At 42.9% G+C, this 72,089-nt stretch overlaps 1 protein-coding gene across 1 annotated transcript; it reads left to right on the top strand.

Moving 5' to 3' along the window:
* Positions 1-15,925: 15,925 nt before the first annotated feature.
* Positions 15,926-40,612, top strand: AQP3 (aquaporin 3 (Gill blood group)). The gene is made up of 6 exons (XM_070743657.1): positions 15,926-16,111; positions 32,154-32,280; positions 34,470-34,607; positions 35,560-35,678; positions 35,922-36,139; positions 38,050-40,612. Exons 1-6 carry the CDS (start codon positions 16,004-16,006, stop codon positions 38,216-38,218), a joined length of 879 nt encoding a protein of 292 aa, XP_070599758.1. The 5' UTR covers positions 15,926-16,003; the 3' UTR covers positions 38,219-40,612.
* The last annotated feature ends 31,477 nt before the right edge of the window (positions 40,613-72,089 follow it).

Raw genomic sequence — 72,089 nt, forward strand, 5'->3', positions numbered from 1 at the left:
TGATAAAAAACACCCAAAGAATAAGAGAGAAAAACCCCCCAGCCCTCACTTGGTTTTGGAAATGGTTCAAGAGTGTATACACACACACACACACAAGTGGGGGAGGAAACAGGGATGGAAAAAGAGAGGAGAGTGTCTTAGAGTGTCATTTTGGTTGGTGGTGTGCCCCAGGATTTTGTAAATGTAAAAAATGTGCCGCGGCTCAAAAAAGGTTGAAAATCACTGCTCCAGACTATACAGATTGAGTTCATGAAGTCTTTCCTGATACGTTTTATGCTTAAGACCTTCCACCATTCTTGTAGCCCGTCTTTGGACCCGTTCAATTTTGTCAATATCTTTTTGTAGGTGAGGTCTCCAGAACTGAACACAGTATTCCAAATGTGGTCTCACCAGCATTCTATATAGCAGGATCATAATCTCCCTCTTCCTGCTTGTTATACCTCTAGCTATGCAGCCAAGCATCCTACTTGCTTTCTCTACTGCCTGACTGCACTGTTCACCCATTTTGAGACTGTCAGAAATCACTACCCCTAAATCCTTTTCTTCTGAAGTATTTGGTAACACAGAACTGCCAATACAATACTCAGATTGAGGATTCCTTTTCCCCAAGTGCATTATTTTACATTTGGAAACATTAAGCTGCAGTTTCCATTGCTTTGACCATTTATCTAGTAAAGCTAAATCATTTACCATATTACAGACCCCTCCAGAATATCAACCCTATTGCACACTTTAGAATCATCGGCAAATAGGCAAACCTCCCCTACCAAACCTTCCCCTATGTCACTCACAAACATATTAAAAAGAATAGGACCCAGAACAGACCCTTGTGGCACACCGCTTGTAACCTGACTCTGCTCAGAATACTCGCCGTTAACAATAACTCTCTGATGTCTACGCTTCAGCCAGCTGCAAATCCATTGAACTATCCAGGGATTAAGTCCAATCTTCACTAATTTATCTATCAGCTCTTTATGTGGAACCGTATCAAAGGCTTTGCTGAAGTCCAGGTAGGCAATATCCACGGCACCACCTTCATCCAACACCTTTGTGACATAGTCAAAGAAATCAATGAGATTAGTCTGACATGATTTGCCTTCAGTAAAGCCATGCTGATTTGGGTCCAATAAGTTATTGTTTTTTAGGTGCTGATTTATCCTCTTTTTGAGTAGAGTCTCCATCATTTTAACTACCACTGATGTCAAGCTAACTGGCCTGTAGTTACCAGCTTCTTCTCTACTGCCCTTCTTGTGAATAGGCACAACACTGGCCATTCTCCAATCCTCAGGAACTTCTCCTGTTAACAAGGATTGGTTAAACAAATCAGTCAGGGGGGTAGCAATGACAGATCTGAGTTCTTTAAGAACTCTGGGGTGGATGCCATCTGGACCCATTGCCTTATTTATCTTTAATCGTTCAAGTTCTTCTAATACATCGGCTTCTAAGATCACTGGAGCTGAATCCATACAGCTGGAAGCAATGCTATATCCCTCTATAGTATTATTTTGTAAGGTGTCTTTTGAGAAAACTGAACAGAAGTAGCTATTGAAATGGTCAGCGATCTCCTTATTCCCATTAATGCATGTATTATTCCCTGTACTAAACTTCGTGATGCCGCAGTTTTTCTTCTTCTTATCACTAATATATCTGAAGAAGGTTTTATCCCCCTTCTTTACAGATTTGGCAATTTCTTCCTCTTTTGAGGCTTTAGCAGCATATATTATCTGTTTCGCCTCCTTCTGTTTCATTTTATACACCTCCCTATCAGCTATACTTCCAGACTCTTTATACCTCCTATAGGCAGCCTTTTTTTCATTGACTATAGCCCTTACATCATTGCTAAACCATAGTGGTTTCTTCTTCCTTTTACCTTTAGTTATTTGTCTTACATACAGTCCAGTGGCTTTTAAGATGGCCTTTTTTAATACAGTCCACTGGGTGCTCGCTCCTGCCATTTTATTCCTCCCCTTTAATTCATTATTTAAATATTCCCTCATTGCATTAAAATTAGTTTTTCTGAAATCCAATATTTTGGTTGCATTATAGGATTGCTCACAATGAGTTTTTACATCAAACCACAAACATAGATGGTCACTGCAACCTAAATTTTCTCCCACCTTGACCTCTGAAACCCAATTCCCATTCGTAAAAACTAAATCTAGAATATTCTCCCCTCTAGTTGGTGTCTTAACCAGCTGTGCCAGAGCTGCTCCTGTAAGGGCCTCTACTATATTCTTACTTTTGCATGTAAGGGCACTGGGGATATTCCAGTCAACATCAGGCATGTTGAAATCACCCATAACCACAATATCTCCCTTTACTGCCATTTGGGTAATTTCATCCACCATCTTGTTGTCATATTCCTCGGATTGCCCTGGAGGCCTATAGATCACCCCAATTCTAATGACAGAACCTTCTTTATTTTGCATGCAAATCCAGAGAGTCTCCAGATCTTGACATGTATTTTGAATTAGTGTTGTTTTTAGACTTTCCTTAACATAAATGGCTACTCCACCTCCCCTTCTCTCTATTCTATCCTTCCTATATAGTGTATTTCCCTTAAAGTGTACAATTTCCCTTAAGCAGTCATTAAGTACTTAGCTAGCAGCTGTGAAGAAACTTCACACCCCTTCTTCTTCCAATGAAGTGAGACACACACACACACACACACACACACACACATTGCTCTGCTTTGGTTTCAAAGGCGTGAAAAATCAACAAACAAAGTCCAGAAAACAGCAACCCAGGATTCCTGAAGAACTGTGATCAGATACTCTTTCACAACGGCTAAACCCACACGTTGCTATTTATAGCAGCAGCCCTAATTACAGCAGCCCCACCCAACCACAGGTGGCCTCATTTTCTCTTGTAATAATCCTTCAGTTGTTGTCTCCTATGCATCACTCTGCGCATGCGTGGATGTGTCATTAATTCTTGTTCAGAATCCAAGGATGACACAGATGATTGATCTCCTCCTGGGCTGTCTGCCAAACTCCCCTCTTCCCTATCACTCATGCTTCCTTGGTCAGAGGAGGCTTCATCGGCAGATTCCATCGGGAGCAAAACAGGCCTGCGGCATGTGGATTTTTCCCCCTCATCCACCTGCACATTCCTTGGGGCAGGAGCTGGGCCAGAGCTAACCACAACAGACAGCAAACGAGATTGATATTTATTTTTATTTATTTTATTTCATTCAACTTCTATGCCGCCAAATCCCAAAGGACTTAGGGCGACTTACAACGACAATATAAACACAAAATGATAAAAAAGAAGTCAAATTTAAAATCTAAAAAATTATTAGCTAGAGGTATAACAAGCAGGAAGAGGGAGATTATGATCCCCTTATATAGAGCGCTGGTGAGACCACATATAGAATCCTGTGTTCAGTTCTGGAGACCTCACCTACAAAAAGATATTGACAAAATTGAACGGGTCCAAAGACGGGCTACAAGAATGGTGGAAGGTCTTAAGCATAAAACGTATCAGGAAAGACTTCATGAACTCAATCTGTATAGTCTGGAGGACAGAAGGAAAAGGGGGGACATCGTCGAAACATTTAAATATGTTAAAGGGTTAAATAGGGTTCAGGAGGGAAGTGTTTTTAATAGGAAAGTGAACACAAGAACAAGGGGACACAGTCTGAAGTTAGTTGGGGGAAAGATCAAAAGCAACGTGAGAAAATATTATTTTACTGAAAGAGTAGTAGATCCTTGGAACAAACTTCCAGCAGACGTGGTAGATAAATCCACAGGAACTGAATTTAAACATGCCTGGGATAAACATATATCCATTGTAAGATAAAACACAGGAAATAGTATAAGGGCAGACTAGATGGACCATGAGGTCTTTTTCTGCCGTCAGACTTCTATGTTTCTATAAAACCCTAATTAAAAAAACCCATAAATTAACCAATCAAAACAACATGCATACTAAACGTTTGTATGATTTGGCCAGGATAGTTGTTAATTCATGGGCCCCCTAGGCCTGCCTGCCAAGCCAGATCTTCGTGGCCTTGCAAAAGGCCAGCAGGGTGGGAGCAGTACGGATATCAGGGGGAAGGTGGTTCCATAGAGCCCGGACAGCCACAGAGAAGGCCCTCCCCTGCGGTCCCACCAACCTGCATTGCTTAGTCGACGGGACCCGGAGGAGGCCAACTCTGTGCGTTCCTATTGGTCTCTGGGAGGGATGCAGGAAGAGACGGCCCCATAAATATTCTGGCCCTGAGCCATGTAGGGCTTTATAGGTGATAGCCAATACCTTGAATTGTCCCTGGAGACTAATAGGAAGCCAGTACAGTTTGTGGAGCATTGGTGGGGTTTTTTGGGGGGGGTGGTATAATTTTTGTATTGTTTTTCACACCTTACACAGATTCCAATTCACATACTTCAAACATAATACAATATAATATAATATCAAATGCCAAATTCTTAGTCAAACTAATCAACTTTTTCTATTTATTTATTTGTTTATTGATTGATTGATTGATTGATTGGATTTGTTTGCCGCCCCTCCGGAGACTCGGGGCGGATAACAGCAACAATAAAACAGTGTACAATAGTAATTCAATACTAAGAACGATTAAAAACCCATTAATATAAAAAACCAAACATACATACATACATACCATGCATAGAATTGTAAAGGCCTAGGGGGAAAGAGGATCTCAATTCCCCCATGTCTGATGGCAGAGGTGGGTTTTAAGAAGCTTACGGAAGGCAAGGAGGGTGGGGGCGATTCTAATCTTTGGGGGGAGTTAGTTCCAGAGGGCCGGGGTCACCACAGAGAAGGCTCTTCCCATGGGTCCTGCCAAGCGACATTGTTTGGTTGACGTGACCCGGAGACGATCCACTCTGTGGGACCTAACTGCTCGCTGGGATTCATGCAATTTATCCAATTTATTCTGGTACATATAATTCATCCTGTGCTACCTCCTTTCCACATACTATCTCCGGGACCGCCTTCTGCCGCACAAATCCCAGTGACCAATTAGGTCCCACAGAGTTGGCCTTCTCCGGGTCCCGTCGACAAAACAATGCCGTCTGGTGGGACCCAGACGGCATTGTTTTTATTCTCTGGGGGGGAAAAACACATACTACTGCAGTGCTCTCTACATGGGGCTACCTTTGAAGAGTGTTCGGAAATTTCAAACAGGCCAAAATGCAGCAGCGCAAGCAGTATTGGGCCTCCCGAGGCAAACCCGTATCTCAACATAATTCCGCAAACTGCACTGACTGCCGATTAGTTTCCGCACACAATTATCGACTGCAGCAGAGATTCGACTACTGTAACGCTCTCTACATGGGGCTACCTTTGAAGAGTGTTCGGAAACTTCAGATCGTGCAGAATGCAGCTGCAAGAGCAATCATGGGCTTCCCAAATATGCCCATGTTACACCAACACTCCGCAGTCTGCATTGGTTGCCGATCAGTTTCCGGACACAATTCAAAGTGTTGGTTATGACCTATAAAGCCCCACATGGCATCGGACCAGAATATCTCCGAGACCGCCTTCTGCCGCACGAATCCCAGTGACTGGTGAGGTCCCACAGAGTTGGCCTTCTCCGGGTCCCGTTGACCAGACAATGCCGTCTGGCGGGACCAAGGAGAAGAGCCTTCTCGGTGGGAGCCCTGGCCCTCTAGAATCAGCCCCCCCTGGAGATTTGCATTGCCTCCACCCTCCTTGTTTTCCGAAAAAGTTTGAAAACTCATCTTTGCCGCCAGGCCTGGGACCATTAGATCTCTTCCCCCCGACCAACAAATGTATTTAGCATGATCTATTGATTGAGTGAATGATAATTGAATATTTTTAAAGTTTTTAGGATGTTTTTAAGTCTTTTAACTGTTATTAATTGAAGCAAATTGTTTTATTATGTATTCTATGTTTGTTGTGAGCCGCCCTGAGTCCACGGAGAGGGGCAGCATACAAATCCAATAAATAAATAAATAAATACCCTGTTTCTCCGAAACTAAGTCAGCCCCGAAAGTAAGACATAGGAGCAGTTTCGTAGAATTGCCTAATATAAGGCATTGCCCGAAAGTAAGACGTAGGAGACATTTCGTTTCGCAGCATTCCCGAACAGAACATATATAACATATATTTGAAGAAAGTATAATTGTTGAACATAGAAATAATGGTACGGAAGTAGTAAGAAATTCCTGAACAGAACTTATATATCATATTTGAAGGAAGTATAATTGTTGTACATGGAAATAATGGTACGGTAGCAGTAAGACATTCTTGACAGGATTCACAGTTTGTCTGGTTATGCTGGTTTGTGATGACAACTACTGTACAGTATATAATAAATGTTCTTTTTTCTTTTCAGCAATAAATGTGAATTCTTCTTCATTGGGAAAAAAAATAAGACTTTCCCTGAAAATAAGACGTAGCACATCTTTGGGAGCAAAAATTAATATAAGACGCTGTCTTATTTTTGGGGAAACAGGGTAGTATTATGATCACTTTCTCAAAACTGGAGTTTGCTTAAAGCTTAGGGATTCGTGTAAACTCAGGTATTGTGTCTTCTTCACCCAGAAAAAGAAACCAGAAGTTTTATATTCTGCAGCCTCCATGTGGTCAGCAGGAAAAAGGTAAATGAACTCCACTCTGAATTGCTTTCAAGTAAACTGGATCAGGTTCTACATTTAGGCAAGAAAAACAAAATGCACAGGAACAGTATTTGTGGCACTTTGCTCAACAGGAGTGACTGTGAGAGGGATCTTGGAGTCCTAGTGGACAACCATCGAAATAGGAGCCAGCCATGTGCAGCAGCTGCCAAAAAAGCCAACACAGTTCTAGGCTGCATCAACAGAGGGAGAGAATCAAGAACACGCGAAGTGTTGATACCTTGGTGAGGCCACACCTGGAATACTGCAGTGCAGAGAAGAGCGACAAAGATGATGAGGGGACTGGAGGCTAAAACATATGAAGAACGGTGGCAGGAACTGGGCATGGCTGGTTTGATGAAAAGAAGGACCAGGGGAGACATGATAGCTATGTGCCAACATCTCAGGGGTTGCCACAAAGAAGAGGGAGTCAAGCTATTCTCCAAAGCACCTGAGGGTATTTATTTATTATTTATTAGATTTGTATGCCGCCCCTCTCCGCAGATTCGGGGCGGCTGACAGCAATGATAAAAAACAACATGTAACAATCCAATTTAACAAAACAACTAAAACCCTTATTATAAAAACCAAACATACACACAAACATACCATACATAACTTGTAATGGCCTAGGGGAAGGAATATCCTAACTCCCCCGTGCCTTGCGACAAAGGTGGGTCTTGAGTAATTTGCGAAAGACAAGGAGGGTGGGGGCCGTTCTAATCTCTGGGGGGAGTTGATTCCAGAGGACCGGGGCCGCCACAGAGAAGGCTGTTCCCCTCGGGCCCACCAAACGACATTGTTTGGTCGACGGGACCCGGAGAAGCCCAACTCTGTGGGACCTTATCGGCCACTGGGATTCATGCGGTAGAACAAGCAATGGGTGGAAACTAAACAAGAAGACCTCTGAGGTCCCTTCCAACTCTGTTGTTGTTGTTGTTGTTATTATCTTTTTTCTGTGCTTATGCATTATATCATTTCATTCATTTTGGAAATATATAATTTCAAATTTGACCAATCGAAATTATAATATAACATATTTTTCTATTTATTTTTCACTGAAAATATCTTCCGCTGTCAATCCCAGTACTGTAATTCCCTAATATATTTGTTTTCACTGTCAATCCCAGTGTGATAATATGACTTCAGCAACAGAGTGATCAATGCCTGGAACTCACTCCCTGAATCTGTTGTTTCTTTCCCCAACCCCAAGATCTTCAATCTTAAATTATCTACTGTTGACCTCTCCCCTTTTCTAAGAGGTCTGTAAGGGGCGTGCATAAGCGCACTATTGTGCCTACCATCCCTCTCCTTCTGTCCTAGTATCCTTTTTATCACCACTTTATACTTTGTTAGGTTAATATAAACTACAACTCTATACTTGTTTGACAAACATAATAAATAAAATAAACATTTGCTGCCAATCTGTCTTCCATTGAGGACCTGTATACTGCACGAGTCAAAAAGAGGGCGGGGAAAATATGGATTGACCCCTCGCATCCTGGACATAAACTGTTTCAACTCCTACCCTCAAAACGTTGCTACAGAGCACTGCACACCAAGACAACTTGACACAAGAAGAGTTTTTCCCCAAACACCATCACTCTACTAAACAATTCCTTCAATACTGTCAAACTTTTTACTAAGTCTGCACTTCTGTTTCTAATAGTTTTTTTCTCATCCTTCCTATCACCCATCTCCTCCCACTTACGACTGTATGACTGTAACTTTTTGCTTGTATTATTAATATTGACTGTTTCCTGATTGCTTATTTGGCCCCTATGACAATCATTAAGTGTTGTACCTCCTGATTCTTGACAAATGTCTATTTTCTTTTATGTACACTGAAAGCATCTGCACCAAAGACAAATTCCTTGTGTATCCAATCATAGAAACATAGAAACATAGAAGTCTGACGGAAGAAAAAGACCTCACGGTCCATCTAGTCTGCCCTTATACTATTTTCTGTATTTTATCTTAGGATGGATATATGTTTATCCCAGGCATGTTTAAATTCAGTTACTATGGATTTATCTACCACGTCTGCTGGAAGTTTGTTCTAAGGATCTACTACTCTTTCAGTAAAATAATATTTTCTCATGTTGCTTTTGATCTTTTCCCCAACTAACTTCAGATTGTGTCCCCTTGTTCTTGTGTTCACTTTCCTATTAAAAACACTTCCCTCCTGGACCTTATTTCACCCTTTAATATATTTAAATGTTTCGATCATGTCCCCCCTTTTCCTTCTGTCCTCCACACTATACAGATTGAGTTCATGAAGTCTTTCCTGATACGTTTTATGCTTAAGACCTTAATTAAGACCTTAAGACCTTCCACCATTCTTGTAGCCCGTCTTTGGACCCGTTCAATTTTATCCATCTCTTTTTGTAGGTGAGGTCTCCAGAACTGAACACAGTATTATTCCAAATGTGGTCTCACCAGCGCTCTATATAGCGGGATCATAATCTCCCTCTTCCTGCTTGTTATACCTTTAGCTATGCAGCCAAGCATCCTACTTGCTTTCCCTACCGCCTGACTGCACTGTTCACCCATTTTGAGACTGTCAGAAATCAATCACACTTGGCCAATAAAGAATGCTACTCTGTTCTATTCTATTCTATTCTATTCTATTCTATTCTATTCATAGATAGATAGATAGATAGATAGATAGATAGATAGATAGATAGATAGATAAATAAATAAATATGTTTTCCACTGTCATTTCTAGTGCTGCTCCATTCTAGCCATGGTTGAGGTCACCAAAATCTTGTTCCAACCGGCACTAGCTGGTCCTTCCGATGGGGATGTCTTGCCTTTTGCAGGAGGGATTGCACGGAGGCAACTGCAGGAACAGCCCCGATGACTCACGTATGGACGATAGAAGCTCAGCAAAAGTTGCACAACTCCACCACTCCAGGGCCCTTGAGTGGGTGACTCACAACGTGGTGGTTTTCCGCCTTTGTTCCTGGGGTGATTTGTCAGCACAACACCTTTGCGTTGTGTCACACTCTAATTTGAGCTGGAGTTGAACGGGTCCAAGCCCACGAAGGGAAGGCCCACGGACGTTCAGCTGGGGTTGAGTCAGACGTAAGTGGTTGGGTTCCTCCACGGCAGCCTCTTAAAAACTTAGACGTAACATGTAGTTTCCCTCGGCCTTTGATTTAAGTGAATGTTCACTTCCACTCTCAAATGATGCCGTCAGCGTTTTGGCCAATGACTAATGTTGGAGAACAGTTGTGATTTGGGGTGTTTACAGGTAAGGTCAAGCGAATGGCTAGGGCTGGACAATCCAAATTGACTTCCTTTTTTAATGTGCATCATAAAATCTGAACTCAGCCTTCCGTCCTTCCCTGGTGGGTCAAATGAGGACCCAGATTGTTGGGGGCAAGAGGCTGATTCTGTAAACTGGTTAGAGTGGGCTGTAAAAGCACTGTGAAGAGGTATATAAATTGGACAGCTTCAATCGCAACAACACAAGAGCACGCAACAGATTCAAACTTAATATTAACCGCTCCAAACTTGACTGTAAAAAAATATGACTTCTGCAACCGAATTGTCGAAGCGTGGAACTCATTACCGGACTCAGTAGTGTCAATCCCTAACCCCCAACATTTTTCTCTTGGACTCTCCACGATTGACCTCTCCAGGTTCCTTAGAGGTCAGTAAGGGGCGTACATAAGTGCACTAGAGTGTCTTCCGTCCCCTGTCCAATTGTCTCTCCTTACCTCATTTATCTTTTCTTCCTTTCAAATATGTTCACCTATACTTTTATATCTTATCTTCTATTCTTTTCTTTACTTATATTATTACACATCTTTCTCTTCAATGTGTATTATGTATTGGACAAAATAAATAAATAAAATAAAACAAATAAATAAATAAATAAATAAAAATGCTATTGCTACTTGCATTGCTAACCACCAGTACAACGAATTAGCTTAAAAACGCATTATAAAAACAAGGAATAAAATTCAATTATGCGCGGGCAGTTACTAGAGTAGCTTAGCTTCTCTGTGAGTTGGATGGATGAATGCTGCATTCATGTTACACTGTGAGAAATAATAAAATAAATTGCTAAGCGAGACCCGGTTGAAGGGAGTCTTGCTTAGCAATTAAATTAGAAAAAAAAAAACATCTGGCAACTCCAAATCTCAACCAACAAATGCTCTGTCCTACACATTGGCAAAAAGAATCTGAACACCAAATACAAGACCTTACACTCCGTCAAAGACCTTGGAATGCTCATATTAAGTGACCTAAGCGCCAAAGTTCACTGCAACAATATCGTCAAAAAGGCTTCAAGAGTTGTTAACCTCATCCTACGTAGCTTCTGCTCCGGTAATCTCACACTACTAACCAGAGCATACAAAACTTTCGCCAGACCAATCCTTGAATACAGCTCATTTGTCTGGAACCCACCCCGCATTTCGGACATAAACACTCTAGAAAACGTCCAGAGATACTTTACGAGAAGAGCCCTCTACTCGCAACAGAAAACTCCATGCAACTAGGCTTACAATCCTTTAGAAAGCTTAGAACTACGTCGCCTTAAACATGACCTAAGTGTAGCCCCTAAAATCATCTGCTATAATGTCCTTCCTGTCGTTGACTACTTCAGCTTCAACCACAACAACACATGAGCACACAACAGATACAAACACAAAGTAAAGCACTCTAAACTCGACTGCAGGAAATACAACTTTAGTAACCGAATAGTTGATTCATGGAACTCACTACCAGACTCTGTAGTATCATCATCAAACCCCCAAAACTTTACCCTTAGACCAGCGGTCCACAAACTACGGCCCGCAGGCCACATGCGGCCCGCTGAGGCCATTTATCTGGCCCACAGGTCTTTTCCAAGGCCGCACTGGTAAAGCAGTGAGAACGTCCCCCTCAATCTCATCTCACCCAAGGTAAAGTAAGGCTTGCTGAAAGCCGAGCTGGGCATAACACACACGCATACACGCACGCACCCGCCTCCTTCTCTTTGAGTTGCTAGCTCCCGTTTTCTGAATGGGGATTGAATGGGAGTCCGGGGTCAGAGGGTGGAGGCTTGTTGGGTGAGTCCTCCATGGGGAGAGAAGAAAGAAAGTGAAAGAGGGAAAAGAGAGAGAGAGAAGTGGACAGAAAGAAAGAAAGAAAGAAAGAAAAGGGAAAGAGAAGGGAAAAAGAAAGAGAATTAGAGAGGAGGGAGGGAGGGAGGAAAGGGAGGGAGGGGGAGGAAGAGAGGGAGAGAGAAAGGGAGGGAGGAAGAGAGATAGCAAGAGAGAGAGTGAGAAAGAGACAGAGAGAGCAAGAGACAGAAAGAAAGCAAGAGAGAGAGAGAGAGAGAGCAAGAGAGAGAGAGAGAGAGAAAGCAAGAGAGAGAAAGAGAGTGAGTGAGAGAGAGAGAAATAAGGTATGTGCAGTGTGCATAGGAATCTATAGTCTGGCCCTCCAACAGTCCGAGGGACAGTGAACTGGCCCCCTGTGTAAAAAGTTTGGGGACCACTGCCTTAGACTGTCCAATGTTGACCTCTCCCGATTCCTGAGAGGTCAGCAAGGGGCGTGCATAAGTGCACCAGCGTGCCTTCCGTCCCCTGTCCTACTGCTTTTCTCTTACTAGTATCATGCATATAAACATTCTTATATCTTTGTATACCACCAATATGTACTTGACAAAACAAACAAACAAACAAATAATAAATAAATGTGCGACCTTTCTTGCCTCCAAGGCCCCTTCGAACTCTGCTATTCTGACTTTCCAGAAGATTTTCTTCCATGCCCTGAGGTTTAGGCGTGTCTGGGTGTGAGAGTGTAGACAAATGTCCCAAGCCTTACAGGCAGCTGATTCCCTCACCATTTCAATAGATACATGGCTAGAGTTGAAAGGGACCTTGTAGGTCATCTAGTCCAGCCCCCTCTCAAACAGGAGTTCCTACACTTCCCTTTGAAAGTCTTGAGTGTTGAGTCTCAGGTCTCCGCAGGCCAGCTGTTCCACACCCTGTCCCCTAAAAATCAGGAAGGCACTCTGCACACCCTCAAGGGAACGATTTCCACAGAAACGCCCATAACTCATAACAAGCCTAGTTGGGAGAAGATTTTTTTCTTCCCGGCTGAGAGATTTCTTATTCTTTACATCTGATCAGTCAATCTAACAAGCTGCATATTATTATTATTACTTTTGCAGTTAAATTAGTTTATTGTATAAGAAAACAAAACTTTTGCCAATCCTTGAATACAGTTCATCTGTCTGGAACCCATACCACATCTCGGACATTAACACCCTAGAAAATGTCCAAAGATACTTCACCAGAAGAGCCCTTCACTCCTCCACTCGAAACAGAATATCCTACGAAAGCAGACTATCAATCGTAGGTCTAGAAAGCTTAGAACTACGACGCCTAAAACACGATCTAAGTATTGCCCACAAAATCATATGCTGCAACGTCCTGCCTGTCAATGACTACTTCACCTTCAACCACAACAACACAAGAGCACGCGACAGATTCAAACTTAATATTAATCGCTCCAAGCTTGACTGTAAAAAATATGACTTTAGCAATCGAGTTGTCGAAGTGTGGAACTCATGACAGGACTCAATAGTGTCAACCCCTAACCCCCAACATTTCTCCCTTAGACTATCCACGATTGACCTCTCCAGGTTCCTAAGAGGTCAGAAAGGGGCGTGCATAAGTGCACTAGAGTGCCTTCCGACCCCTGTCCAATTGTCTCTCCTTATCTCATATCTCATATATCTTTTCTTCCTTTCATATATCTTCTCCTCTACTTTTATATCTTTTCTTTATATATAATACTTCATGTCTATCCTCTTCAATATGTATTGTGTATTGGACTAAATAAATAATTAAATAAAAATAAATAAAAGAAACAGTAATGTCATTACAAAAGAGTTTGGGCAATTGCTATTTTCCCCCAAACCAGCCCCAATATTTAGGTATCCTTTAAAAAAATATATTTATTAGGTATAAATATTAAAAAAAAACCAAACATACTACTAGAAAAACACACACAGAAAATTAAATATATACAAATCTATATCAAGGAATTTGAATACAAAATATTTAACATAAGTCAACCATCCTGTTGACTATCATTTTCTACAGCCTTTTTGTAGCATCTTATAGTTGTCCTAAGTATGTACATACGTACATACGTACATACATACATACATACATACATACATACATACATACATATGATATATCATTCAGTCTTTTAACTAAATTTCAGTCTTATTTATCTTTATGTTTAAGTTTATAATATCTTTTTTGTGGCAACCCCTGAGATATTGGAAGACTGCTATCCTGTCTCCCCTGGTCCTTCTTTTCATTAAACTAGCCGTGCCCAGTTCCTGTAACCATTCTTTGTATGTTTTAGCCTCCAGTCCCCTTATTTATCTTTATTTTAAAGTTTATAATATCTTTGATTAATTTTTATTTTCAATCTGTTGTTCTTCTACTGGTTATATTTTGTTTTAACGCCAATTTGTATATTAGTTTCAAGTTGTTCGCACTTAGACAAAACAACTTGCTGTTTTGATTCTCCCATTTATAACAGAATAAAAGGGGCATAGGACCTTGGAGGTCTTCTAGTCCAACCCCCTGATCAGGCAGGAAACCCTTATGCCATTTTATCCAACATATTCGTAAAAACTTCCATTGTTGAAGCATTCACAACTTCTGGTGGCAAGTTGTTCCACTGGTTAATTGTTCTAACTGTCAGGAAACTTCTCCTTAATTCTAAGTTGCTTCTCTCCTTGTTCAGTTTCCACCCATTGCTTCTTGTTCTACCCTCAGGTGCTTTGGAGGATGGGTTGACTTCTTCTTTGTGGCAACCTCTGAGATATTGGAAGGCTGCTATCATGTCTCCCTGGTCCTTCTTTTCATTAAACTAGCCATAGCAACCATTCTTCCTATGTTTTAGCCTCCATTTATCCCCTTAATCCTCTTTGTTGCTCTTCTCTGCACTTTTTCTAGAGTCTCAACATCCTTTTTGCATTGTGGTGACCAAAACTGAATGCAAGATTCCAAGTGTGGCCTTACCAAGGCCTTATAAAGTGGTAGTAACTGTGAGAGGGATCTTGGAGTCCTAGTGGACAACCATTTAAATAGGAGCCAGCTGTGTGCAGCAGCTGCCAAAAAAGCCCATAAAGTTCTAGGCTGCATTAACAGGGGAATAGAATAAAGATGTCGCGAAGGATTAATACCACTTTATAAGGCCTTGGTAAGGCCACATTTGGAATACTGCATTCAGTTATAGTCACCACAATGCAAAAAGGATATTGAGACTCTAGAAAAAGTGCAGAGAAGAGCGACAAAGAGGATTAGGGGGACTGGAGGCTAAAACATACAAAGAATGGTTGCAGGAACTGGGCATGGCGAGTTTAATGAAAAGAAGGACCAGGGGAGACAGGATAGCAGTCTTCCAGTATCTCAGGGGTTGCCACAAAGAAGAAGGAGTCAACCTATTCTCCAAAGCACCTGAGGGTAGAACAAGAAGCAATGGATGGAAACTAAACAAGGAGAGAAGCAACTTAGAACTAAGGAGACATTTCCTGACAGTCAGAATGGTTGATCAGTGGAACAGCCTGCCTCAAGAAGTTGTGAATGCTCCAACACTGGAAGTTTTTAAGCAGATGTTGGATAACCCTCTGTCTCAAGTAGTGTAGGGTTTCCTGCCTAAGCAGGGGGTTGGACCAGAAGACCTCCAATAACAACTCTGTTGTTATTATTATTATAACCCTTCACATGATCTTGATTCTGTCCCTCTGTTGATGCCGCCTAGAACTGCCTGGTCAACCTCCAGCGAGAATGAATTCCACGGTTGAACTTTGAGCTGACTCCAACATTATCTCTTGTTCCGATCCTGAGAAATCTTGAGGAGGCAGCTCTCTCTCTGAAGTTGGAGCCAGGGAGGGTGTGTGTGTGTGCGTGCTTAACACTTTGTGTGACCCTGATTCTGTCCCTCTGTTATAAAGCAGGCTGGCTTTATCTGAGACTATACTGGGTTAATCCTGGGTCTGAGCCCTTCAACCAGTGCTGGGAAGGTTGGGAATCAAATTTGGCAATGCTTCAAACAGCCTGCTTGAACTGAGCAGTGACTTCAGCCTGTGTGTGTGTTTGCGTGACGTTGCTGACAAGACGGGGAGGAAAGGAAGGGAGGAAAAACCACACACTTCTGTGCAAGGCTGTGCTGTGGGTGTGTCAGGGCGTGGGTGTGCACCAGGGCAGAGGAGGACCAGGGGCGGATCCAGGCGCTTGCCACCTGCTTATAAGCTGGGGAAGGTTTGGATTCTGACCATAAGCCCCAAGAGCTGTGGCTGAGACCTTTGCAGGCAGACCCCTTCGAGACCCCCTTCTTCTTCCAGACTTGTCTTGTGAGCTCCAGGCGTGATGGGGAGGCAGAAGGAATTGCTCTCGGCCCTCGGACGCAGGCTGCGGATCAGGAATAAGTTGCTCCGCCAGGGCTTGGCTGAGTCCCTGGGCACCCTGATCTTGGTGGTACGTAAATGGATGGGGACTGGTGTGGGGAAGAAAGGAGGAGGAGGAGGAGGAAGGGAAGGAAAAAAAGGAGAGAGAAGGAAGAGGAGGAGGAAGAGAAGAAAAAGGAGGGAGGCAGAGGAGGAGGAGAAAGAGAAGAAGAAAAAAGAGACAAGGGGAGGAGAAAGGGAAGAAAAAGGAGAGGAGGAGGAGAAAGAGAAGAAAAAGGAGAGAGAAGGAGGAGGAGAAAGAGAAGAAGAAAAGAGAGAGAAGGAAGAGGAGAAAGAGAAGAAAAAGGAGAGAGAAGGAGGAGGAGAAAGAAGAAAAAGGAGGGAGGCAGAGGAGGAGGAGAAAGAGAAGAAAAAGGAGAGAAAAGGAGGAGGAGCATGAGGAAGAGAAGAAGAAGTAGAAAAAAAGGAAAAGAGGAGGAGGAGGAGAATGAGGAGAAAAAGGAGAAGAAAACAATACAGAAAAGTAGCAGGAGGAGGAGAAGTGAGAAGGAGAAAAAGGAGAGAGAAGGAGGAGGAGGAGGAAGAGAAGAAGAATAGAAAAAGAAGAGGAAAGGAGGAGGAGGAGAAAAAGGAAAAAAGGAGAAGGAGAAGCGAGAAGGAGAAAAGGGAGAGAGAAAGAGAATGAGGAGGAGGAAGGGAAGAATGAAGAGGAGAGGGGTTGAAAGAGAAGGAGAAGAAAGAGGGCGAGGAAGAAAGGAGAAAGGAGGATTAGTGGAGGAGGAAGAAGTCAAGGAGGAGAAGAGTGAGGAGAAAGAATGAGAGGGAAAGAAGAAGGAGAAAAAAGAGGGAAAAAGAGAAGGCGAGGAAGAAAGGAGGAGGAGAAAGGAGGATTTGTGTTGGAGGATGAAGAGGAAGAGAAAGAATACAAGAAAGAGAGGGAAAAGGAGAAGGAGAAATGAGGGTAGTGGCAGAGGAGGAGGAGAAGGAGGAAGAGGGGAATGAGGAGAAGAGCAAGAGAAGGAGAAAAATGAGAGCGAAAGCAGGAGAAAGGGAGAAAGAGAAGGGGAGATGATGGGGATATTGGTGAAGGAGGAGAGGGAGAAAGAGAAGAAGGAAGAGAGAAGGAGAAAAGGGGAAAGGGAAGAATGAGAGGGGTAGGAGAAAGAGAGACAGAAAAAGGAGGAGGAGGAGGAGGAGGAGGAGGAGGAGGAGGAGGAGGAGGAGGAGGAAGGCTTTACTCTATTTGGCACAATGAAATGCCCTGATGGAGCATGGCAGAAGTACCCTAGAATTAATTCCCTAAAGATCCCCCCCCCCCCTGTTCTGTTCACCCAAGGCAAGAACTTTGGTAAATGTCTGTTTGACTGAATATCTGTCCCAGTGAGGTCCAACTTATTGGGTTAACTTTGGGTGGAATGTGCTGCTCTAACCTAGGAAGTGGCCTTGCTTGGACTCAGGTTGTTGTGTGAACGGAGCCAGAGGCGGAAAAATCACCACTGAGATTTTCTCACTAGTTGCGCCCATGGACGGATTTGCTGACCGTTTGGCGGTTTCACAGGTTGAAGCGTTCTGTCTAGTTATTATATTATTATTATTATTTATTAGATTTGTATGCCGCCCCTCTCCGTAGATTTGGGGCGGAATGTTTGCACATTTTGGTGTGCCCAAACAAAATAGACAAAAGTTTGGATTTCTAGAAAGGGTCTTTTCTGATTTCTTCCAGAATTGCTTTGTGGTTTGCTTCGTATAGGTAATATACAAATAAATATAAATTTAAATATATTGGTGTTTTAGAATTTAAATCATATGTTTTTAATATTGAAGTTTTTAGTGTGTTTTAATAGTAGATTTCTTACCTGCTTTGTACTTGTTTATTGGGAGCCGCCCTGAGTCTCAGAAGAAGGGTGGCATAGAAATCAAATCAAATCAAATCAAATCAAATCAAATCAAATCAAATCATGATAGATAGATAGATAGATAGATAGATAGATAGATAGATAGATAGAAAGATCGATTGATCGATCTATCGATAGACAGACAGACAGACAAACAGACAGACAGATAGATTGGATGGATGAATAATAACCCACCTAAAGTGGGAATTGAGTTGAAGTTACCTTTGGAATTCCGGTGTTGAAATCCGCACATATTGCAGTTGTTAAGCTTGAGAAAGAAAAGGAGGGAGGAAGAGAAAAATGGGAGGAGAGAAGAGAGGGAAAGAGAGAGAGAGAGAGAAAGGGAAGGAGAGAGAAGAAGGGAAGGGAGGAGAGAGAAGGTTGGGAAGGGAGGAGAGAGAGCGAAAGGGAAAGGAAGGAGGAAGGGAGAGATAAAGGAAAGGGGAAAGGAACAGAGAAAGAGAGAGAGAGAGGGAGGGAAGCAAGAAAAGAAAAGAAGAAAAATGAAGGGAAGGAAGAAGAGAAAGAGAAAGGAAAGGAAAAGGAAAGAGAGAAGAATGGAAGCGAGGAAAGAAAGAAGAAGGGAAATGAAGGGAAGGAAGAAGAAAGAAAGTTGGGAAGGGAGAGAGGGTTGGGAAGAGCGAAAGGGAAGGGAAGGAAGAAGAGAGAGAGAAAGGGAAAGAAGGAGAAAGAGAGAGAGGAGAAAAGAAAGGAAGAAAGAAGAGAGAAGGTTGGGAAGGAAGGAGAGATAAGGGTAGGGAAAGGAAGAAAGAGAAACACTGCTAACTTCATGATCTAACTCCCTTCTGTTTAAGTTTTGGTTGAGCACGATCACCTTGGTACCACAACCGCATGTTCTCCAAATATCCGATTTGTCATCACTTGGCACACCTGTGCTACCTTTGGCACCACTTCAGCCCTGTTTCTCTTACTCCAGATTGTAAGGGGGTTGTAACTGACCCATTGCTTTTGGATAAATTAGGCTGCGGTTTCTCCAAGGTTAGGGTTCACGTCGCCTCTGTCCATCCACGGCTAAATAGAATTTGCTGAAGTCATTTGACGGGTCTCGATTCACAGAACCGACTGGGAGTCCTCGATTTATGATCACAACCGAGCTCCGACATTTCCGTCACTAAGTGAGACAAGCTCATTCCGCCCTGTTTTAACAATGTCTGTTAAGTCGAGGATTGCCTGGGGATTTTGAGTCTTAGCTTCTTGGCCAAATTCAGCCAATCTTCTCTAGCAAAGGATCTGGGAATCCTTTTTTATTTTTATTTGTTTATTTATTTACTTTGTCAAGTACGTATTGGGGGCCTACAAAGATACAACAAAGTTTATATACATGATCCTAGTAAGAGAGAAGTCTTACTAGTAATTCTTAGGCGACCCCTGTGAAATGGTCCTTTCCTTCGTTCCTTCGTTCCTTCGTTCCTTCGTTCCTTCGTTCCTTCGTTCCTTCATTCCTTCGTTCCTTCGTTCCTTCGTTCCTTCGTTCCTTCCTTCATTCCTTCCTTCCTTCCTTCTCTCATTTCCACCTCCTTCCCTCCCTCCTTCCTTCCCTCCCTCCTTCCTTCCTTCTCTCATTCCCACCTCCCTCCCTCCTTCCTTCCTTCCTTCCTTCTCTCATTCCCACCTCCCTCCCTCCTTCCTTCCTTCCTTCTCTCATTTCCACCTCCTTTCCTCCCTCCCTCCTTCCCTCCTTCATTCCTTCTCTCATTTCCATCTCCTTCCCTCCTTTATTTATTTATTTATATTTATTTATTTATTTGTTTGTTTTGTCATGTATGTATTGGTGGTATACAAACATATAATAATATTTATGTACATGATACTAGTAAAAGAGAGACAATAGGACAGGGACAGAAGGCACGCTGGTACACTTATGCACGCCCCTTACTGACCTCTTAGGAATCAGGAAAGGTCAATGGTGGATAGTCTAAGAGTAAAGTTTTGGGGGTCAGGTGATGATACTACAGAGTGTGGTAGTGAGTTCCAGGCATCAACTACTTGGTTACTAAAGTCGTATTTCCTGCAGTTGAGTTTGGAGTGATTTACTTTAAGTTTGCATCTGTTGTGTGCTCATATGTTGTTGTGGTTGAAGCAGAAGTAGTTGTTGACAGGAAGGACCTTTGAGTATTTTAATCCCTCCTTACCATATGAGTGGGGTGACGAAGGAAGGGTGATTCTTCTATTTTGAGTAAACTTTTCTGAAATCCCTCGGAGAGAGGCACAAATGATATTTACACAACCACGACAATTGGAGTTCCTTTCCCCAGGGTTTGGGAACCACAACGCCTTTGCACCATTGGGAGGAGAAGGAGTGGACGGGGGGGGGAGCTTGATCCAAGGAGCCGCTGAGAAGTTTGCCAAAGCTGAAAAGCCAGCGCAGCAAGGAAATAGCAGGGCGTTGCAATCGCAGCCTTGCCCATTTGCACCGATGTAGCCGTCCATTAAATGCTTCATTTCTTTCATCCATCCGCTGCTCCCTTGGGCAGAGCCTTCCGGGAAATTCATGGAGCCAAAGCCCATGATCGTGATCCTATTGGGAGCGGCCCAGAGTGTAAGATGGGCGGCTGTATGAATCTTGTAGATCTTTTAACTATGGGGGCCCTTTGGCGTTCTTCAAGCTGGGTGTTTGGTTTGCAGATGTTTCATGACCCAATGGGGGAACATCATCAGGGTTAGAAAGGAGTTTGTGGAGAAAGGGAGGAGGAGGAGAAGGGAAGGAGGAGGAGAAGGAAGAGGAAGACGAGGAGGATGACAACTATGGAGACCTTGGTGCTCTCTGAGCTTGGTGGTTTTCTCATTGAGTTTTCATTACCCAACTAGGGAACATCATCAATGCTAGAAGGGCTGGGTGGGTTGCTCTCTATTTATATATTAGTGGCTTCCCCTGTCAGTGTTGGTGTGAATATTCTTGGTAATTTCTTGATTTGGCTGTCTTTACTGAGATGGTAACTGACCCAGAACAGAGAGCTAACCCCTTTATATCACTGAAGGCATTGCTTAGTTCAAACATAGAATAATATAATTGGAAGGGACCTTGGAGGTCTTCTAGTCCAACCCCCTGCTTCGGCAGGAAACCCTACATCACTTCAGACAAATGGTTATCCAACATCATCTTAAAAACCTCCAGTGATGGAGCATCCACATCTTCTGGTGGCAGGCTGTTCCACTTGTTAATTGTCCTCACTCTCAGGAAATTTCTCCTTTGTTCCAGGTTACTTCTCTCCTTGATTAGTTTCCATCCATTATTTCACATCTTGCCTTTTGGTGCTTGTGGAAAAATAGTTTGACCCCTTCCAGTCTTCTTAGGAGCCCCTCAAATATTAATGTAATTAGTAAATATTAGTGTAATTAGTATAATATAATTAGTGTATATATTTTTTAAAAAAAATTATTAGAAAAAGTTTATTAAATATATAAACATTAAAAAAGACAGTACATAATCTTTAACCTCTGTTTCATATTTGTTTACATTGGTATTGTATTGTACAATGCCTTAAGTCAGACAAACAAATATAGAAAGGAAAAGAACAGATAGAGATAGAAGAAGGAAAAAGAAACATAGAAACATATAACACCCTCTTTCTCTTATGTTATTCTACAGCATTTAGTTCCAACGATTATTTTTCGGTTTTATGTAAAACCTTTTGAGTTGTAATATGATTTCTTACATCAAGTTTCAACAGAAGTTTATATTATATTTTTCTATTTATTAAACATAATTTCTCTCTATACAGCTTTATTTCTGCTTCCTGTTTCCCACCCATCTGTAAAATTCTTTCCAAATCTCATAGTATTTTGTTTCATTAGTGTATAATTATATACACTGGGTTTTAATGATGGGGTTTCTTACATTATACATGTTTTAATTGTTAGGTTTAGTGTTAGGTTGGGTTTCACTTTTTTATATTGTGTTGTATTTTGTTCTTATTGTTGTAAGTTGCCCTGGTCTCTGGAGAGGGTGGCATAGAAATCCAACCAAATAAATAAACAATAGAATAGAACAGAATAGAATAGAATAGGAATAGAACAGAACAGAACAGAATTCTTTATTGGCCAATTGTGATTGGACACGCAAGGAATTTGTCTTGTAACTAATCAATTTATTAGTTATTTGTTTAATATCTAATCTCTTCTTCTTCTTCTTATTATTATTATTACTATTATTATTATTATTATCAGTACAACACAGCAAACAAGATCACAATGCTGGATATCGTATTTCATCACCAGTCGGGCGCTTCCCAAGCACCTAGGACTGCGTGATGTAGCGGCGAATTATCTTTGCCAATCCCAGTAAAGTGGCTTTTTGCAATTGACAGATGGAGATTTTGTCAATTCCGATGGTTTTCAAATGTCCGCTGAGATCCTTTGGTACTGTGCCCAGCGTGCCAAGTACCACTGGGACCACTTTCACTGGCTTATGCCAGAGTCGTTGCAGCTCGATTTTTAGATCTTCGTATTTCACTAATTTCTCTAGCTGCTTCTCCTCAATTCTGCTGTCTCCTGGGATTGCGATGTCGATGATCCATACTTTCTTTTTCTCCACAATTACAATGTCTGGTGTGTTATGCTTCAGAATTCGGTCAGCCTGAAGTCGGAAGTCCCACAGTAGTTTTGCTTGCTCATTTTCAACCACTTTTTCAGGCTTATGATCCCACCAGTTCTTTGTCACTGGGAAATGGTAGTTCCGGCACAAGTTCCAGTGGATCATCTGTGCCACAGCATCATGTCTATGCTTGTAGTCAGTCTGTGCGATCTTTTTGCAGCAGCTGAGTATGTGATCGATTGTTTCATCTGTTTCTTTACAGAGTCTGCACTTTGGATCGTCTGTTGATTTTTCAATTCTGGCTTTGACAGCATTTGTTCTAATGGCCTGTTCTTGTGCCGCCAGTATTAGTCCTTCTGTCTCCTTTTTGAGTGTTCCACTTGTAAGCAATGACCAGGTCTTTTCTTTATCCAAGAACTGGCCATGCAATGCTTTGTTCCGCCAACTGCCCATACAACATTGAGTTACAGTTTTCTGTACTGGTCCTTAGTTTGCTTCACCTTGAGAAGCTTCCTATTGTTGACCTCCATCTTTGCTCAGCTAATGCATGCTTCTCTTCTTCCACTGTCTGTTTCACTTGCAATTATTATTATTATTGTTGTTGTTGTTGTTGTTGTTGTTATTATTATTATTATTATTATTATTATTATTATTATTATTATTATTATTATTATTATATAAGCATAGGAATCCTGCACCTGGGCTGGAAGAATTCTTGCCAAGCTCTCAGGAACATACTGTTCCAAATTCTGGGGAGAGGTGCCCAGACCTTTTGATATTCCTGCTTCTGACATAATTCTCCAGTTGATTGGATGCATACCGTAGATAGTCTAGGAGCTTTCACCCTGGGTAATTAACTGGCAATCTGACAGCAAGAGAAATATTTGGCCAGCAACGGTGGTAATGAAATTATCTCCCATCTTCCCCGAAGGCCAAATTCCTAAAGGGTAATTGGGTTGTTGCATGGGGTTACAGCCAAACAGCTTACGGCAAAGTAATTTCTTACGGGCTCTGCAAGACAAAGCAGATTGACAGGGTCTTCTCTCCCTTGAAGGCCTTTTGCTTCTGGGCTTGCCTTCCGTGTTAATTGGGCCCCTTTTGGTTCTTGTCTTAAGTCCGTTTGGTGGTCTTTATGGACCTCTGCAGATCTTGGAGGTTAAAATGTCCATTAGGGGACTGGAGGCTAAAAAGAACGATTGCTGGAATTGAGAACCTAAGAACCTAAGAAGAACCCTGCTGAATGGGGCCAAAGCCCATGGAGTCCAGCATTCTCTGTCCCAACGTGGCCCACCAATTGTCCAGGGGGATCTTGGGCAGAAAGAGAAGGCAAGACCCTCCCTTTCCCTTGACCCCCAACAAATGGGACCCAAGGGAACCCTGCCTGCCTCCACCAACGAAGAGGCGGCACTTGGATATCCATTTCAACTCAACATCCATGAATCTGTCCCACATTGCCTTGAAGCTATCCAGGCTGACAGCTGTCACGACCTCTTCTGGAAAGGAATTCCATAAACCGTCAATGACCCTCTGGGTGAAGAAATATTTCCCTTGATTTGTCCTCACTTTCTTACCTGTGAGCTTTAGGGAGGGTCCCCTCGTCCTAGTATTGTGTGATAGAGAAAATGATTTTTCTCTATCCACCTTTTCTATCCCATGCATGATTTTATACCCTTCGACCAAGTCACCCCTTCAACTCCGTCTTTCAAGGCTGAAGAGACCAAGGCGTTGCAACCTGGTTTCCTAAGGGAGGGGCTCCATTTCCTTGACCATTCCTGTGGCCCTTTTTTGCACCTTTTCCAGTTCCATTCTATCCTTCTTGAGGTGAGGTGACCAGAACTGTGGCAATATGTAGTTTAACCAAGGGAAGAGTGGAGGGTTTCCTGCCTAAGCAGGGGATTGGACTAGAAGACTTCCAAGGTCCTTTCCAACTTGTTGTTGTTGTTGTTATGTCAACAATACAACACAGCAAACTATGCTGGATTATGTATTTCATCATCAGTCGGGTGCATCCAAAGCACTTAGGACTGCGTGATGTAGGGGTGAATTATGTTTGCCGATCCCAGTAAAGTGGCCTTTTGCAATTGACAGGTGGAAATTTTGTCAATTGCAATGGTTTTTAAACGTCCGCTGAGATCCTTTGGCCCTGCGCCCAGCGTGCCAAGTACCACTGGGACCACTTTCACTCGCTTATGACAGAGTCATTGCAGCTCGATTTTCAGAGCTTCGTATTTTGTAAATTTCTCTAGCTGCTTCTCCTCAATTCTTCTGTCCCCTGGGATTGGGATGCCGATGTCTGGTGTGTTATGTTCCAAAATTCAGTCTGTCTGAAGTCAGAAGTTCCACTGTAGTTTTGCTTGCTCATTTCCCACCATTTTTTGGGGCTTATGATTCCACCAGTTCTTTGCCATTGGTAGATGGTATTTCTGGCACAAGTTCCAGTGGATCATCTGTTGTTGTTGAAGAGCCAGGGGAGACAGGATAGCAATCTTCCAATATCTCAGGAGTTGCCACAAAGAAGAGGGAGTCAACCTATTTTCCAAAGCACCTGAGGGTAGAATAAGAAGCAGAGGGTGGAAACTAAACAAGGAGAGAAGCAACTTAGGACTAAGGAGAAATTTCCTGACAGTTAGAACAATTAACCAGTGGACCGACTTGCCTCCAGAAGTTGTGAATGCCCCAACACTGGAATTTTTAAAGAAGATGTTGGATGACCATCTTATACCCCCAAAAATACAGTACTTTAATTTTTAGGTCATCCTTATTCTTATATAGGACTTAACACTCCTGTAAGTTTGGACAATTCCCCCCCCCCCAAAATCAGATTTTAAGGCCTCGTTATTACGCTTCTTTGACCCAAACCGAGCTCCTTTTCGGCGCCTACAATGCGCGGTGTTCTGTTGGAAACCCCTCCAGAGAACGCCCTGCTTCCTTGCCCAACCCTGGTGCAATTATTCTGCCTCTAGGAAGATTTCTCCGGTGCCAAGTTTAATTAACGAAGCGGCCCATGGGAAGATCCCTATCGCATCTCCCGGGGAAGAACAAAACAAACCCTTGAAAGCTCGGAGGGCAAAAAGGAAAAAAAAAATCAGCAGTATTTTTTGGGGGGAACGCCTGATGCTAGACTTAAAAAAGGACCCCTCCCTGCTCCACCTCTTGGAACAAGAGGAGGGGAAAATATTCATGGCTTTAATGAATTTGGGAGCACTGGAATAGGGGAAGATTAATTTTGGGAGGAACAAAGAAACGGAGCTTCTTCAGCTATTACGATCTGTCCCCAAGGCAGGGAACACAAGCCGAATTCTGCAGGTGTCTTGTCTGTAGTTCCCCTCTGCGCACCTTCTAGGCAAGGTGGGGCAGCAGTTGGAAGGGCCTCTTGTTATTCTTCGTTTTTGGGGTTGGGTGATGGCACCAGGGCGAGTTCATCCTGGATCAAGACGAGGGCGGGCCCCACAGGTTGGCTTTGTCGCTTGGCTCTGGGTCATGTCTGGAATCCATTTTGAGCATTGGATCTTCGGGTCTGCCACAGCTCGGGAGACGTAGAGTCAAAGTAACATTTCTCTCTCCTGAGAGTCAAGGTCACTCTACCCTGCAATTGGAGGGATGTGACTGGGAGGCATCTCCAGGTGGGGGGGGTGCATTTATTGGACCATGGGATGGACATGTGGGTGCTGGGGCAGGGAGCTTGGGCTTTCTTTTGGGTGGGCAAAACCTGGAAACTTTCAGAATTCAGATTTTCCCAGATTAGAATTAAATTCTTTATTGGCCAAGTGTGATTGGACACACAAGGAATTTGTCTTTGGTGCCTATGTTCGCAGTGTACATAAAAGAAAATACATTTGTCAAGAATCAAGAGGTACAACACTTAATGATTACAGGAGTCAAATAAGCAACGAGGAAACAATCAATAATAATAAAAAACTTAAGGATACAAGCAACAAGTTACAGTCATATAGTCCCAAGTGGGAGGAGATGGGTGATAGGAACGATGAGAAAAAACTATTAGAAATAGAAGTGCAGACTTAGTAAAAAGTTTGAAAGTGTTGAGGGAATTATTTGTTTAGTAGAGTGATGGTGTTGGGGAAAAACCTGTCCTTGTGTTTAGTTGTCTTGGTGTGCAATGCTCTACAGTGAGGGTAGGAGTTGAAACAATTTATGTCCAGGATGTGAGGGGTCAGTAAATATTTTCACCACCCTCTTTTTGACTCGTGCAGTCTACAGGCCCTCAATGGGAGGCAGGTTGGCAGCCATTGTTATTTTCTGCAGTTCTGATTCTCCTCTGAAGTCTGTGTCGGTCTTGTTGGGTTGCAGAACTGAACCAGAGAGTTCTAGAGGTGCAGATGACAGACTCAATGATTTCTCTGTAGAACTGGATCAGCAGCTCCTTGGGCAGTTTGAGCTTCCTGAGTTGGGGAGAGAAATTAGAATCAAGAAGCCATGATCCATTGAGGAGGGAAGAAATTATATTTTTCCCCCTAGCTTTTTCTCAAGAGCTGCATAAATGGATTTAGTATAACTTGGTTTCTACTCAGGATCTACACTTTCTCTAAGGACCACCTGCGTGCAAAACTACCATGGAGATGAGAGCAGAAGAGACAGGACTGATTGTAATTTTAATTTTCCTGCCATAGGCCAAGTACTTTTTTTAAAAAAAAACCCTTTGGCCCTTTTAATAATGCAAAATCCAATTGTTGAACCTGAACTTTACAAGAACGTTCCGCTTCTTATGTTGTCAAAAGGTCTTGAAAGATTTCTAGGTGAAAATGGCATAACAAATGGGAATAGACTGTCTTGCTATGCAAAACCTACTACCAGTAGTTTGAGTGGAAATACAGAACGTTGGGCACCGATGTGCAGTTTGCAAAGCAGGAAATCCAGGGGAAAGCAGTGAACGAATTAGGATAGGGAGAAATGGAGGAAAAAGCAATGTTGCAGACTGTTACGTTATTCATGACTGGGAGAGCCAATGGTAACAAGGTCAGGCAATGAATAGACATAGCAACTAAGTCAGCAATGGGAGCTTACCACTTCTGAGTCTGTGCAGAGAATCAAAACTGGAACTTAAGTTTAAGGCTGGGCGTGGCTCAGTCCGTTCTGCATTCTCTGCACTCTGTACTGTCTGTGCTTGTCTGCTCTGCTGAAATAAAACTAACTCCTGCTTGGGTTTACTTGAAGAAATAATCTGCTAATTGTATTGTAAATATATATATATTTACAATACAATTAGCATTGTATTGTATTACAATTAGCATTGTAAATATATATATTTGCAATACAATTAGCATTTATATATATAAATATTATATACAGTATATGTAAACTATAGATTATAGTTGTCAGCTATAAAAAAGTTTATCTGCCTCAGAATATGGCCCCTGGTGGGGTCGAGGGGCAAAACGGAAGCTCCACATACAACAACAATAATAATAATAATAATAACAACAACAACAGCAGCAGCAGCAGAGTTGGAAGGGACCTTGGAGGTCTTCTAGTCCAACCCCTGCTTAGGCAGGAAACCCTACAACCCTTCAGACTGATGGTTACCCAACATCTGCTTAAAAACTTCCAGTGTTGGGGCATTCACAACTTCTGGAGGCAACTTCTGTTCCACTGATTAATTGTTCTAATTGTCAGGAATTTTTTCCTTAGTTCTAAGTTGCTTCTCTCCTTCTGCAGCTTCCACCCATTGCTTCTTGTTCTACTCTTAGGTGCTCTGGAGAATAGCTTGACTTGTTCTTTGTGGCAACCCCTGAGATATTGGAAGACCACAATAAGGTGTAACATCACACCTGGCACCAGTGTTACCTCTAATTTTTTTTTGCGGTGGGCGGAAAAGTATAGTGTCTGAGCGGCAGTCCCTTCGGGACTGGGCGGCACAGAAATAATAAATAAACAAACAAACAAACAAACAAACAAACAAAAAACCCACCCTGTTTTGCCTCAGAGAATTTCAAAATAAAATACTGTACTGTGTGTCTATAACAGTGAGCTCATAATAGGGCAACTCTATCAATATGAAAATGCCACTTAAATAGTTGAGCTAATTTCAAACTAGATTTTGATTTTCTTTCTCTCTTCCTTACTCCCATTCTTTTTCTTTCTCTTTTCCTTCCTCTCTTTTTTCTCTCTGTTTCTCTCTCTTCCTCTCTTTCTCTCTCTCTCTCCTTCCCTCTCACTCTTTCCCTCTCGGCTTCTGGGCAGGTTTGGAAAACTCTGAGTTGATGATGATTTTTAAGTGAGCGATTGCTCACTGCTCAGCTTAGAGGGAACTATGCCTGGCACCCAGTTTTGGTTTCCACGTTATATAAAAAGATGTTGAGACTTTGGGAAAAAAGGTGCAAAGAAGAGCAACTAATATTACTAAAGTCCTGGACACCAAAATGTATCAAAAGTGGTTGCAGGAACTGGGCATGGCTAGTTTAATGAAAAGAAGGACCAGGGGAGACATGATAGCAGCCTTCCAGTATCTCAGGGGCGGCCACAAAGAAGAAGGAGCCAAGCTATTCTCCAAAGCACCAGAGGGTAGAACAAGAAGCAATGAGTGGAAACTAAATAAGGAGTGAAGTAACTTAGAACTAAGAAGAAATTTCCTGACAGAACAATTAGTCAGTGGAACAGCTTGCCTCCATAAGCTGTGAATGCCCCAACACTGGACGTTTTAAAGAAGATGTTGGATAAGCATCTGTCTGTAGCATGGGGTTTCCTGCCCAAGCAGGGGGTTGGAATAGAAGACCTCCAAGGTCCCTTTCCAACTCTTGTTATTCCATTCTCTGCTATTTCAGTCCCAGCCCTCTTCCAGATCTCAAATCTGGCACCATGGTTGATTTATCACTCAATTTTGCCAGCCCATTCTTCTCCAACCTTTCTCAAATTACAGCCCCATTGTGTCTTTGTCATCCCTAAACACGGGAGTTTTGAATAAGTAGTTTTGAATAACTCCGTTCCTTGGGCCAGTTTTCGGTGGGGCCCAACGGATCTTGTTGTAATCGCGTTGTATACCAAAGCCAAACTTACGGAAGAGCGCCCGCGAGAAATCTTATCCTGTTCCACGCCCTGTGTAAGATAATCAGATTGACTGACATAAAAATTGGCAAAGGATACACGATTCAAAGTCCGTTTTTTTTTAAAGCTCAAGGACGAATAACTATTTTTTTAAAATCCTCTGCTATAGGAGTGAAATTTAATCAGCTTATCAGAGGAAGGAGGAAGAAGTAATCTGAGCGCAAACAAGAGTTGATTGCACAAGAACCTGAACTAAAATGGAAACTTATAAGTAATCTCTTGGTTACTTGGAAACTGTCCGTCAATGCTACGCCACCTCCTCCCACATACCTTGCTGCAGCCAGTAAGAGCCCACAGAGTCGGCCCTCTCCAGGTCCCATCCGCCAAACAATGTTGGTTGGCAGGACCTCAGGGAAGAGCCTTCTCTGTGGTGGCTCCGACCCTATGGAATCAACTGCCCCCAGAGATTCGCATAATCTCCTCCTTACCGGTTTTCTGGATAGCTAATAAAACCTGGCTTTTCCAGCAGGCCTGGAATTAAGATTGATTTTTAGGAATTGGGAGAGGTCAACAATGGACAGTCTAAGGGTAAAGTTTTGGGGGTCAGGTGATGATAACATAGAGTCTGGTAGTGAGTTCCAGGCATCAACTACTCGGTTACTAAAGTCGTATTTCCTGCAGTCGAGTTTGGAGCAGTTTACTTTGAGTTTGTATCTGTCGTGTGCTCGTGTGTTGTTGTGGTTGAAGCTGAAGTAGTCGTGGACAGGAAGGATGCTGTATCAGATGATTTTTGGACTATGCTTAAGTCGTGTTTAAGACGATGTAGTTCTAAGCTTTCTAAACTTAGGATTGTGAGTCTAGTTGCATAGGGACTTCTGTTGCGAGTGGAGGAGTGGGCAACCTTGGGTAATCCTCGACTTAGATGTCAATCATGACCATCCTGAGACAGGTCCCCCATGCAACCAACCTGATTTTTATGATCTTTATACTGGTTGTTAAGTGAATCAGCAGTCGTTAAATCAACTTGGTGTTTGCCATGGGTAGTTTTTTGCCAGTTTTTGTGGTCATGTGACAACAGGACTCAGCAAAGAGTTGTAACTCAGTGGAAATTCGATGCCACGGGGGGGGGGAGCCGTTATAACTTCAGAACTTACAACTACTTTTAGAGGGGTCCATTGTAAATTTCAACGGTTGCCTAATGGGAAGTCGAGGAGGACTACCTGTAGGAATGTAAAGTACAACATTTTGCAATAAAAAGTCTGTATTTGGAACCCACAACATGCACAAATAGTATACTGTACTCTTATTTTGGGTAATTCGAATCGAATAGAGTCGGAAGGGTCTTCTAGAGCAGTGTTTTTCAACCAGTGTGCCGCGAAGAAGGAAGCTCAGGTTCCGGTATCACAACTTTTTGCTGAGAGCGAGAGTGAGAGTGAGAGAGAGAGAGAGAGAGAGAAAGCAAGAGAGAGAGAAAGAGAGAGAAAATGAGAGTGGGAGAGAGAAAGCAAGAGAAAGAAAAGAGAGAAAGAGAGAGAAAGCAAGAGTGAGAGAGAAAGAGAGAGAAAGAGAGAAAAAGAAAGCAAGAGAGAAAGAAAGCAAGAGAGAGAGAGAGAGAAAAGGAAAGGAAGGGAGAGAGAGAGGGAAATGAGCAAAAAGGGGAGGAAAAAAGAGAAATGAGAAAATGATTGAGACAGAGAATGAGAGGAGAGAGAAACAGAAGATAGAGAGAAGTGACTCTTGATTTAAAGCATAGGATAAAAAGCCCCCAAAGAATAAGAGAGAAACCCCCCCCCAGCCCTCACCTGTTTTTGGAAATGGTTTAAGAGTATACACACACATGCACACACACAAACAAGGGTGGGGAGGAGACAGAGATGGAAAAAGAGAGGAGAGTGTCTTAGGGTGTCATTTTAGTTGGTGGTGTGCCAATGTAAATGTAAATGTAAAAAATGTGCCGCGGCTCAAAAAAGGTTGAAAACCACTGTTCTAGAGGTCTTCAAGCCCAGCCCCCTGCTCAAGCAGGAGAACCTGTGAAGATAGAGAGATGAACAATTCAATTTAATTTATTTTATTTATATGCCGCCTAATCCCAGGGCGGTTTACAGCAATAAAAATACAATACAATATTACAATAAGAGCCAAAATATCAAATAAAATGCAATAAAAGCCAAATATTAAACAGTAAAAAGCAGTAAAATGGTAAAATAAAATACTGTTTTGATTGGATTTAGGGTTTTTATAGGGGGTTATTTTAGTCCAGGGTTTACGATGGGGCTTTATAACTATTATTAATATTTGACTTCTTTTTTTATTATTGTATTACTGTGTTGTTTTTACTGTTGTAAGTTGCCCTGAGTTCTATGGCACGGAAGTGGAATAAATCAAATCAAATCAAATCAAATTAAATTAAAAAATAAAGCAGCAAAGCAGTAAAAGAAGGGAATTAACGGCAAAATGATCCAGCTTGCAAAATATAATATTCTGTGGGGCAGAAGAGAATTTTGTAAGCGAGACGACGGATTTTATGATCTGTCCAGGTTGAATTCTACTCAAGCAGATCCTTGGTGTCGCCTCCTATTGATTGCAAATATAATCCGCCTCTTTTTCTGATGTTTCAAAACTTCAACTTCACCGTGTATTTCCCCCCCCCTCCTTCTTTTCAGATGTTCGGTTGTGGTTCGGTGGCGCAGCTGGTGCTCAGCCGAGGGACTCACGCCCGTTTCCTGACGGTCAACTTGGCCTTTGGGTTTGCTGTGATGCTGGGAATTCTGATCGCTGGACAAATCTCCGGTAGGGCGGCTTTTATTGATCGCCAAGACATAGAAGGCCCCCCATTTTATGGAGTATAAGACACAATCCGCAACAATGCAAACTTTCCTTTTTCCCTTTCTTTTCCCTTCCCTTCATCCATCCATTTATTTTCCTTTCCCTCCCTTCCCTTCCCTTGCTTTCTTTTCTTTTCTTTTCCTTTTCTTTCTCTTTCCCTTCATTTTTCCCTTTCCTTTTCTTTCCCTTCCTTTCCCTCTTTCCCTAATTCTATTTTGCATTCTCTCTTCTCTTCTCTTCCTTTCTTTTCCCTTCCCCTCTTTCCCTAATTCTATTCTGCATTCTATCTCCTCTCCTCCCCTCCCCTCTCCTTTTTGAGTGGCCCAAAATGCATTCACAGGACTGGAGGGAAGAGGTGGCGGTTGTCCTAAGTTCTTTTTTTGGGGGGGTGGGATTTTTCGACCGGTCGTAAGTGATGGCCGTAAGCCGAGGACTCTCCGAATATTGGTTGCAACTTTTGTGCGATTATGTCATCATGCAAGCTTCCTCCAGGGTCCCCAAAAATGTGTGGCGCATAATTGATGGTGCAGAGCCGTGAAAAATTGCCTGGAGACTCCCTGATGTAACCTTACTATATCGGGAAAGGAGAGAGGAGGTGTTAATGAGACAGCGCACACCTTAATTAACACAAACTTAATCACAAGACCCGCAAACACCTGCAGCACCTCCGTCTCTAATGGCTTCGCTTAAGCGAATTCCCCTCGGGTTCCCTAAAGCAGTGTTTCCCAACCGTGGCAACTTGAAGATATCTGGACTTCAACTCCCAGAATTCCCCAGCCAGCAGTTGCCAAGGTTGGGAAACACTGCCCTTAAGGACTCATAAATAAATGACAATTGCTAATGCCCCAAATTTCGATCCAGGTGTCGCAGTGGTCGTTAAGAGTGAAACATGGTCATAAGTCCCTTTTTTTAAGGACCGTTGTAACTTCGAACTGTCGTTCCATAAATAGTTGAAGGTTTTCACTTTAAAAAAAATTATTTCCAAATGTTTTAATCAACATGGGCTTAATGAATAGTATTGACTGAGTCATTTTGATAATAATAATAATAATAACAACAACAACAACAACAACAATAATAATAATAATACTATATTGTTCACTTTATATATAATAATAGAATAGGATGGAATGGAATAGAATGGAATTATAGAAGAATAGAATGGAATGAAATGGTAGAAGAATAGAATAGAACAGAACAGAATAGAATATGGAATGGAATTATAGAATAATAGAATAGAATAGAATAGAATAGAATAGAATTCTTTATTGGCCAAGTGTGATTGGACACACAAGGAATTTGTCTTTGGTGCAAATGCTCTCAGTGGACATAAAAGAAAAAATACATTTGTCAAGAATCATGTGGTGCAACACTTAATGATTGTCATAGGGGTCAAATAAGCAATGAGGAAACAATCAATATTAATATAAATCAGAAGGATACAAGCAACATGTTACAGTCATACAGTCCTAAGTGAGAGGAGATGGGTGATAGGAATGATGAGAAAAAACGAGTAGTCTTATATGTAATATAATAACCAAATAGTCTTTCCTCATTTACTTGTACATAGTCATAATTTTTCATCTTCCAACTTCTACTTCTATTTTTCCAACTTCCCATGTTGAGAAATGTTCTCCTTCTTGTCCTTTGCTTTTGACATCAATCTATCCTCACAGTCTAATATCTTTTTGATTATCTTCTCCTCTGTGGGAATATCTTCATGCTTCCAATATTGCGCAAATACATATTCTTGTTGCTGTCAACTCATGTAATATTAAATCTGTATTTCATTTTGCAATAGTTTTTTGGTATTATACCTAACAAAAATATTTCTGATTTTTTTAAGATCTAAAACCACCTATATTTTACTTTTTAAAAATTATTTATTTATAAACTTTTAAATCAACACAGGCTTAATGAACCGTGCATTGTCTGAGTCATTTTGCTTATAAAAGATAATAATAATAATAATAATAATAATAATAATAATAGCAACAACAACAACAACAGCATCAATAATAATAATAATAATAATAATAATAATAATAATAATATAATACCTAACAAAAATATGTCTGTTTTTTTAAGATCTAAAACCATGTATGTTTTACTTTTTGACATATGACTAACCAGCGGAGGATAATTTTTTATAGGTGGTCATCTGAACCCCGCGGTGACTTTTGCGATGTGCTTAATGGCCCGGGAACCTTGGATCAAACTTCCGGTTTACGCTCTGGCGCAAACCATTGGAGCCTTTCTTGGAGCGGGCATCGTGTTCGGCTTATATTTCGGTGAGTTCAGTTCAAGGGTTTGGCCTTCTCCTTCGGCTTCAACCTTCACCAAAACGGTCTCCATTTCCTTTCCTCCAAAGATCCATGGAGAGTCTCAAGTCCTTCAGGTCATGGTTAAGTCTTCGGAGAGGGGCGGCATACAAATCTAATAAATTATTATTATTAAATTATTATTTTTTCAGGAAGCAACTGGATTTTCTGTTTTTTTCTTTGAAGATGTTTCTCTTTCCCTCCCAGAAGCTTCATCAGCTCTGACTGGATGTTGCGGAAGGGAAGGATTGACACTCCTTGCAGCCAGCTAATCCTTTGCATCCTTTTACAGGATCATTGAGGCCACTTGGAGGTTTAACTATGTCTTCATAGTGGTACAAATGGTTCCTGTAATTATTTCCAGAACAGATTTGCAGAAACCATTTGTACTCCTTGTTCTGTCCCAATGACAAGCCCTCCAATAAATAGGTCCACACACACAGAGTTGACTAGTTTTAAGCATACAATGTCTAATAGTTTACTAGCAAAAAGTTTAACTGTAAAAAATATATCAGCAAAAGCAAGAAAATCAGTCCATTTCTGTAGCGGCTGTTAATTAAAGTCTCGGGCAGAAAGCCAAAACTCCCCAAATAGTTTTCTTTGATTCATTCTCTAATTAACACGACTCAAGGTGAATTGGCAGGAAACTTGAAGACAGTTTTCAGTTTCTTCATTTGGAAATCACAGAAATAATCCACAAGCACGGTCCGATAGTCCAGCTCTCATATTTGAATGTTGACTTCCTCAACCACTTGTCATGAGACTCACCCTTAAGTAGCCAAAAGGCGTGGCCAAGTGAAAATGAAACTTGGTTGCATGCAGCTGTCAAAGGGGGGCTTTGAAAAAGCTTCTTTTGGGGGTGATGGGTGTAGGAATTCTGAGATGTTTCCTTCAATTCTCTGTTTTGTTCCTTTGCTCCTAGATGCTATTTGGGCACATGGTAATAACCAACTCTTTGTAACGGGCGGCAATGGGACGGCGGGCATCTTTGCCACCTACCCGTCAGAACACTTGAATTCCGTCAATGGGTTTTTTGACCAGGTAAGGCACAAAGGTCCAGGCTCAACAGGATCAGATTCGGGGTCCTGTTAAGCAAAGCTTAGTTTAATGGGGGTGATGTGATAGGGGTAGTTCCAACATCTATGGAGTAGACGAACACATCAAAAACAATGACACCCACCCTGAAAGTGAAGGGCAAACAGCTTTTGTGTCTTTTTGAGTCAAGACACTCAATGCTCTCTGACTTCTTTGAGGAGCACACATTTTAATCTTCTTCCTTTCCAGTTTATCGGCACTGCGGCGTTAATCGTTTGCGTGCTGGCTATTGTGGATCCTCACAACAACCCTGTGCCCAGAGGCTTGGAGGCCTTCACCGTCGGCTTCGTCATCTTGGTCATTGGGACCTCCATGGGCTTCAATTCCGGCTACGCCGTCAACCCAGCTCGAGATTTTGGCCCGCGTCTCTTCACCGCCATCTCTGGCTGGGGTACCGAAGTTTTCACGTAAGTGGCTTTTGTGTCTGACCTGTGGTGGGACTTTGCACAAGGGTTCGACTAGAAGACCTCCATGGCCCCTTTTTCAATTCTTCATTAAAAAGAGAGGCGAAGAACGGTGGCAGGAATTGGGTTTAGCTACTCCAGGTGTAGACAAAGTTGGCTCTTGTATGACATGAGGACTTCAACTCCCAGAATTCCTGAACTAGCATGATTGGCTCAGGAATTCTGGGAGTTGAAGTCCACACGTCATAGGAGAGCCATCTTTGCCTACCCCTGGGCTAGTCTAATAAATAGAAGGACTAGGGGGAACGTGATATCCTGTCCTGTCCTATCCTATCCTATTCTTCATTCCATCTATTCTATTCTATTTTATTCCACTCTTTTGTACTCTATTCTATACTCAACCTTACTCTACTCTACTCTACTCTACTCTACTCTACATTCTATTCTATTCTATTCTATTCTATCCTTCACTCTTCTCCAAAACACCCAAAGGCAGGACAAGAAGCAACGGATAGAAACTACTCCAGGAAAGAAGAACTAAGCAGAAATTTCCTGATATTTAACCATTAGTGGAACAACTTGTAGTCCAGAAGTTGTGGGATGCTCCATCAGAGGAGGAAGTTTTTAAGAAGAGATCGGACAAGCTCTTTGTCTGGAATGAAGATAGGATCTCCTGCTTGAGCAGAGCGGGTTGGACTAGTAGACCTCCAGAGTCCCTTCCAGCGCTATTCTGATTGATTGACATCGATTGATTGATTGATCGTTGTTTGGCGCCAAGGAAAATTTCTAGAAGGCACAGTCAGCGAAATGGGGTGTGGAGTCGAGGAACAATTCCATTGTTAATGATCCTCCCAATGAATCATAGATGCTTCGGTTTGGCTGGGTTCCTAAAATTCAATTTTACACGCAGAGTTACAAAGAGAACTCAGCCCTTGAGGGAGTTTGGAAGGGGGGGGGGAGATAACTGTGAATTCCTTGGTGCTCTCTGACCTTCGTGGTTAGGCAAGGAGTAGGAGAAAGAGGAGGGGAACTATGGAGTCCTTGGTGCTCTTTGAGATTGGTGGTTTGTTTACAGAAAATTCATGACCCAACCAGGTCACATCTTCAGGGCTACTACTGATAGTAGCACGGCTGATACCGGTTACACTGATTATGCGAACTAGTTGGGTCGTGAAACATCTGGAAGAAAGCAACCAAGTTCAAAGAACACCACGGACCCCACATTCCTCCTCCTCCTCCTTTCCACAAATCCCACCCCCTTCTACAACTGATGATGTTACCTAGTTGGGTCATGAAATATCTGCAATAAAACAGCCAATCTCAGAGTGCACCAGGGACCTTACAGTCTTCCTCCTCCTCCTCCTCTGCACAAACCCCCTCTGTTCTACCACTGATGATGTTACCTAGTATGGTAATCAAATGTCTGCATGAAAGCAACCAAGCTCAGAGACCATCAAGAATACCACAATTATTGTCATTGTCCTCCTCCTCCTCTTATTCTTCTTTTTCTTCTTCCTCTTCTTCCTCTTCTTCTTCTTGTTGCTGTTTTTGTTGTTGCTGTTGTTTGTTGTTTTAGTTGTTGTTGTTGTTGTTGTTGCTGTTCTTCTTCTTTTTCTTTTTCTTCTTCTTCTTCTTCTTCTTCTTCTTCTTCTTCTTCTTCTTCTTCTTCTTCTTCTCCTTCTCCTCCTCCTTCTCATTCTCCCCCTCCTCCTCCTCCACTTCCTTCTCCTCCTCCTCCTCCTTCTCTCCACAAACCCCACTCCCCTTCAGCCCTGATGACGTTACCTAGTTGGTTCATGAAATGTCTGCATGAAAAAAAAAATGCTCAGAGAACACCCAGGACCAACCCTGAGCTACCAATATTCTCACCTCTGGGCCCAACCAAGTGATTTTTTTCTGCTTGTGTCTTGCAGGACCTCTGGGCACTGGTGGTGGATCCCCATCATTGCCCCTTTCCTGGGCGCCATCGCAGGCGTTGTGGTCTACCAGCTGATGATCGGGTGCCACGATGAACCGCCTCCAGAATCCAGCGACGAGGAGAGCGTCAAGCTGTCCAACGTGAAGCAGAGGAACAATGTCTGAAGCTGTGCACTTGACCCCCTGGACAATATTTTTTTTAAAAAAGATAAAAAATTAAAAAGACTGAAAAAGAACCAAATAAGAAAGCAAACTATTTCACGTAACAGGATTTGGGAGTCTTCTCCACGCATACTTCTTTGTCTACGCTTGATGCTTTGTTTTGTTTTTTGTTAAGGCAGCTTTCTCCCATCAGGTTCCCTCCAGGTGTTTAGGAACTAGAATTCCCAGGTTCCTCTTTCGCCCTGCTGGTTGAGGGATCGTGGGAACTGGAGGCCCAGCAAACTTGGAGGTGGAGGGAACTACATGGGAATGTCCATGTCTAGCTTTGCTAAGGTAGCTTTTCTCCCATTAAGTTCTTTCTGGAACTAGAATTCCCAGGTTCCTTTTTTTGATCACGTTGGCCATGGAGAATGGGAATTGCAGAGCTGGAGGTGACCAAGTGAAGGGAATTTGCCTGTGAATACACATGCTGATGTTTCCCTTAAGATAGCTTTCTCCCACTGAGTTCCCTCCAGATGTTTGAAAACTAGAATTCCCAGGTTCCTCTTTCAACATAGTTGGGGGATTGTAGGAATTGGAGGCCCACCAAACCTGGAGGTCACCAGATGGAAGGAATCTCATGGGAATGTCCATGTCTACCTTTCCTAAGGCAGCTTTCTCCCATCAAGTTCTTTCTGGAACTAAAATTCCCAGGTTCCTTTTTAAAAAAATCATGTTGTCCTGGGTGAATGGGAATTGCAGAGCTGGAGGTAACCAGGTGAAGGGAATTTGCCTGTGTATACACACGCTGATGTTTCTCTTAAGATAGCTTTCTCCCATCAAATTCCCTCCAGATGTTTGAAAACTAGAATTCCCAGGTGTCTCTGACCACATTGATTGGGAAGAAGGAGAATTGCGAAGACCTAAATCTGGCCAACTTTTCTCTCTTCCTTAGTTTCACGAAAAGGAAACGTCTGACAATAATTAATTGAATTCAAGAGTGTGGATAGACAGGGACCGATCCAGTGGAGAAGAAAATGCGATTGGCCTTAACTTAAGTCAAACTTTGCAGAAAAGTTGGGTCTCATTCCGTCTTTCTAGACCTAGAACCTAGTCATTCGTCTGGATTATTCCAGACAAATAACCTTCGTCCCGATTATTTACGTCTTTCGCTTTCTCTGAAAAACAACGGAGTACATTTAATTCTTGTTGCTTTAACTTGTATTTCTTCATTGTTTTTAAATGTGCATTTGTGAAAAGATCTCCAGACGGTGACCGCAACCGTTGTGTCTTAAGCAGACCCTAGTGTGGCAGGATTGAATGTTGAATTTTGGCCCACTTTTTTTCTCTTTTACATGGGTCTATTTTTAATGCCTAGTGGCTAGTACGAAAACAAACAGAACTGGGAAGAAAACCACGCACAGATTAGTGACATCATGCAATTCCCCCAGTTATTTGAGAATCAGTTTATTTCAGTGGTTAAGGCAGCAGGCCAAAACCCAGGAGATGGTGAATTCTAGTTCTGCCTTAGCCGTGAATGCCAGCTGGGTGACTTTGGGCCAATCTCCAGGTGATGGAGAGTTCTAGCTCAGCCTTAGGTATGAAATCTGAGTAGGTGACTATGTGCCAATCACCAGGAGATGGTGAATTCTAGTCCCATCTCAGGCATGAAAGACGGCTGGGTGACTTTGGGCCAATCTCCAGGTGATGGAGAGTTCTAGCTCAGCCTTAGGTATGAAATCTGAGTAGGTGACTTTGGGCCAATCACCAGGAGATGGTGAGTTCTAGTCTGGCCTTAGGCATGAAATCTGATTGGGTGATTTTGGGTGAATCACTAGGAGACAGTGAGTTCTAGTCTGGCCTTAGGCATGAAATCTGATTGGGTGATTTTGGGCCAATCACCAGGAGATGGTGAGTTCTAGTTTTCACTTTAGATACAAAAGCTGGTCGAATGACCTTGGGCCAGTCATTCTGTTTCAGCCTAGCCCACCTCACAGGGCCGTTGTGTGGAAAGCAGGAGGAGGGAGGAGTGTTAGATATATTCACTAACTTGAATTATTTGTAAAAAGAATAAAGGTAGAATACAAATAAAATCCATAAAAATTTATTCCGACCCTCTCCTTTTTTTAAAAAAAAGCACTTCCACCGAAGCTTCCTAAAAGACACAGACAGACTGGAAATCTTTTTATTGCCAGTGTATTGCAAGTGTCCTTAAATTATGGATCTGTAAAGTTTAACATTTGTACTGTGTTTCCAGGTATTTTTTTTAAAAAAAATGAAATTAATGCACCTCTTGTATGATTGCTGTTATTATTATTTTTTGCAGTATTTGTAAACTGGACTGTAATATATAGGCTGGCATTGCAAATGCCACTGTTTGACATGGAATGAAATAAACGGAATCTTTTTTAAAAAAAATTCTATTTTTGTGGAGTTCTTGGTGTTCTGTCAGCTTGCGGGGTTTTCTTGCAAACATTTCATGACCCAGCTAGGTAATATCAGTGTTAGAAGGGAGTGGGGCTTGTGGAGAAGGAGAAGGAAGGGGAAGGGGAGGAAGAAGAAGGAGGAAGAGAAAGAAATAAAAGAAGAGGATGGAGAAAAAGAGCTCGTGCCACACGAGCGTGCGCGCATTATGCGCCATGTGGATGTCCTGCACACACATGCACAGTGCTGAAAACGGGTAGGCTACTGCCCGGACAGGGGGGAATGCAGTGGGGTAGCAAAAATGGAGCTCCACCCTGTTATGCTGGGCCCTTGGCAATTAGCCCCCAGCGAGTTTGGAATGAATTTCAAACACATACACAGTCACAAAGAAATTAAAGCAAGTTTAGAATAGAATAGAATAGAATAGAATTTTATTGGCCAAGTGTGATTGGACACACAAGGAATTTGTCTTGGTGCATATGCTCTCAACGTACATAAAATAAAATATACATTTGTCAAGAATCATGTGATACAACACTTAATGATTGTCATAGGGGTCAAATAAGCAATGAAGAAGCAATATTAATAAAAATCTTAGGATATACGCAACAAGTTACAGTCATACAGTCAACATGGGAGGAAATGGGTGATAGGAATGATGAGGAAAACTAGTAGAATAGAAGTGCAGATTTAGTAGAAAGATTATCAAGCAATCTTGAACACACAACCTCGGAGAGCCATCCATGCCAATAAATCATAGAAACATAGAAGACTGACGGCAGAAAAAGACCTCATGGTCCATCTAGTCTGCCCTTATACTATTTTCTGTATTTTATCTTAGGATGGATATATGTTTATCCCAGACATGTTTAAATTCAGTTACTGTGGATTTATCTACCACGTCTTGAGGATAAATCTTCAAGAGTTCTTTAACTATGTCCAAAGTTCAGTAGAAGTCCTTGAATAATACGAGCTGTAACAATGTTCTTTCAGAAGTCTCTTTCTCAAACAGATAAACGCCCACAGCTCACACTTCCCAATGCCCGTAATTTATCCCAAAACACATTAACATAATTATCCCTTGAACAGGTGTGCTCACTTATCTTCTGAAACTCCTGCGCAACTGCTTCCTTCTTACCATAAGCGTGCACGCATGGGCATCCACAAGTTGGTCCTCCTCTGATTCTAATGACTCACTAATTGGAGCACTGGTGGGCTGGCTGCACCCATCTTCCCATCTGATTCCTCTCCCCCGCTGTCTGTCCCTGGTTGTGAGTCAACTTCACTGTCTTATTTTTCTGGCAATAAAACAAGTCTCTGATAACCCGAGGATTCCCCTAAATCAACATCCAAATTCCCCGCTGCAGGAGCTGGCCCAGAGCCAACCACTACACAACCCAGAGCACCCAATTTGCACTTAAAGATGTTGAAAGAAAATGCAGGGCATCCTGCTTATGCCACACTCACAGTGTGATAGTAAAAATTTTGGTAGCCCTTCACTGGTTGAAAACCAAGCTTCTGCACATGTGCAGAAGCTAGAAACCACTTCTGCATGTGCACAGAACCAAAAACAAGATGGCGTTGCCATTAGCGACAGTTCAGGGGCGTGGACAACTGGTGATTGCTCCTGGTTCAGCGAGTGGGAGGGAGGAATTCCCGCTATCTGTTGTGGTTGGCTTCAGGCCAGCTCCTATGGCTGCCAATTTTGACTCAGAGGAATGGGAGCCGTCTGATCACCGATGACCCGTCTGGCTGGAGGAGGAATCAGACAGTGAACCAGAAGGAGAAAGTAATGAGGGAAGGGTTGGAGACGAAGAGAGGGAGCCGTCAGCTCTCCAGCTAGAGTTTCCTCTGAACCAGATGGGGAGGATTTTAGGAATAATTCTATTCTCAAATGTTTGGGTCAGAAGAATGAGGGGACGCCAACAGCAGCTGCGCAAATGCAGAAACATTTTAGGTCACAGGTGTTAAGAATTAAAGACGCTGCCGCAGCGTTGAAGTGTTGAGAAGTTTTTACAGATAACAGTGTGGGAGTTTATCAGTTCAGTTCTTGGAGTGAGTGTTTGCTGGGGATACCTTTGGACATTCTGACATTTAAGACATGAGCTAATTGGCTGACATAAGCCAGAAAAACTTCTGTACTGACTTGAGTGAATTAACTCTGACCTCCTGGATTCTTAAACTAACATGCTCTGAAACTCCATGGCTGGCAGCCTTCTGAATATAAAGAACACCTCTTTGCCTGTGTGTGTGTGTTTGATTAATTACTCCATTTCTGGGTGGCCTGGGGCCAGGCAGAACATTACCAGTTCTATAGAACGGATCCGAACCGAGAGCAAACCACCTCTGTACTTCACCTGCTAAGGAAATTTGTCGGAGTTACTTTAGGAAGCTACTAGGCGAATGTACCAGTAATTGGAGCCTTTGAAGAACGAAGACAATGCAGCAGGAATTCTTTTGAAGAAGTTTTACTCTTCTTTGTATCCAAATTATATATGTTCTATTTTCTATATACAGAACACAATACTATCTTACTATGCAACACCACCACTTACTACAGACTACTAACCGCATGACTCAAAACTAACCACAGATCAGAACTAACCACACCTGTGCTGTTCTGTCTGGGTTCCCCCAGACCTCAACACCAACTGGAAAAAACAGCCAGACACTCTGGTAAAAGCAAAAGTACTTTATAGCTGGAAAAAATAAACACAGAGGAAAACCTGTTCTTCCCAACAGACAGGCTATAATACTTTACAGCAGAGTCCTGATGTCCAGACAATACAGCAAGCTTCTTGCTGGCACACCCACCCCAAGGTTTCAGTAGTCAAAGGCACAAACCAGGATTCCAAGATGCCAAAGTTCACAGCCAGGTCCCAAGACTCTCAAAGATAAAACTCCACAAGCCAGGAAGGGTGGGTCTGCCTTTTAGCCTTTCCAAAGAGCACCACACCCAAACCCAGCTGTTGCCTCTTTAATGCTGAAAGTACCTAGCCAATTGGTCCCTTCGCTGTGTAGCTCTTCTCTGTCGCAGATCAATTATGGCTTGTGCATTTTCCTCTAAGGAATCCAGGCTGCTTGCTGGGGAGAGCTCCCTCTGGGGGGACTCTGGCTGTCCTCCCTCTTCTTCAGCCTGGGATTCCTCCTCCTCGTCTGCCTGCACCTCCTGTTCCTCATCCTCTCCCTCTGAGCTGGAAACCGACAGAAGATCAGCCGTTCCCTGAGGGGCCTCAGACGGAACCACAACATGTGCAAAGGTGCATTTCTGTTTATACAATGCTAAACCAATCAGGTCGTAGCTTAGTCATTGTGACTCAGCATTCCTTTCAACTTGCAATAAATATAACTTTTCAAATGTAAATGAAATATTAAATGCAAAATATTAAGTGCAAAGATGCAAAAAGGATATTGAGACTCTAGAAAAAGTGCAGAGAAGAACAACAAAGACGATGAGGGGACTGGAGGCTAAAATATACGAAGAACGGTTGCAGGAACTGGGCATGGCTAGTTTAATGAAAAGAAGGACCAGGGGAGACAGGATAGCAGCCTTCCAATATCTCAGGGGTTGCCACAAAGAAGAGAGAGTTCTCTAAAGCACCTGAGGGTAGAACAAAAAGCAATGGATGAAAACTAAACAAGGAGAGAACCACCTTAGAACTAAGGAGAAGTTTCCTGACAATCAGAACAGTTAAACAGTGGAACAGCCTGCCACCAGAAGTTGTGAATGCCCCAACACTGTTAGTTTTTAAGCAGATGTTGTATAACCATCTGTCTGAAGTAGTGTAGGGCTTCCTGCCTAAACAGGGGGTTGGACTAGAAGACCTCCAAGGTCCCTTCCAACTCTTTTGTTGTTGTTGTTGTTGTTATTAATAGTAGTACTACTTCAGGACAGTACTAATCCTGACAGAATTAACTTTTCTCTGCTGGAAACAAAACAAATCCATGAACGCCAGCTAGCAGTCAGAAGACCTGATGAAACCTCTTTAATTTCACAACACAAGGACAGACTTAACCAGAGTTTCAATGGAGAAACGATGAGCATTGTACACCTAGCCAAGTCCAAACCTGCCAAAGGATTCCTGGAAGCCTGGCATGCTGACAAATCAGCAATTGACAGGCAAACTGAGATAAGCAACATCTGCATACCATTCAAAAGAGTCAATTCAAAAAGCTAAAACACAAACAACGCCCAGAGAAGCAACAGTTTAATAACAAGATTCATTCTAAACTCAGGGGTTCTCAACCCCTCATTCTCAGGGGTTGCCACAAAGAAGAGGGAGTCAAGCTATTCTCCAAAGCACCTAAGGGTAGAACAAGGAGCAACGGGTGGAAACTAAACAAGGAGAGAAGCAATTTAGTACTAAGGAGGCATTACCTGACAGTTAGAACAATTAACCAGTGGAACAGCTTGCCTCCAGAAGTTGTAAATAATTCCAACACTGGAAGTTTTTAAGAAGATGTTGGATAACCATTGGTCTGAAGTGGGGTAGGGTTTCCTGCCTAAGCAGGGGGTTGGACCAGAAGACCTCCAAGGTCCCTTCCAACTCTATTATTATTATTATTATTATTATTATTATTATTATTATTATTATTATTATTGTTGTTATAAACCAACAATGAAGGCTTAAATTACACCCCAATCAAGGATTTACCAAGATCATTCTCACCAGCAGTGGAAATGATGTGCCGGTGCCTGGAGGCTGTTGGGGTCTGGATGGGTGTCAACAGACTCAAACTCAACCCGGATAAGACAAAGTGGCTGTGGGTTTTGCCGCCCAAGGACAATTCCATCTGTCCGTCCATAACCCTGGGGGGGAATTATTGACCCCCTCAGAGAGGGTCCGCAACTTGGGCGTCCTCCTCAATCCACAGCTCACATTAGAGAAACACCTTTCAGCTGTGGCGAGGGGGACGTTTGCCCAGGTCCGCCTGGTGCACCAGTTGCGGCCCTATCTGGACCGGGACTCACTGCTCACAGTCACTCATGCCCTCATCACCTCGAAGCTCGACTACTGTAATGCTCTCTACATGGGGCTACCTTTGAAAAGAGTTCAGAAAGTTCAGGTCGTGCAGAATGCAGCTGCGAGAGCAGTCATGGGCTTCCCAAGATATGCCCATGTTACACCAACACTCCGCAGTCTGCATTGGTTGCCGATCAATTTCCGGTCACAATTCAAAGTGTTGGTTATGACCTATAAAGCCCTTCATGCCATCGGACCAGAATATCTCCAAGACCGCCTTCTGGTGCACGAATCCCAGCGACCGGTTAGGTCCCACAGAGTTGGCCTTCTCCGGGTCCCGTTGACTAAGCAATGTTGTTTGGCGGGACCTAGGAGAAGAGCCTTCTCTGTGGCGGCCCCGGTCCTCTTATTTATTTATTTTATTTTATTACTTAGATTTGTATGCCGCCCCTCTCCGAAGACTCGGGGCGGCTCACAACATGTAAAAAACAAATCATAAGCAATCAGACAATTTAAAATATTTAAATATTTAAAAAACCCCATATGCTAACAGTCACACACACAGACATACCATGCATAAATTAAACGTGCCCAGGGGAGATGTTTCAGTTCCCCCATGCCTGACGGCAAAGGTGGGTTTTAAGGAGTTTACGGAAGGCAGGAAGAGTAGGGGCAGTTCTAATCTCCGGGGGGAGTTGGTTCCAGAGAGTCGGTGCCGCCACAGAGAAGGCTCTTCCCCTGGGGCCCGCCAACCGACATTGTTTAGTTGATGGGACCCGGAGAAGGCCCACTCTGTGGGACCTAATCGGTCGTTGGGATTCGTGCGGCAGGAGACGGTCTCGGAGATATTCTGGTCCGATGCCATGAAGGGCTTTAAAGGTCATAACCAACACTTTGAATTGTGACCGGAAATTGATCGGCAACCAATGCAGACTGCGGAGTGATGGTGAAACATGGGCATACCTGGGTAGGCCCATGACTGCTCTCGCAGCTGCATTTTGCACGATCTGGAGTTTCCGAACACTTTTCAAAGGTAGCCCCATGTAGAGAGCATTACAGTATTTCAGCATGTAGAGAGCATTACAGCATTACAGCATTTCTTGAACCAGCTCCCCCCAGATATCAGAGTTGCCCCCACCCTCCTTGCCTTTCGCAAGCTCCTTAAAACCCACCTCTATCGTCAGGCATGGGGGAATTGATACTTTCCCTTCCCCCTAGGCTTATAGAATTTATACATGGTGTGTTTGTATGTATGAGTGGTTCTTTAAATTGGGGTTTTTAAGATTGTTTTAATATTAGATTTGTTTACATTGTCTTTTTATATTGTTGTTAGCCGCCCTGAGTCTTCGGAGAGGGGCGGCATACAAATCTAATAAATACAAATACAAATACCAACAATGACATGGCAAGCCGTTTCTATATAAGCAGAAGCAAACCCTACTTCCTTCCAGCACTGATGGCATTATGTAGTTGGGTCATGAAACATCTGCATTAAAATGACCTATCTTGGACAGTGCTAAGGAATTTTCTCCTCCTCCTCCCCTTCCTCTTAATGCTAAGAGCAGGAACGCTGCTGCGATGGGGTCCAAGAGGCTGACTGAAGCGCACAAAATCGACAGAGTTGGTGCTGCCCAAGAATTTCTTGACCGTTTCCGAGATTGAAGGCGAGGCTTTTCTGAACTGTCAAGTGACAGGTGATGAAACGTGGGCTTATCACCAAACTCCAGAGAGCAAACATCAATCAATGCAGTGGCGCCATATTCATTCTCCTTCAGCCCCAAAATTCAAAACTCAGCAATCGGCGAGAAAAATCTTGGGCATCCAGAGTGCACAAATCTTGGTCCCCCATCGCAGCAGCATTCCTGCATTCAGGTAGCGTATTACAGCGCATACTTAACACTTGGAGGGAAACGGAATGAGGACGCTCATCTCTAACCTTCACTAGATCATCTTTATTGTTTTATTTATTTTATTTATTGATTTTGTCCAATATACAATGAGGCTTTTAATGGGTGTACACATAGTAAAATACATGATGAAGGTTATAGAGGAGATACTCATAGTAAAATATATCTAAGAAATAATAGAAGAGAAGATATAGTAATAGAACGGATCAATGAAAGAATAGAAGAAGAGATATAGGAATAGAAGAAAGGTATAGGAGATATAGGAGAGCAATAGGACAGGGGACGGAAGGCACTCTAGTGCACTTGTACTCGCCCCTTACTGACCTCTTAGGAATCGGGATAGGTCAACCGTAGATAATCTAAGGGTAAAGTGTTGGGGGTTTGGGGATGACACTATGGAGTCCGGTAATGAGTTCCACGCTTCGACAACTCGGTTACTGAAGTCATATTTTTTACAGTCAAGTTTGGAGCGGTTAATATTAAGTTTAAATCTGTTGTGTGCTCTTGTGTTGTTGTGGTTGAAGCTGAAGTAGTCGCCGACAGGCAGGACGTTGCAGCATATGACCTTGTGAGCAATACTTAGATCTTGTTTAAGGCGTCTTAGTTCTAAGCTTTCTAGGCCCAGGATTGAAAGTCTAGTCTCGTAGGGTCTTCTGTTTCGAGTGGAGGAGTGAAGGGCTCTTCTGGTGAAGTATCTCTGGACATTTTCAAGGGTATTAAACTTCACTGCTTGTAACCTTCCTTTCCAGATAACCCTCATATCCTCAGGTACACTCAGGTGAAAGAAAACTACCAAGCTTAGTGACCAACAAAGACCCCACAGTTCCTTCCTATATACTGAGAGCAACCTTGAAAGTAACAATTCTCATTTCCCAACATGCATTTTAGCTCTGTCCTTCCTAACTTTATCTACAACTCTACTGCCCTGTATGTGCATTCACTAATTCTGCTCCACGAAATCAGGCCACTTCATTTATTAACCTTTTACATTCTTTTAGACCTGTCAGTCCTGGCAGTTTTTATCTACTTTCATTTGTTTTTCCTTCACAACCTTCACACCTCTTAAATTCCAAGTTGCAATTTTTAATGGTGCTCTGAATTATCACTGGTTGAGGTCCCCAGGGCTGCTGATCTCCAGGCTGCCCACCCTGAATTTAGTCTAAGAAAGCTTTCACACATGCAGGCAGTTCTTGGCTTAGGATGCTCCATAGAGCCTGAAATTTCCATGGCTAAGTGAGATGGCTTTTACCTGACTTTTAATTAATTTAATTTAATTTATTAAATTGATAAGCCGCCCAATTCCTTATGGACTCTGGGCAGCATACAGCAAAGCCTTTGATACGGTTCCACATAAAGAGCTGATAGATAAATTAGTGAAGATTGGACTTAATCCCTGGATAGTTCAGTGGATTTCAAGCTGGCTGAAGCGTAGACATCAGAGTTATTGTTAATGGAGAGTATTCTGAGCAGTCAGGTTACAAGCGGTGTGCCACAAGGGTCTGTTCTGGGTCCTATTCTTTTCAATATGTTTGTGAGTGACATAGGGGAAGGTTTGGTAGGGAAGGTTTGCCTATTTGCCGATGACTCTAAAGTGTGCAATAGGGTTGATATTCCTGGAGGGGTCTGTAATATGGTAAATGATTTAGCTTTACTAGATAAATGGTCAAAGCAATGGAAACTGCAGTTTAATGTTTCCAAATGTAAAATAATGCACTTGGGGAAAAGGAATCCTCAATCTGAGTATTGCATTGGCAGTTCTGTGTTAGCAAAAACTTCAGGAGAGAAGGATTTAGGGGTAGTGATTTCTGACAGTCTCAAAATGGGTGAGCAGTGGCTGCATAGCTAGAGGTATAACAAGCAGGAAGAGGGAGTTTGTGATCCCCTTATATAGAGCGCTGGTGAGACCACATTTGGAATACTGTGTTCAGTTCTGGAGACCTCACCTACAAAAAGATATTGACAAAATTGAACGGGTCCAAAGACGGGCTACAAGAATGGTGGAAGGTCTTAAGCATAAAACGTATCAGGAAAGACTTAATGAACTCAATCTGTATAATCAGGAGGACAGAAGGAAAAGGGGGGACATGATCGAACATTTAAATATGTTAAAGGGTTAAATAAGGTTCAGGAGGGAAGTGTTTTTAATAGGAAAGTGAACACAAGAACAAGGGGACACAATCTGAGGTTAGTTGGGGGAAAGATCAAAAGCAACGTGAGGAAATATTATTTCACTGAAAGAGTAGTAGATCCTTGGAACAAACTTCCAGCAGACGTGGTTGGTAAATCCACAGTAACTGAATTTAAACATGCCTGGGATAAACATATATCCATTCTAAGATAAAACACAGGAAATAGTATAGGGGCAGACTAGATGGACCATGAGGTATTTTTCTGCTGTCAGTCTTCTATGTTTCTATGTTTCTAAGAAAAGAAGAATAGAATAGAATAGAATTCTATTAGGTCTTCGAAGAAGGGTGGCATACAAATCTAATAAATGATGATGATGATGATGATAATAATAATAATAATAGCCAGGTGTGATTGGACACATAAGGAATTTAGAATAGAATAGAATAGAATGGAACGGAACAGAACAGAACAGAACAGAATAGAATAGAATAGAATAGAATAGAATAGAATTCTTTATTGGCCAAGCATGATTGGACACACAAGAAATTTGTCTTTGGTGCATATGCTCCCAACGTACATAAAAGAAAAATATACATTTGTAAAGAATCATGTGGTACATCACTTAATGATTGTCATAGGGGTCAAATAAGCTATGAAGAAACAATCAAATTAATAAAAATCTTAGGGTACAAGCAACAAGTTACAGTCATACAGCCCTGAGTGGGAGGAGATGGATGAGGAATGATGAGAAAAAACTAGTAGTGATAGTAGTGCAGACTTAGAAAACGGTTTGATAGTGTTGAGGGAATTATTTGTTTAGCAGAGTGAGGGAGTTTGGGGAAAACCTGTTCTTGTGTCTAGTTGTCTTGGTGTGCAGTGCTCTGCCATGACGTTTTGAGGGTCGGAGTTGAAACAGTTTGTGTCCAGCAATTAAAACAAGGCTAGAACTAGAAAATTTGGGTCAAAAAGTGGAATGGTGGGAATACCTCCAGATCCAATCTAAATACAACAAAGACAAAAAAATATCTGGGATAAGGAAAAATGCCCTTCTAGACAAGCTATGTATAGGCCCTCAAGAAAAGCTAATTAAAAATTTCTATTGTTACTTAACTTACAATGAATTGGACCACTTTAATACTAAAATTAACGTTAAGAAATGGAACCTGGACTTCAAAAACGAGATTAAAGAGGAGGAGTGGCAAACACTCTGGACTAGGAATTATAAATTGACTATCGCCACTTCTTATAAAGAAAATCTGATCAAAATGTATTACCGATGGCATATTACCCCAATCAAATTAACTAAATCAAATAACAAACTCTCTCCAAATTGTTGGAAATGCCAACGAGAATTGGGCACTTACTTCCACTTATGGTGGCAATGTACCAAAGCTAATCTATTTTGGAATAAGATCGGAATTTGGATCGATGAAATGTTAAATTTATCACTTGACAAAACTCCTGAATGCTTCCTATTGGGCATAATCAGACAAAATCTATTGAAATCCCAAGTACACCTAATCATTCATTTAACAACCGCAGCTAGACTCTCATATGCGCAGTGGTGGAAGAACGAAGAAGTACCCCCAAATGAAATAATAATTAAAAAAATATTATACTGTGCAGAAATGTCAAAATTGACGTCACAAGTTAGAAATGAATCCTCCGCTACGTTTAACGAGTGTTGGGACCCTTTTTATAACTGGCTAGGAAGCAAAAGCGAGAACAATAGGCTATAAGATTGTGATTTTTGACACTACCTCGAACTGTTACAAATCTGGTATAAACTATCTTATTATCTCATAAAATAACACGAGACGTTATATATATTTAGATATGAAGATTTATTAATATCTGTTAACTTCTCCGCAATGTGTTTATTTCAACGCTGACATTGAACCCTTCTGATACAATCCTCGAAACATGGTAATGAGCATATACAATTGGACCTAATTTTCATTTTCAATACAACTCCCCTGTTTACTCGCCGACATTTTTACCCGTTTTTGTCTATATGTTTTGTTTTTGTTTTGTTTGTTTTTTTCCTTTTCCGTATTGTTTGTTCTTATGTTTCGAAGTGTACCATATGTTGTATATGATGTAAATGTTTTCATTTTAATAATAAAATAATTTTTCAAAAAAAAGAAAAAAGAAAAGAAACAGTTTGTGTCCAGGATGCGAGGGGTCAGTCAATATTTTCCCCACCCTCTTTTGGACTCGTGCAGTTCACAGGTCCTCCATGGAAGGCAGGTGGGCAGCCGTTGTTTTTCTCTGCAGTTCTGCACACCAAGTATTAGTAGCGCTCGATAAAACCTTGATAAGGCCCCACCTGGAATACTTGCACCTACTTTTGATCCCCACATGTTGAGATGTTGAGACTTTGGAAAGTCAATGGTTCAATTACCCTGCAGCAGATTGACCTGTTCCGACCCTGGTCTAACCCAGTTCTTCCTCCGCAGAGGGCTTGCTAATTGTGGGAAAATGCTGGAGAAGGGAGCGTGTTGCAACAAACAACCTTCGAGAGATGAAGTGAGATAAATCAAATGGCAGAAAGAAAACAAGCCTCTCCGGGCCTCCTTCCCCATTCAATCCTTTGACCAATGGGCATTACCGGATCAGGTCATTAGAGGTTTATTTTTGCCAGCAGAGGTCAACTCTGCGGCTTCCTTTGATCCCGGACCCTTTGGGGAAGGGAATGTCCTTGTGGAGGTCAGCTGTCCTCAATCATGAGCAGAGAAATGAGCGAGGGGGCTACAAGTCCAAGGGGGTCACTGGGGCTCCCTCTTGACCCCATCACCTTCAGCCACCAGTGCTGGAGGGAAGGAATGACAGGGACCAGAGAGAGCAAGAAGGAAGGAGGAAGAGGAAGAAGAAGAAGAAGATGAAGAAGAAGAAGAAGAAGAAGAAGAAGAAGAAGAAGAAGAAGAAGAAGAAGAAGAAGAAGAAGAAGAAGAAGAAGAAGAAGCCACCATAAAGAGATTCTGAGCTGGGTTGTTTCTCTGTGTCATAGAATATATCATTATGTATATGTGTGTGTGTGTGTGTGTGTGTGCGTGTTTGTTTGATGTATGTATGTATGTATGCATGTATGTATGTATGTATGTATGTATGTATGTATTTAAGTTTATGTATTGTGCATTGGAGGTGTGATCCTTTCAGAGTTGTAGGCAATTAAAATTTCATTTTAAGGTATGTTAATTATTGTGCATTCTAAGTGACAATAAAGTGATTATATTCTGTCCTGTCCTATCCTATCCTATCCTATCTGATCCTATCCTATCCTATCCTATCCTATCTGATCCTATCCTATCCTATCCTATCCTATCCTATCTGATCCTATCCTATCCTATCCTATCCTATCTGATCCTATCCTATCCTATCCTATCCTATCTGATCCTATCCTATCCTATCCTATCCTATCTGATCCTATCCTATCAGGATGATAAGGGGACTGGAGACTATAACATATAAAGAGAGGTTGCAAGAACTGGGCATGGATAGTTTAGCAAAGAGAAGGACCAAGGGAGACAGGATAGCAGTCTTCCAATACTTGAGGGGCTGCCCCAGAGAGGAGGGGGGGGGGTCAGGCTGTTTTCCAAGGCACCAGAGGGCCAGACAGAGAGCAATGGTAGGAAGGTGACCAACGAGAGATTCAACCTGGAAATAAGGAGGAACTTTCTGACGGTGTGAGCGATCCACCAGTGGAACAGAAGTTGCCTGCAGAGGTTGTGAGCACCGTGGTGTAGGGTCTCCTGCTCAAGCAGGGGGTTGGACTACATGACCTACAAGTTTAGTTTAGTTTAGTTTAGTTTAATCAGATTTGTATGCCGCCCCTCTCCGCAGACTCGGGGCGGCTCACAGCAACAGCAATACAAGACAAATCCAATATTAAATTAATTTTAAGAACACCACAAATTAAAAACCAATCATACACACTAGCATACCATACAAAAATTTTATAAGCCTAGGGGGAAGGAACATGTCAATTCCCCCATGCCTGACGACAAAGGTGGGTTTTAAGGAGCTTACGAAAGGCTAGGAGGGTGGGGGCAACTCTGATATCTGGGGGGAGTTGATTCCAAAGGGTCGGGGCCGCCACAGAGAAGGCTCTTCCCCTGGGTCCCGCCAAACGACATTGTTTAGTTGACGGGACCCGGAGAAGGCCAACTCTGTGGGACCTAACTGGTCGCTGGGATTCGTGCGGCAGAAGGCGGTCCCGGAGATATTCTGGTCCGGTGCCATGAAGGGCTTTATAGGTCATAACCAACACTTTGAATTGTGACCGGAAACTGATCGGCAACCAATGCAGACTGCGGAGTGTTGGTGTGACATGGGCAAATTTAGGAAAGCCCATGATAGCTCTCGCAGCTGCATTCTGCACGATCTGAAGTTTCCGAACATTTTTCAAAGGTAGCCCCATGTAGAGAGTGTTACAGTAGTCGAGCCTCGAGGTGATGAGGGCATGAGTGACTGTGAGCAGTGACTCCCGGTCCAAATAGGGCCGCAACTGGTGCACCAGACGAACCTGGGCAAACGCCCCCCTCGCCACAGCTGAAAGATGTTTCTCTAATGTGAGCTGTGGATCGAGGAGGACGCCCAAGTTGTGGACCCTCTCTGAGGGGGTTAGTGACTCCCCCCCCCAGGGTGATGGATGGACAGATGGAATTGTCCTTGGGAGGCAAAACCCACAGCCACTCCGTCTTATCCGGGTTGAGTTTGTGTCTGTTGACACCCATCCAGACCCCAACAGCCTCCAAGCACCGGCACATCACTTCCACTGCTTCGCCGACTGGACAAGGGGTGGAGATGTAAATCTGGGTATCATCTGCATACTGATGATACCTCACCCCATGCCCTTGGATGATCTCACCCAGCGGTTTCATGTAGATATTAAATAGTAGGGGGGAGAGGACCGACCCCTGAGGCACCCCACAAGGGAGTAACCTAGAGGTCGACCTCTGACCCCCCCACTAACACCGACTGCGACCGGCCAGAGAGGTAGGAAGAGAACCACTGAAGGACAGTGCCTCCCACTCCCAACCCCTCCAGCCGGTGCAGAAGGATACCATGGTCGATGGTATCGAAAGCCGCTGAGAGGTCAAGAAGCACCAGGACAGAGGATAAACCCCTGTCCCGGGCCCGCCAGAGATCATCCATCAGCGCGACCAAAGCAGTTTCCGTGCTGTAGCTGGGCCTGAATCCTGACTGCTGAGGACCTAGATAATCGGCTTCTTCCAAGGACCGCTGGAGCTGGAGCGCCACCACCTTCTCAACAACCTTCCCCATAAAGGGAAGGTTGGAGACTGGTCGATAGTTGTTGAGAATGGCTGGGTCCAGGGAAGGCTTCTTGAGGAGGGGGCGCACAAGTGCCTCCTTGTAGGGATCCGGGAAGGACCCCCTCCCCAAAGAAGCGTTGACAATCTCCTGGACCCAGCTCCGTGTCACCTCCCTGCTGGCCGAAACCAGCCAGGAGGGACACGGATCCAGTAAACAGGTGGTGGAACTCACAGCTCCAATGGCCTTGTCCACTTCATCAGGTGTCACCAGATCAAACTCTTCCCAGACAGGTGGACAAGTACGTGCCCCAGTCACCTCAACTGACTCGTTGTCAGTCGACTCTGTATTCCAATTGGAGTCGAGGTCCGCTCGGATCCGAGCGATTTTATCAGCGAAAAACGTGTTAAAATCCTCGGCGCTACTCTGCAAGGGCTCCCCAACTCCCCCCTGATTAAGAAGGGAGCGGGTCACCCTAAACAGAGCGGCCGGGCGGGATTCCGCTGATGCAATCAAGGCGGAATGATACGCGCATCTTGCCGCCTTGAGCGCCACTTTGTAAGTCTTAACATGTGCTCTTACAAGTGTTCGATCGCATTCGGACTTACTCTTCCTCCATCGCTTCTCTAGACGTCTCTTCTGGCGTTTCAACTCCCGGAGCTCCTCGTTGAACCATGGAGCTCTACGGGGTCTAGTGCCGCGGAGAGGTCGCAACGGCGCAATTCGGTCAAGAGCCTCCGCTGCAGCCTTGTTCCAGGCCTCAGCCAGAGACTCTGCCGAACTGTGTACGAGTGTATCTGGAATAACCCCAAGCGCCTTCTGAAAGCCCTCTGGATCCATCAGGCGTCTGGGGCGGAACAGCTTAATCGGTTCCGCCTCCCTGCGGGGAAGGATTGGAGCCAGGAAGTCAAGCCGCAGTAGAAAATGGTCTGACCATGACACAGGCAACACTTCTAAGCCCCTTAGTCTCAGACCATTACTCAGTTGCTCAGAGAGGAATACCATGTCGGGTGCATGCCCCCCCTCATGAGTCGGACCCTGTACTACTTGGGTCAGGTCCATGGCTGTCATGGTGGCCATGAACTCCTGTGCTAGTCCAGAGGTTTCACCGAGCGACGGCAGGTTAAAGTCCCCCAAGACAATAAGTCTGGGGAACCCCACCGCCAACCCGGCTACCTCCTCGAGTAGCACAGGCAGGGCTTGTGACACGCAGCTGGGAGGCAGGTACGTGAGAAACAAGCCCACCTGGACCCCTAAGTCCAACTTCACCAGGAGGGACTCGCAGCCCGCAATCTCTGGAGCAACGAGTCTACGCAAGCCAAGGCTCTCCCTGGCTATAATAGCCACTCCTCCCCCCCTTCCCTGGGGTCGAGGCTGATGCCATATCTGAAACCCGGCTGGGCAAATTTCAGAGAGAGGGACTCCTCCCTCTGGGCCCAGCCAGGTTTCAGTAACACATGCCAGGTCGGCCTCCTCATCCAGGATCAGATCCCGGATGAGGAGAGCTTTATTTACCACCGACCTGGCATTGAGTAGCAGCAGCTTGAGCCCAGGGCCAGGCCCAGGGCAATTGGAACGTGGCAGATGTTCTGACATGGGTAATCGCTGGACACCACCCAACGTCATGTACTTGAGATGGGCAGCTCTAAAAGTTTTGATTAATAAGTCAAATAAATATATCCAGGCTGTCAAGACAGGTGGAGGCCTAGGAGAAGGCACGTCCTTCAAGATACCCGTGTAAGCCTGATTATGTCTTAGAATGGAGAAGGGTGGGTTTACGTTCAGGTTACTAGAGCGGTGTTTCTCAGCCTTGGGTATGTGAAGTCCTGTGGAGTTCAGTTCCCAGCATTCCCCAGCCAGCATTCTTTTTTTTTTAAAAAAAAATAATTTTTATTAAGGGATTATTCTTTGTCAAGTGGACCAGGTGAAATTGACACCTTATTTGAAAAGAAGCCATCACAAAAACAACATGTATGATAGGGGGAAAAAGTGATCTTTCTAATGAAATAAAAATGAAAGACGATTGAAGGTGAGAAAACAAAGAATGATGGGAAAAAAAGCTTGCTCTTTTTAATGAAGATGATTGAAGGTGAGGAAACTGAGCTCTCTGTTTTCTCACCTTCAATCATCTTCCTTTTTCTTTCATTAGAAAGAGCACGTTTTTTTCTACCATATATGTTGTTTTTGTGATGGTTGCTTTTCAAATAAGACTGCAAAAATCAGTCTACTTGACAAAGAATGACTCTAGGTTATATACATTAAAAACGGTACAAAAATGAAATATACAAAAAAAGACACACAGACACACACACAAGCAAAAAAACAAAACAAAAAACATTAACAAAACAAAGACATAAATGCCCAATGAAAGGGCCTTAAGTATCATACTCTTATTATTATACTATACCTCCGCAGGGCTCACTTACAGCACTTCATATCACGAGTTAATTATTATGGTTATATATTTTGCATTTTTCTGTTTATCTTTTTCTCCGCCTTGGTAATATCTTCATTTTATTACACAGTTACTACAAATATTTATCTCCTATTTATATACACATATACCAATTCTATTGATAAATCTTTTACAGTGGTACCTGCACCTAAGAATGCCTCTTCTTACTTCTAAATAAGAACTGGGTGTTCAAGATTTTTTTTGCCTCTTCTCAAGAACCATTTTTCACTTACAAACCCGAGCCTCCGAAACTGTAACCGGAAAAGGCAGGGAGAAGCCTCCGTGGGGCCTCTCTAGGAATCTCCTGGGAGGAAACAGGGCTAGAAAAAGTGGGGAGAAGTCTCCGTGGGGTCTTTCTAGGAATCTCCTTGGAGGAAACAGGGCTGGAAGAGGTGGCGATAAGCCTCCCTGGGGCCTCTTTAGGAATCTCCTGGGAGGAAATAGGGCCTCCACTCGCCTTGTGGTTTCCCCAATTGAAAGCATTATTTGCTTTTACCTTGATTCCTATGGGAAAAATTGCTTCTTCTTACAAACTTTTCTACTTAAGAACCTGGTCACGGAATGAATTAAGTTCGTAAGTAGAGGTACCACTTTATTAACATTTTTATATATACAGTACTTTAAATTTATTTATTATTTATTATTTATTTATTTTATTATTTAGATTTGTATGCCGCCCCTCTCCGCAGACTTGGGGCGGCTCACAACAAGACAAACAAATCGTAACAAATCCAAATAAATTTAAATATTTAAAAAGTTTAAAAAGAACCCCAATATACTAACACACATACACACAAACATACCATGCATAAATTGTACATGCCCGGGGGAGGTGTTTTAGTTCCCCCATGCCTGACGGCAAAGGTGGGTTTTAAGGAGTTTAAGGAGTTATTGTTTTTTTAAATTTAATTTTTCTTTTTCCTTCCTTCTAACCATTCATAAAACCCATTCCAAATTTCATAATAGTCCGACTCTTCCTTATCTTTTAATTTCATTGTCATCATGTCCAATTCGGCACATTCCATAATCTTTGCATCCCTAGCCAGCATTCGTGGACTTCAATTCCCAGAATTCCCCAGTCAATTATTCATGGTCATTGACTCCCAGAATTCTCTAGCCAGAATCTGTGGACTTCAACTAGCAGAATTCAGAAGTAGTGTATTGTCCTGCCTAAGTAGGGGGTTGGACTAGAAGGCCTTCAAGGTCCCTTCCAATTCTGTTGTTATTGTTATTGTTAAATTTCCTAGACTTCAACTCCCAGAATTCCCCAGCCAGCATGGCTGAGTAGGGAATTTGGGAAGTTGAAGTCCAGAGGTCTTCAAGTGCCCCAGGTTGAGAAAAATTGTACATTTACGCACAGCAATTGATGTAGAATAATTCTACTCCAGAGTCAAGATTGTAGCAGTAGCCTCATTGTCACAGGGGGTGACAGGACCACATCTGTGGTTGCCATCTTGACTTTTGTGTGCCTTTCCCTGCCCTGTAGACAATGTCCTCAGCCCCCTTACTACTAGTTTATTACCAGACTCAGTAGTATCAACCCCTAACCCCCAACATTTTCCCCTTAGATTATCCACGATTGACCTCTCCAGGTTCCTTAGAGGTGAGTAAGGGGTGTGCATAAGTGCACCAGTGTGCCTTCCATCCCCTGTCCAATTGTCTCTCCTTATCTCATTTATCTTTTCTTCCTTTTAAATATGTTCACCTATACTTTTATATCTTTTATTCTACTCGTTTCTTTACTTATATTACTACATATCTATTCTCTTCAATGTGTATTATGTATTGGACTAAATAAATAAATAAATAAATAAAATAAATAAAATAAATAAAATAAATAAATAAATAAATAAATACAGTACATACATACATACATACATACATACATACATACATTCATGGCACCGGACCAGATTATCTCCGGGACCGCCTTCTGCTGCACGAATCCCAGCAACCAGTTAGGTCCCACAGTTGTCCGGGTCCCATCAACTAAATAATGCCGCTTGGCGGGACCCAGGGGAAGAGCCTTCTCTGTGGCGGCCCCGGCCCTCTGGAACCAACTCCCCCCAGAGATTAGAATTGCCCCCACCCTCCTTGCCTTTCGCAAGTTACCTAGAACCCACCTTTGCCGTCAGGCATGGGGGAATTGAGATACTCTTTCCCCCTAGGCCTTTACAATTTTATGCATGGTATGTCTGTATGTATGTTTGGTTTTTTATATTAATGGGTTTTTAATCGTTTTTAGTATTGGATTGTTATTGTACACTGTCTTGTTGATGCTGTTAGCCGCCCCGAGTCTCCAGAGAGGGGCGGCATACAAATCCAATAAACAAATAAACAAATAAACAAATAAACAAATAAACAAATAAACAAATAAACAAATAAACAAATAAACAAATAAACAAATAAACAAATAAACAAATAAACAAATAAACAAATAAACAAATAAACAAATAAACAAATAAACAAATAAACAAATAAACAAATAAACAAATAAACAAATAAACAAATAAACAAATAAACAAATAAACAAATAAACAAATAAACAAATAAACAAATAAACAAATAAACAAATAAACAAATAAACAAATAAACAAATAAACAAACAAACAAACAAACAAACAAATAGTTGTTGCCTCTCACTGTATAACTTTAGGGAAATAAATCAATTTAATTCCCCAACAACAGATTTGTGTTTTAAGAATTTCAGGAGATTTAAAAAAAATAAAACAAAAATACCAAGTGATGTGTTTGCTCTGTTTTTATACCAGCCTGTAAAAGGAGCTCTCTCTGTACATGGTGCAATCCATTAAATATCTATCCTAGCGCATAAAACCGCATAAAAGTCATTCAAATGAACCTGTTCAACTTGAATTTCCTGGAAGCCTTCCAAGGATTCTTGGCAGTGGTACAACGCAGTTTTCTTCCTTCTTCCTGCATAGTTTACCTGGGACAAGGAGCCTGAGAGATCCTGGTTGGCTCCCAACCCAGGTCCCAATCTTGTTGAGCTGTATCCAAAATCAACAGACATGCAAACCTAGAGTTCACCAACTATAATAATGGCTACAGTAATTGCCAATGGTTTTTCTCTCTTGCGTGCACGTTTTTCTCTCTCTGTCTCTGTGGGGAGATAGAGGGAGAAAGAGAGAGACAAAGTGAGAGAAAGAGTGAGTGATAAAGAGAAAAAGAGATAAAGAGAAAGACAAAGACAAAGAGAAAGAGAGAAAGACAGACAGACAGAGAGCTAGATAGATAGTTATAGGGATAGATAGATAGATAGATAGATAGATAGAGAGAGAGAGATAGATAGATAGATAGATAGATAGATAGATAGATAGATAGAGGTATAGATATATGTATAAGAAAGATAGATAGATAGACAGCATCCTTCACTTCCACAGCGCCCCCCCGTGGAGGAGGGCTCTGTGGACAACTGTTGGTTCAGGAAGATTACGTGCAGTGGAGCAAAAACATAGCAATTTTGGTCTCTCTGTATTGAATCCCTATAATATTCTTGCGGATTTAAATGGTAAGGATGTTGTAGATACTAGTGAGGCCCCTCAGGCGGAGAATGAGGGGATGTTGTTGTAGGTGAGGTGCATAGTGTCACCAAACCATCAAATGCAGTTAGTAGAAATAAAAAGAGGACACATTTTCTTGTGGATGACTCGACTATTAGAGGTGTTGATTTCGGACAGAGTAAGGATGTGGTGAAGCTGATGAGGTGTCTCCCAGGGGCCACTGCCAGCAGGGATACGAGGCGGATTACAAATATTGTCAAGGCTGAAGGTAATAATATTGATGTGGTGGTGCATCTTGGCACAAATATTTGTCCCAGAGAAATGTCAAGGTAGTAAAAAGAGATTTTCAATGTCTAAGTGTGGAGCTGGGCAAAATAACTGATTCAGTGACTTTCTCAGAGGTGTTACCGGTTTGTGGCCAGGATGATAAAACAACTTGTATCAGATAGTTTAATGTGTGGTTAAGGCAGTGGTGTAAAACTGAAGGATTTGGCTATGTAAGTCATGATGTCAGTAGGTGGTCTAATAGGGAGTTGTTTAAGAGGGATGGTTTGCATCCATCATACAGAGGTACCCAGGTGCTCGGTGAGGAATTCAGAACTTTTTTGGACAGGCATTTAAACTAGGTAAAGGGGACAGAGATGTAACTGATGTGGGTGATTTCTGTCCCCAACCAATGAGGATAAATCAGTTTCTGGAAGCTTATGAAAAGGGAGCTGTAAATAGAATAGATGTAGTTGTTGATGATAAGGGGCAAACTAATAATGAAAATAATGTTCTTCGGGTAATGTGCACGAATGCTGGAAGCTTGAGCAACAAGCTCTGTGAGTTAATGGCCATAATATCTAGAGATAATTTGAAGTTAGTTGGGGGAAAGATCAAAAGCAACATGAGGAAAATATTATTTCACTGAAAGAGTAGTAGAGCCTTGGAACAAACTTCCAGCAGACGTGGTTGGTAAATCCATAGTAATTGAATTTAAACACGCCTGGGATAAACATCCATCCATCCTAAGATAAAATACAAAAAATAGGTATAAGGGCAGACTAGATGGATCATGAGGTCTTTTTCTGCCGTCAGTCTTCTATGTTTCTATGTTTGTATGACAGACGGACGGATGGACAGACAGACAGACAGACAGATAGATGAGTAGGAAGATAGATATAGGGATTGATAGATAGATAGATAGATAGATAGAGGTATAGATAGATAAAGGTATAAGAGAGATAGACACAAGAGCCTTATGACCTATCTATGTCACCAGACATGGGGCAACTATTACATGCCCTCCCTTCTGACCATTAAAAGTAATGTACACTTATCATTGTGTAATATTGATTGTTTTTTAAGATAATGGGTTTTAGTCAGACAGACAGATAGACAGACAGACAGACAGACAGACAGACAGACAGACAGATAGATAGATGGGTAAGTAGGTAGGTAGATAGATATAGGGATCGATCAATAGATAGATAGAGGTATAGATAGATAAAGGTATAAGAGATAGATAGACAGATAGATAAATAGGTAGGTAGATGGACAGATATAGGGATCGATAGATCGATCGATTGATTGATAGATATAGGGATAGACAGATAGACAGACAATTCTTTGCTGGATCCCTCCATCAATCCCTTCCTCCATTAAACCCCCAATCCTAGCTACAAAAGGGACGGATCCTGGACAGGAGTTATGGCCATTGAATTTCGCACCGCCGAAAAAAAGAATTGTTTCCTTCTCAAAGGTCGGTCTGATATTAAACTTGATGTTAAACGCTGCGTTATCATGATAATTGTTTGCTGCCCGTCACACCTGGAGGCTGCTGGCAAGGTGCTATAACACTCTTTTTTAAATAAAAAAATATCCTTTTTGGCTCTTTAGCTTATCTCATTTGAATGGTATGTAGACCTTCTTTATCTGTCTGTGCCTGTTGATGTTGGGACAAGATAGCCGTGGGGCTCAGCCCCACGGTCAAAGGAAGGGAGGGGTTGTTTTGCCTTGGGACAGGCAGGTGAGGTTTTAGTGATTCCGTGTGTCCAGGTGCTTTTTGTAGATAAAGAGAAAAATGCAACATAACACAATTGAGACATGCAAATACACGACTGGATTGCCATTTGTCAGAAATGGTCCTGCTCAACCTTTCTAATTTAGATTTAGATTTAATTGGATTTGCATGCCGCCAATCTCCGAGGACTCGGGGCGGCTCACAGCATGTACAGAAAAACAGGAAACAATAATAACAATCCAATTAATACATGAAAAAAGCAATCTTAAAATTCTAATTGAAAAACAATCAATATCATTCATTCATAGTCAAACTAAAGCATTCATTGTTCATGGGGGAAGATCTATGGAACCCCGGGCCTGGTGGCAAAGATGAGTTTTTGGGAGACGAGGAGGGTGGGGGCAGTACGAATCTGTGGGGGGGAGCTGGTTCCAGAGGGCTGGGGCCGCCACAGGGAAGGCTCTTCCCCTAAGCCCCACCAGCTGACATTATTTGGTTGACGGGACCCTAAGGAGACCAACTCTGTGGGAGCTCACTGGTCACTGGGATTCGTGCGGCAGAAGGGGGTCTCGCCTTCTAATGCCTCCTCAACCTTAAAGCCCTATATGGCATCGGGCCAGATTACTTATGGGACCGCCTTCTGCCGCATAAATCGCAGCAGCCGATCAGGTCCCACAGAGTTGGCCTTCTCCAGGTCCCGTCGACCAGACAATGTCGCTTGGTGGGGCTCAGGGGAAGAGCCTTCTCTGTGGTGGCCCCGGCCCTATGGAATCAACTCCCCCCGGAGATTCGAACTGTCCCAACCCGCCTCGCCTTCCACGAGAGCCTTAAGACCTATCTATATCACCAGGCATGGGGCAACTAATACATGCCCCTCGTTCTGACCATTAAAAGTTATGTATACTTACCATTGTGTAATATCCATTGTTTTTTAAGATAATGGGTTTTAGTCATAGTGTTAATTATTAGATTTGTACCTGTATTGTTTTTATTGTTGTTGTGAGCTGCCACGAGTCTCCGGAGAGATACATACAAGTCTAATAAATTATTATTATTATTATTATTATTATTATTATTATTATTATTATTATTAAAGCCGCAACCTGTTAATACAATTTCTCATGTTGTGGTGACTTTCAACCATAAGCCTAGCGCCAATTCTCCCAACAGAGCTTGAAGATGATTGGCAGGAAGGTCAGAGGGACACCCCCTCTATAGACGCCTGATTGGTTGGATTGTCAAAGGAAGTTCCAAGGCGCCAGAATTGAAGCTTTAGTTCCTAACACCAGGGGAAATTTGTCTTTTCTCAGGGTATTAGGCGACCCCTGTGAAATTGTCCTTTCCTTCTTTCTTTCTTTCTTTCTTTCTTTCTTTCTTTCTTTCTTTCTTTCCTTCCTTTCTTCCTTCTCTCCCTCCCCCTTTCCTTCCTTCCCCCTCATTTCCATCCCCCCCTGCCCCCTCCCTCCTTCCTTCCCTCCCTCCCTCCTTCCTTCCTACCTTCCTTCCTTTCTTCCTTCCTACCTTCCTTCCTTCCTTCCTTCCTTCCCTCCTTCCTTCCTCCCTTCATTCTTTCTCTCATTTTCATCTCCCTCCCTCCTTCCCTCCCTCCCTCCTGCCTTCTCTCATTCACATCTCTCTCCCTCCTTTCTTCCTCCCTCCCTCCCTTCTTTCCCTCCTTCCTTCTTTCCTTCCCTCCCTCCTTCCTTTCTTCCTTCTGTCCCTCCCTCCCTCCTTCTTTCCCTCCCTCCTTCCTTCTCTCATTCCCATCTCCAATAAACCCCCAATCCTAGCTGCCAAGTGAAAGTTTCGGGACAAGAATCATGCAACTGAGATTCCCACTGCAAAAAGTGACCCAAAGGTCGTGCCAGATTTCTACCTGGACAGCCCATTTTCCAAGCCCCAGGAATTCTTCAAAGGCACAACTAGCCCCAGCTGAACCCTTGAAGCCCTAGGGGTCGGGGGGGGGGGAGGATTACAGGAGACCTCTCCCTCTCCCCCCCAGCAGGAATGCCTCCCTGCCCCTCCTGGGCCACCCACCCCTCCCCTGCCCTCTGGCCCACTCCAGGGCTGCTCACGGCCACGGGGGGGGGGGGGGGACTCATAAATTGACAGGCGTGGCCGGGTTCCCAGGGAGCTGCCCGGTTGGGAAAACACAATAAAATCCCCATCCAAACTCCCTGGTTAGATCATTCTCTCTTTCTCCCGCTCTCCTTTCTTTCTTTCTTTCTTTCTTTCTTTCTTTCTTTCTTTCTTTCTTTCCTTCCTTCCTTCCTTCTCTTTCTCTGTCTCTCTCTCTCTTTCTCTTTCTCTCTCTCTTTCTTCTTCCCTTCTCTCTCTCTCTTCTCTCTCTCTCCTTCCTTCCTTTCCTTTTTTTCTTCTCTTTCTCTCTCTTTCACTTTCTCTCTCTCCTTTCGTTCTTTCTCTCTCTCCTTTCGTTCTTTCTTTCTTTCCTTCCTCTCTCTCTCTCTTTCTTTATCCCTCCCTCCCTTCTTCTTTCTTTCTTCTCTCTCTCTCTCAGCCAGTGCCCATATGTGGACGCCCCCATTTTGGAGGAATTTTTTTAAAAATTATTTTCTTTTGGATTTTTTAAAATCCAGTTTGTTTTCCTCTAATCATTTCACATTTAGCATTTAGATATTCACCGCTTCCCAGTGCTTTTCCAGCCCTCTCTAAGTGGTTTACAGAGAGTCAGCCTCTTGCCCCCAACAATCTGGGTCCTCATTTGACCCACCTGGGAAGGACGGAAGGCTGAGTCCACCTTGAGTGGGTGGTGAGATTTGAACTGCTGAACTGCAGCTAGCAGTTAGATGAAGGAGCCTGCAGGGCTGCACTCTAACCACTGCGCCACCCCGGATTTGATGGTATCCCTCTATTAATGTAGCTTAGGATTGCGTTGGCTTTTTTGGCTGCCACCACACACTGCAAGCTGTGAAAGTAGCTGTGGGAATGTGCGTGAATGCAGCCACAAGTCCTCATTTTACATGCGTGCGCACCCCTCCGCTGTGTGCAGCTGTCCCCATGCGACGGCTGCACCTTTCTGCCGAAGACGTTGTGATGTTTTGTCTCAGCATCTCTGCAAGATGCAACTCGCCCATCCACATCTGCAGGGTACATTCCAGAAGGCCTTGATCAATGAGTTATTTATGGGTTCTGTAGGGGAACAACAAAGGCTTCTCTCTTGGCCCTTCTTCCATTTTCCTTCTTCCCTGAAGACTTTTATTGGACTTGATTGTTGCTGGAGGGGGCTATTTGGGAGTTCCTCTCCCCACTTCCTGAAAGTCAGAGGTTCCCATTTCCAAGGCATCATCTGAAACACGCCCGGGTTGGGTGCGGTTGGCGTCTATCCTTCAACGGGTAGAAGGGGCTGCCACAGAGAGGAGGGGGTTGACCTGCTTTCCAAAGCACCTGAAAGAATAATGGATGTTTCAATGGATCACCCCCCTTATGGAGCCCCTCCCTTAGGAAACCAGGTTGCAAGGCCTCGGTCTCTTCAGCCTTGAAAGATGGCGTTGCAGGGGGGACTTGATCGAAGGATATAAAATCCTGCATGGGATAGAAAAGGTGGATAGAGAAAAATTCTTTTCTCTATCACACAATACCAGGATGAGGGGACCCTCCCTAAAGCTCAGAGGTAAGAAAGTGAGGACAAATAAAGGGAAATATTTCTTTACCCAGAGGGTCCTTGGTTTGTGGGATTCACTTCCAGAAGAGGTCGTGACAGCTGTCAGCCTATATAGAATGCTGGTGAGACCACATTTGGAATACTGTGTTCAGTTCTGGAGACCTCACCTACAAAAAGATATTGACAAAATTCAACGGGTCCAAAGACGGGCTACAAGAATGGTGGAAGGTCTTAAGCATAAAACTTATCAGGAAAGACTTCATGAACTCCATCTGTAGAGTCTGGAGGACAGAAGGAAAAGGGGGGACATGATCGAAACATTTAAATATATTAAAGGGTTAAATAAGGTCCAGGAGGGAAGTGTTTTCAATAGGAAAGTGAACACAAGAACAAGGGGACACAATCTGAAGTTAGTTGGGGGAAAGATCAGAAGCAACATGAGAAAGTATTATTTTACTGAAAGATTAGTAGATCCTTGGAACAAACTTCCAGCAGACGTGGTAGATAAATCCACAGTAACTGAATGTAAACATGCCTGGGATAAACATAGATCCATCCTAAGATAAAATACAGAAAATAGTATAAGGGCAGACTAGATGGACCATGGGGTCTTTTTCTGCCGTCAGACTTCTATGTTTCTATGTTTCTATGTTTCTATAACTTCAAGGCAGGATTAGACAGATTCAGGGATGCCAAGTGTATCAAAGGTGGTTATTGAAACAGATGTCCATTTGCCACCTTGATGTTGGTTGAGGCAGGCAGGGTTCCTTTGAGTCCCATTTGTTGGGGGTCAGGGGAAAGTGGGGGGGTCTTGCCTTCTCTTCCTGCTCAAGATCCCCATGGACCATTGGTTTGCCACTGTGTAACAATGAATGCTGGACTCAATGGGCTTTGGCCTGATTCAGAGGGCTCTTCCTGGGTTATTAGGTTCTTATGATCAGAACTCATCAATACCACTCTATTGCCTAGAAAGCTTAGAACTACATCGTCTTATACACAACCTACGCATAGCCCATAAAATCATCTGCTACAATGTCCTTCCTGTCAACGATTCAGCTTCAACCACAACAACACACAAACACACAACAGATACAAACCCAAAGTGAACCGCTCCGAGCTTCACTGTAGAAAATACGACTTTAGCAACCGAGTGGAACTCACTGCCTGACTCTGTGATTTGGTGGAGCCTCCATGGGAGAACACTTTGCTCTGAAAGTAAATAGTAGCAATAGCAAAAGCATTTAGATTTATCTACCACTTCACAGTTCTTTTCCAGCCCTCTCTAAGGGGTTGACAGAATCATCCTCTTGCCCCCAACCGTCTGGGTCCTCATTTGATCCCCCTCGGAAAGATGGAAGGCTGAGTCAATCTTGAGCCTGTGGTGAGAAGTTAGCTGAAGGAGCCTGCAGTGCTGCAAGCTCTAACCACTGTGCCACCTTGGCTCTAAAGAGAAAGAAAGAAAGAAAGAAAGAAAGAAAGAAAGTAAGAAAGAGAGAGAGAGAGAGGAAGGAAGGAAGGAAGGAAGGAAGGAAAAAATAGCATTAGCATTTAGACTTATATACTGCTTCCTAGTGCTTTGACAGCCCTCTCTAAGTGGTTGACAGAATCAGCCTCTTGCCCCCAACAATCTGGGTCCTCATGATTTGACCCAAACCAGAAGGACGGAAGGTTGAGTCAACATGGAGCCAGTGGTGAGATTTGAACTGCTGAACTACAGCTAGCAGTTAGCTGAAGGAGCCTGCAGGGCTGCACTCTAACCACTGCGCCACCCCGCCTCATAACACCATAATAATCTTGTGAGCCATGCATGCCCCTTGCACAATGTGTACTCTTGCGTGCAACACTAATCGCAGAGTGTCCAATGTGTGACAAGGAGTTGCCTTTGAGCAACTCTCTGAACTTTTGCAAAGGGGTTTTCCAAGGAAAGAGTAGGTCACAAATCCATCCTGGAGTTGGCCATTCATCAGCCAGAAGACACCCAGGTCTTGAGCCACCCAAGAGTGACAACCTCCTTGGGACTTGAGACAGATTAATGCAGTCATGAGTGAAGAAATGCAACAGTGGTAGTAGGGCAGTGCCTTTGGACAAATCGATGGTGAGACCACACTTGGAGTCCTGTGTACAGTTCTGGTCACTGCACCTCAAGAAGGGTAGAATGGAACTGGAAAAGGTGCAAAAAAGGGTCACAAGAAGGATCAAGGAAATGGAGCCCCTCCCTTATGAAACCAGGTTGCAAGGCCGTGGTCTCTTCAGCCTTGAAAGAGGGCGTTGAAGGGGTGACTTGATCGAAGTGTATAAAATCCTGCATGGGATAGAAAAGGTGGATAGGGAAAAAATCTTTTCTCTATCACACAATACTAGGACGAGGGGACCCTCCCTAAAGCTCACAGGTAAGAAAGTGAGGACAAATCAAGGGAAATATTTCTTCACCCAGAGGGTCATTGAGGGTTTATGGAATTCACTTCCAGAAGAGGTCATGACTGCTGTCAGTCTGGAGAGCTTCAAGGCAGGATGAGACAGATTCATGGATGCTGAGTGTATCATAGGTGGTGATTGAAACCGATGTCCATGTGCCGCCTCTATGTTGGTTGAGACAGGCAGGGTTCCCTTGGGTCCCCTTTGTTGGGGGTCCGGGGAAAGGGAGGGTCTTGCCTTCTCTTTCTGCTCAAGATCCCCAAGGACAATTGGGGGGCCACTGTGGGACACAGACTGCTGGACTGGATGGGCTCTTCTTATATTCTTATGTTCAGGGTGACATGATTAGAATAGAGTACTGGGTTCTAACTTATCTCGCTGTTGTTTCGCTTCCTCCCACACCGCATGGCCGCACCATGTGGGTGCTGTGCCTAAACCACTCCAAACCTGACTGTAAAAAATATGACTTTAGTAATCGAGTTGTTGAAACGTGGAACTCATTACCGGACTCAATAGTGTCAACCCCCAATCCCCAACATTTCTCCCTTAGACTCTCCACGATTGACCTCTCCAGATTCCTAAGAGGTCAGTAAGGGGCGTGCATAAACGCACTAGTGCGCCCCTAGTCTCTCCTATATCTCCTATATCTTCTCCTACTATATCTCTATAACCTTCATTGTGTATTATTGTGTATTGGACAAAATAAATAAATAAATAAACAAATAAAATAAATGACCTAGAAGGTTTCTTCCAACTCTGTTAACCATGCTTATGCTGATGGTAAACATAGAGGCTACCATCATACAATTTTATTTATTTATTTATTTATTTATTTATTTATTTATTTATTTATTTATTATATGTAGTATATATAAAGATAATATGTAATATAGAAGAGAAAGTATATGAGAGGAAGAAAATATATATGATATATGACATAATGGAAAGACAATTGGACAGGGGACGTTAGGCACACCAGTGCACTTATGTACACCCCTTACTGGCCTCTTAGGAACTTGGAGAGGTCAATCATGGATAGCCTAAGGAAGAAATGTTGGGGGTTGGGGGTTGACACTATTGAGTCCGGTAAAGAGTTCCACGCTTCGACAACTCGATTGTTAAAGTCATGTTTTTTACAGTCAAGTTTAGAGCGGTTAATATTAAGTTTGAATCTGTTGCGTGCTCTTGTGTTGTTGCGGTTGAAGCTGACCGGAAGGACGTTGCAGCATATGATCTTGTGGGCAATACTTAAATCGTGTTTTAGGCACCGTAGTTCTAAACTTTCTAGACCTTGGTTGGCGTGGACTTTGGTTCATTAGTTTAGGGCTTGGCCCTAGGTGCATTGAGCAAAGATTGTGGTGCTGTGCAGTCTGGACACAGCAGGGGAACATGTTTGGGTTGGTCAAACCATGCATATGTTACGTGACGTTGCTCCACCAATTGATTAAGCCGCTTGAGTCTTGCCCTTGTGCAAACTCTTGATGTGTTCTTGTGGTTTCTCTGGGAAGGGATTTGTTCTCAAGAAAAATGTTGTTCCTAATTTCGAGAGGCCTCTACACACATACGCAGAAACACAACGTCTTGCTTTGCACACAGCTCCTCCCCTGCTCCAGATCAACCCCAAAGGAGTAAGGAACAATGGAAAGACAAACCAGCCCTTATCTATCACAAAAGACTCAGCAGACGTAGGAGAAAAAAATATGTAGTCGTTTACAAACACACAGTGTGAAGAACGTAACAGCCATTACATAGCTCATCTGTCTGGAACCCACATTGCACATCAGATATTAATACAATTAATACAATCTCCCGATTCCTAAGAGGCCAGTAAGGGGCGTGCATAGGTGCAACAGAGGGCCTTCCGTCCTCTGTCCTAATGTTTCTTTCTTACTAGTATAGAAACATAGAAACATAGAAGACTGACAGCAGAAAAAGACCTCATGGTCCATCTAGTCTGCCCTTATACTATTTTCTGTATTTTATCTTAGGATGGATCTATGTTTATCCCAGGCATGTTTAAATTCAGTTCCTGTGGATTTACCAACCATGTCTTCTGGAAGTTTGTTCCAAGCATCTACTATTCTTTCAGTAAAATAATATTTTCTCATGTTGCTTTTGATCTTTCCCCCAACTAACTTCAGATTGTGTCCCCTCGTTCTTGGGTTCACTTTCCTATTAAAAACACTTCCCCCCTGAACCTTATTTAACCCTTTCAGATATTTAAATGCTTCGATCGTGTCCCCCCCCCTTACCATACTGATGGTAACTCACCTTGTGTCCTCGGATCATCTCACCCAGTGGTTTCATGTAGATATTAAACAGCAGGGGGGAGAGGACTGCCCATTGAGGAACTCCAAAAGGGAGGGAATTAGGAGTTGACCTCTGACCCTTGCCAACATCGACTATGACTGACCGGAGAGGTAGGAGATGAACCACCATAGAACGGTGCCTCCAATTCCCAACCCCTCCTGTCGGCAAAGAAGAATACCATGGTTAAGAGTATCAAAAGCCGCTGAGAGGTCAAGGAGCACAAGGACAGAGGATAAACCCCTGTGCCGGGCCTGCCAGAGATCATCCATCAGTGCTACCAAAGCAGTTTCCATGCTGTTCCCTGAATCCTGACAGTTGAGGGCCCAGATATTCGGTTTCGTTGGAGCTGGAGTGACACCACCTTCTCAACAACCTTTCCCTTAAAGGGATACTTATACTAAATATTTAGTTATTTAGTTATTTAGTTATTTAGTTATTTAGTTATCTAGTTATCTAATCATTTAGTCATTTAGTCATTTAGTCATTTATTTGGTTATTTGGTTATTTGGTTATTTGGTTATTTAGTTATTTAGTTATTTAGTTATTCACTCACTCATACTGATCAAAAAAGTAAAGAGAACACTTAAACAACACAGTATAACTCCAAGCAAATCAAATTTCTGCGAAATCAAACTGTCCACTTAGGAAGCAACACTGATTGACCATCCATTTCATTTTGTTGTCAGCACATTAAAACTTTCTACAGAACAAAGTGTTCAATGAGAATATTTCCTTCATTCAGACCTAGGGTGTGTTATTTGAGGGTTCCCTTTATTTTTTTGAGCAGTGTATAGAAAACCCCATGATCAAACCCCATGAGATTCCATGGGATCTTATCCGGTGGTTCTCAAGAGAAGGGAAGCCGCCT

Source organism: Erythrolamprus reginae, chromosome 2 (assembly GCF_031021105.1).
Source record: "Erythrolamprus reginae isolate rEryReg1 chromosome 2, rEryReg1.hap1, whole genome shotgun sequence".
Taxonomy (NCBI): domain Eukaryota; kingdom Metazoa; phylum Chordata; class Lepidosauria; order Squamata; family Dipsadidae; genus Erythrolamprus; species Erythrolamprus reginae.

What these genes read in the sequence shown, in the direction of transcription:
- AQP3 (XM_070743657.1), top strand. Translation starts at nt 16,004, where the DNA reads ATGGGGAGGCAGAAGGAATTGCTCTCGGCCCTCGGACGCAGGCTGCGG. An exon ending in TGGGCACCCTGATCTTGGTG is followed by an intron (nt 16,112 to 32,153) that starts GTACGTAAATGG and finishes CCTTCTTTTCAG; the next exon opens with ATGTTCGGTTGTGGTTCGGT. An exon ending in TGGGGTACCGAAGTTTTCAC is followed by an intron (nt 36,140 to 38,049) that starts GTAAGTGGCTTT and finishes TGTGTCTTGCAG; the next exon opens with GACCTCTGGGCACTGGTGGT.